This window comes from Diceros bicornis, chromosome 12 (assembly GCF_020826845.1).
Source record: "Diceros bicornis minor isolate mBicDic1 chromosome 12, mDicBic1.mat.cur, whole genome shotgun sequence".
Taxonomy (NCBI): Eukaryota; Metazoa; Chordata; class Mammalia; order Perissodactyla; family Rhinocerotidae; genus Diceros; species Diceros bicornis.
The window spans coordinates 71,210,461-71,281,587 of NC_080751.1; the positions used below are offsets into that span (position 1 = coordinate 71,210,461).

Genomic DNA, 71,127 nt, shown 5'->3' on the forward strand with positions numbered 1-71,127 from the left:
CTCTCATCCCATCAGTCACTAAGCTCTTAGCTCTTCTCTGTAGTGTCTCTCCAGACCATCCCTTCAGGGTCCCTCTACCTTGAATCTGGTCATTACCATCACCTGCCTCCCACCTCTGCATTCCAGTCTGCACACAAATGCTGACGGAGCCTCTGAAAAAGCAGAGCTCATCATTTCCCACTCAATAGTGGTGGTGATGACTCTCCCATCACTCAAAGTATCCAATTCTTTGATGGACATTCAAGGCCCTTCAAAATATGGCCCCAGTTTACTCCTGTGCAAATCGATTTCTAAGCTAAAGTTGTCCACTTACCTAGTATTTCCTGAATATTACAAAGATCTTCAGGGAACTAAATTCACAGATGGTCCTTATTTTTGTGAGTTTGTCCTCACTTCCTCCTATGTCCAGGTATGTACTCCTGTCTTCCTCTCATGCTGAAATGCTGTAGCTTCTTGGCACAATATCTTCTATTGATTGAAATGCAATTGTCTGGGGTATCCCTTAAAGCTTAGAAACATCACAACCCAAGGGAGTGTCGATTTGTGCCCTTAAGCATGCAGCCACTGCTCTATGCAAGGCACTGGGCCAAGGGTCAAAATTGAACTTGGTGGGTAGCAAATTAACAGAATTTATTACTGAAAGAGCTGCAATAAGTTGAAAAATAATCAAATCTAAAAAATTTTAGATAAATTTAAGGAATTCTTAGGTGATTATCCTTGTATAACTTATGGAAACAGAAGAGTCCTAAGCTTAGCAACATACAGAAGCACAGAGGTCTCCAAAAAGACCTTAAAAGATTCAAGTCTAACACTCCTACTGTGTAAATTAAAGAATCATACTCAAGGGGGCCAGCCCGGTGGTGTACTAGTCAGGTTCATGCACTTTGCTTCAGCGCCCTGGGGTTTGCCAGTTCGGATCCCAGGTGCAGACCTACACAACGCTCATCAAGCCATGCTGTGGTGGCATCCCACATACAAAGTGGAAGAAGACTGGCACAGATGTTAGCTCAGGGCCAATTTTTCTCACCAAAAAAAAAAATCAGACTCAAATTGCAACACATTGCAACTTGTTTTGACTTGCAGCAGCATTACTCTCAACATTGTCTAAATCAATCTTCTAGCAGCCTTAAAAAATAGAAGAATGTATTATTATGCATTGGCTTAAAAGGAATTGACCATTACTGGAGCAAAGAATATCAAGTTTATGTGAAATCAAGTTTTCATGTAAAATGTAAATACATAGACAGGGATTTGATTGGAATGAAGTGACATCAAAAGTGAGAGTGGGGCCTTGAAAATTAAACACCGTATAGAACATGTCAATGACCGTCCAGGTGAACAGTCAGTTACTTACATGAATGAGAAAGGTAGGAGCTGAGATTCTAGCAATGTGACAAGTACTGGGAGAAGAGGTAACTTAAGAGCGAATCATGTATTCTCAAGGACAACTTGAACACAAGGTAAAACTTTTTAAAATCTGTATCGTGAATTTGAGTGACAAGTGGAGAAATCAAAGCATTTGTTCTGGTCTTTCAAAGGAAACTGGACAAAAATAGCACAAATTTGAGGAAGACAGTAATTGGTGATGAAGGTGGTGTTTTCTCTGCGACCCGGAAACAAAATGTCAAAGTTTACACTGGAAAATTACAACATTCCCAACATCCCCCAAAGCGCACAGGTCAAAATCACACAGGAAGAGCATGTTGCTTTGTCTCTGCCATCCTCAGGATTGTTCAGACCTGGAGGTCAGAAGTCCGTCCATCACATCATCCACCATGCACACATGCTGAAGGTCCATAGGATGCTTCCTAAGGCAGAAAGTTGAAGGGGTCTGCTGGCCTCACCACAGCCAGGACCCAGTTGAAAGGGAGCTTTCTGATCAGTTTCTGACCAAAATCTGTTACCAGGTTTATCACTTAGTTCAGCCTTTCCCTTGGGATGTTCTGTGAAGACCAGTTATGTGGGGTTGTTAGCAGGTGTTACACAAGAAACCAAATCTGTGGTCCAATGAATTTAGAAAATCCAATCAAAGAGGTTTCTTTGTTACATAATTTATTAGAACTTTCATGTATATTTTGAAACTCCAAGAAGAGAAAATGGTATGCAGTCTCTTCCAAATATATCCTACCCTGAACCCTTTCTCCCCCGAGCCATGTGTAGGACGGTGTTCCATAGAACATCCAGTAAAGGGCCTTGCTTAATTAAGGCCTTTCCTCCAAATGACTTTTGGAAATTTTAATAAAACAAATCCATTATTGAGCATATTCAAAAAACAATGATATTCCTGTTTAAAAGATTTCCAGAAGAGGAGAGCAACCCAAGGCTCGTCTTTAGAGTGTAAGACACTGATTTGGGGAAGTCTAAGTGCTTGCACTTTCCGGTAACTAATTACTTCAGTAGCAGTTAAGGAGGGGAGAATGATCATATGCGTCTCTTTCCTCTCCATCCTGACGCGTCAACCTGCAAGGACAAAGAGCGCAGGGAGATGGCAGCAGGTGAGAGGGCTCAACAAATATGGTAGTCTAGAAAGCAGAGGGAGGCGTGGTAAGCGACTTAGCAGAGAAACAAGCTGTATCCCGGATGCTTGCCCAGGGCCCCTAAAGAGAAGAGAGTTGATGTGCAGGGCTCTCAAAGGCCCTCAAAGGCCCTGGCAGCCTTGGGACACCCCCCAGAGGCAGAGGTGAAAGTGGGATGAAAAATGAAAGGTTGGCTGAAAGTCTTCAAGTGGCCTTCTAAAGCCCCTCCTCCTTCTTTTGTTCCCCAGAAAATGTTCTGGGGAACAAAATGTTCAAGCCAAGTGATTTCCAATTCTTTGCTACCAACAACATGGAAGCTAGATGCAACCGAGTCGTCATGGGATAGAATACTAAAAATAAAGTTTGATAGTGAATTGCTATGCAATTTCCAGCATATAACTTGGAAGAAGAAAATCAATGACATTGCTCTATCGAAACTGTTTCCAATTCTAACTACTTATTTATGTGAGTGAGGTTTCTTGGCACTTAAATCTACATAAATAAAAATACAGGGATTAAAATTCATGCTGAACTCTGGCTCATGTATGCAAAAGTAGTATTCCTCCATGGATACATAAAATAATTAAAAAACGGTCTTACCCATCTCGTTAAAAGACTTATTTCCTGTAAAATATTATCTTAATGTCTATAAAAAATTTTGTGTTGAAGAATAATTTGTGATAGCTGGAAACAAAGACATTTATAATTTCAATATATATGTATGCGCATATATATATTCTTTTTGCAGAAAGGCATAATAGGGTGATAAATAAATGATTTTCAAATGCCAACATATATTACATTAGAATAAAATTTTGTGAGGGAAGCGGGATAGAAACACTAGTTCAGGGAGAAAAAGAAACAATGTGAAATTTTTGACTCCTAAAGAAAAATGGTTCCTGTATTTTAAACATGGGTCATTACGGCTATCGAATGGCACTGATATTCCCATTGATGCACGTAAGAGAATAATGTAACAATTTTGTGTGCAATTTAAACTTACAGCAAAAATTTTAGATGGCAAATTAAAAATGTGTGAGCAGATAAATGGTTTTTCAAATTCCTTTAAGGAGATGACACAAAAATACTTGAAGATTATAATTCGTAAACTGTGTGAGGTCTTACCTTTTCAGACCACGTTCAGGTTATTAATTGCTATGTAAGAAATAAACCCAAACCGAATGGCATAAAACAGCAACAATTATATCTTATATTAAATATATATTTTTATATGTATTTTTCTTACAGTTTTGAGGTTGACTGGGCTCAGCCAGGCGTTCTTGCTCAGGGTCTTGCCTGCAGTTGTGGTCAGAGGGTGGCGGGGGCTGGAGGTGTCTCAAAGGCTTTCTCACTCACATGTCTGGTGGGTGACGTGGTGTTGGCTGGGATGGCAGCTGTGGGTGGCAACCCCTAGACACGGTCTTTTGCTGAAGCTTGGGCTTCCTCACAAAATGGCAGCTATGTACCAAGGGTGAATGTCCTGAGATTGAGAGAGAGAACCAGGCAGAAGTGTATCATCTTTTGTGACCTAGCCTTGGAAATCACAGAGCATCAATTCTACTGCATTCACAAAGTCCAGCCCAGGTTCAAGGGCAGGAGACAGACTCCGCCTCTTATTGCCTGAGTGGCAAGGTTCTAGAAGATCACGTGGGACCGGAAACATTTTTTCAGCCATTTTTTGGAAAACACAAACTGCCACAGCTCACTACAGGGATCAGGAAGACAAATCAATGCTCTCCCCTGATTCCATCATGGCAGAAAACAGATGGAAAAATAGCTCTGCTACATGCTGGCTGCACCCCAGCCTGGCTTTAGAGAACTGTTCATCATCCAGGGCGGGAGAAGAGTTACAGACAGCGTGATGGAGGTGAAAGGGTCCCTTGCTTTGCTTCTGGTGAGACTGAGAGCTAGTCAGAGCAAGTGCCTGTCCACACCTTCCGCGGTGGCAGCACCAAGGGTAAAGCACTTGCAGCCGCTCCTCTTCCTCGGGCTTCATGAGCTCTGCGTTCCACATGGCTCCCGTGAGGTCATCGTGGAGCAGGAAACCGTCTTGGTTGACAATATTTGAAATCAAGTAGATATTTTCCCTCAACATTGAAGCCTTCAATGTACTTTTGGTACGTAATTACCTCCATTTCTTTTCCCCCGGAATGATTTTTACTTAGTTGGAAAATGTCAGTTAAAACTTACACCCTTACTATAGTGAAAAAGATGTAAAAAATAGAAATGGCTTTCTTTTAAGACACTGTCACCATCTCTCTCTTGCATATGGCTTCCAGGAGGATTTTTTTTTTCCTTCTATTTCACTGATGATTTGGCTATGGAATCTCAGAAAACTTGGGTCCTTGCCTATAACTAAGAATGTAAAGGCCTTCCACAGAAAATGTTGAAGTGTATAAAAATCTTCGATATATACTATTTTCAGATTACATATCAACATAAGGTTTAGGATTCAAGTCCCTCATCTTTATCTATTCAGATCCACACAAAAGCTGCCACCTTCCTGTGTATAAACGTGTGGAAATGGCCCAAGGGCCACTTGCAACATTTGCAGAACTTTGGCCCTTTTATTCACTTCAACCAATCCCTTGGACTTGAAGGGTGTCACCTTCACTGGTGAGACTGAAGAACACGATCAGTTGTGTGTAATATGTTTCTAGTAATTAAACTACTTACTCCCGGACAAGCTGCATACATATTATAACTGGGGTGGGGTGGGGTGGGGTGGGGGTGGGGAAGAGCGGGAAGAACTCCTGATTTTTATCCTTGGCTGTTATACCTTGATATTCCATTTATTATTAGAATAATTTTTTCAAGTCCAACATATTTAATAGTATGGTTTTCTATCTATGAATCTGTCTATCATCTATTTATCTAATCTTTCAGATATGCCAAAATTATCCTTCCCATTGTAGAAGTGGGAATATTATTTACCTCAGTTCAAGTTTCCACTTATAGCCCAGTATGTAATCAGCTGGGAGTCATATTTGGGAAAAGTAAAATGATCTAATGAATTATGATGTTCTACGATATGTGGTTAGTTAATATGCTATTTTTTTCTTGGGTTAAAAAACCAAGTCAATTCTGGTCTAGTTAATGTTTGAAATATATTGGCTATAACTAGAAAAGACCTACATAAACCATTGACATCTAGACATCTCAGCAGCTGGAGGAAATGCCAGCATAATTCCTAAACTGAGAGTTTTAGTGACAAAGCAAGATATGCCTGGAGGAGTCACACAGCCCAAATTATCCCTGCCATTTCCACCAAATGTTTCCAAAGAGCTTCTAAAATGGTGCCTGCAGTAGGAAGTTAGCCTTTTCCTACTTGTAGGACCTATGGATTACAGCTCCTGCTCAGATCGTGGGGTCTCTTGATTTTCACCAGCAGCAAAGGAATCAGGACACCCAGGCTGGCCCTGATCCCACTCCACCCCACAACTCGAAGTTCTTAATAAAAAGACCTTGTGTAGCCACCCTTCAAGATGGCCCCAGTGATCCCTGTCTCCTGGTGTTCACACCCCCACACTCTTGTGGTCTCCTTCTGTTGTACCAGAGTTGGTTTGAGTGACCGAGAGTGGTGGTACGTCACTTCCGAGATTAGGTTGTAAAAGACAGCAGCTTTTGTCTTGAACATTCTCTCTCTGCCTCACTCTGGGGGAAGCCAGCTGCCATGTTGTGAGCAGCCTCTGGAGAGGCCCCTGTGTCAAGGAACTTAAGACCTTTGACCAACAGCTGGTGAGGAACAGAGGCCCGCCAGCACTCATGGGAGTGAGTCTGGAAGCCGATTCTGGGGTGTAGTTAAGCCTTAAGGTGAGAGACGCTGAGCCTGAACCCAACTAAGCCACTCCCGATTCCTGCCCCTCAGAAACCACGCAAGGTAAGAAAGGTTTGTTGTCTTAAGATACTAAGTTTTGGGGGACTTTATTGTGCAGCAATATAGAACTAACATATAACTAAAATTCTCTTTTAAATCCAAGGCTTGGGAGCCTGTGGAGTACCTCCTCTGAGCAGTACGGTTTCATGTCACATGGAGGGGCTGAGGGGCTGAAGAGCCTGGTGTACCTGTCAGGGCCCAGTCAGGAGCTTTAACAAAGAGAATGAAAGTGTGAACCAGGTGGAAAGTGTTAACTAGGTAACTGAGAAAGCGCAAGAACTCTGAGGTATTAGGAAGTTAGTGACTGCAGGAAGCATTTCCATCCCTGGGCTGAGGGCACCAAGGAAAAGGCTGGAATTATTAACACTCGGAACCTTTGAGGTGGAGGCCCTGTAGGCCTTCTGAGGAGGGGTGCCCCTCACTGGTGCGGGGATCTCTGAGCGGGAGGAGGGTTCCCTGGGCCTGGGCCCCGGATCTTATGAAGCGGGGTGCCGCTCGGCTGGAGTATGCAGGAGGGCAGTGGTAGGGCTGGCTCCTGGGGTGTTGGAGAGACCATAACCTGGATCCAGTGCTGCCTCAGGAAGGCCAGGGTGAAGAAGGGCTGGGGTGGGGCTTCTGGGAACCTCCAGGAAGCCCCCAGGAAGCGGCAGCTCCTGTACCTGCAGGTGGCCTCTCTCGCCCCTACTGGCCATCCTAACCCAGGGTCCCCAGCCTGCAGAGAGCCTGCCCCGCAGAGGTGAGGGTGGCGGGGTGGGCGTGGAGCAGAGAGACAAGAACGCCACACCTGGCCCACCTTGCGGCCCCCTCGCCTTCCCTGCTTTAGTTCTCTTCATACACTTACACTCTCACAGACAACAGAACTTATTTGTTTGTGATCTGTCTCTCCTGCCAGAAGGCGAGCTCCAGGGCAGGGGTCCTCGTCTGTTTGATTTGCTGCGTCTGCAGTACTACCTGGAACGATGTCTGGCACATGGTAGGCATCCAATAAATGTTTGTGGAATAAACAAATTAGTAAATAAATGTAACCCCATCGGCACATCAGAGATGGTTCCCTGGAGAGAAGTGTCTCCTTGTTTTGGCAGAAGCGGCTTACTAGGGTGGAATGTCTGTTCCCACAGACACTAGAATAGCCGATGAAAATAATGCGTAGAACACGTCCTGCTATGGCATTGCCTGTCCCTATGTGATTTGGAGTTGCTTCTTCATGAAATGGAGTTGGCGGGGATAGTACTCCAGGGTGCATATGTGTGTTAGGATGATTCTCAGAAGTCATTGCAGGTACAAAACCAGGGCTTGACAAACTTCTCCAGAAAGTTCTTTCCTAGTCAAGACATTTTTAAATTGGATTGACTCATCCAGTTTGGATTAAATTTAAATTTGAGATTTTTCACTCCTTTAAATATTTTACTTTAGGGGATTAGAGTTTCAGTTGACATTTTTTATGAGTATTTTTTCCGCTGGTAGACTTGGGCAAAATACGGTAAAATTAGAACATCAAGAATGGCCTTTCCTTTTTCCTTGCTTGCGGTGCTTCTGTAGGATTTTTTGAGACATAAAACATTTGAAGGAATGTGTGAGTTTTTAAGAACTTTCTTTCAGAACTGATGAAACTTATTTAGAAGACTATAGTTATAAAATAAAATTTACAGCATTGTCTCTAGGTAGAAAATTACTTGAAACTAAGACCATCTTCTAAAAGGATAGCATACTCATATTGCTGGAAATACACGCACTGTTCTCTTCTGCTCATGACAGTGGGGAGAAGAGGGGAGGACGGGAGCACGTTTCTAGGCCTCATATTTTTCTTTGCCGCCAAATGGCGAGACACACAACAGGGGTTCTTGTGCGCAGAGCGGCGTCTCTCTCAGCGGGTGCAAAGGCAGCTGAGCCAGGCGAGGGAAGAGAGTTTAGCTGCTCTCCAGGTCAAGGTAAATCTCGAGGGAGAGAACAAGGGTGCCAAGCAACACGGCGGGAGGCTAGAACGGTTGGAGAAGCGTCCAGGACAGTCTGTATGCTGGGGTAGACATGGCATCGTCTTTTTCTAACTTATCATGAATATTTCCAAATACAAAGAACAGCCATGTGCCCATCACTGCACTGTGACACTAGCAGCATTTTTCTGTGCCTGTATCCTCTGTCCTTAGCCCCCTTTTCTCTTGGATTATTTTAAAGCAAATACTAAACATCATGTCACTTCATCTGTAAATACTTCAGCATGCATCTTAAAAAGCAGGGTCATTTTCTTATATAACATAATAACAATTTCACATCTAACAAAAATAATTCTTTAATGTCATCTGATGCCTAGTCCTCATGCAGATTTCTCTGACTAATTTTCAAACTAATTTAGACGATTGTCTAAAACAATCGTCCTTTCAGAGTTTAGGAGTCCAAACACGGCCCATTCATTGTATTTGGCTGTTATAGTTCTTACGTCTCTTTAAGTTGTCTTCACCAAGGACAACTCTCCCCTCATCCTCACCTCCCACCCCCAGCCCCTTTAATACCTTTGACGTGTTGACAGAGCTGGGTGGGTTGTCCTGTAGGAAGTCCCCATCCTGGACTTGTCTGCTGCCTCCGTGTGGTGTCATTCCACTTGCTCTCCCCTGTTTCCCAGAGACATTAGATCTAAAGGCTTTATGTTATTTCAAATTAGGTTATTTATTTATTTATTTTTTGCTGAGGAAGATTGGCCCTGAGCTAATATCCGTTGCCAATCCTCCTCTTTTTGCTTGAAGAGGATTGGCCCTGAGTTAACATCTGTGCCAGTCTTCCTCCATTTTGTACGTGGGATGCCACCACAGCATGGCTTGATGAGTGGTGTAGGTCCATGCCTGGGATCCAAACCCATGAACCCAGGCTGCCGAAGTGGAGTGTGCCGAACTTAACCACTGTGCCAATTTGGGGGCCGGCCCCCAAATTGGGTTATTTAAAAAAATTTTTTCCTAAAAACACTTCATGAGTGATGCTGTGTACTTCTGACTGTAGCACGCCAGGAGGCAGCTAATGGTCAGTTGTCCAGATTTTTAGTGACTGACCCATAGGTTCAAGTAACCATTTCCTTATAAACAGCCCGATCATTTCGTTATAAAATTCCCCATCAAGTGTCACCTTATCAGTGTTGCTGAACATTGACGACCACTGCGGAATCAGCACCTACCTTTGTTACCACACTGCAGTCACTACCTTTGTCATTACAGTCACCGTTACAGTAGGGACTGCAAAATGGTGGTTTTCTCATTTTATCTTTCTCTCATGGTTCTCTGAAATATAGCTCATACTGGAAAGGCAGGATAAATGCTTTATTATTTCCCTTTAATTATCCATTTTTAGAATGAGTTAGTGCCCTAGAAACCTCCATTGGGATCCAAAGAGTTTTATTTTATTTTTGTCTGCCATTTATTTTTATTTTTACTTCCTATCCTGGACTGGAAACCAGCCATTTCTCCAAGGAACCCTGGTCACTTCCAGTGGTTAACGGTATCAGAGATTAAAACTGGTGCAAGTGTAGTAATGCCAAGTTGTCATTGCTTCTAGGCATTGTCAGTGGAAAGCTAGAAAGACATATTTTTTAAGAGGAAAATGAGTTTAAACTGATATTTTCAGTTCAAATATAAGATTTCTGGGCTATTACTTCTTTAACTTTATACTTGCATCCAGTTCTCTTACACTGGAAATCTTGGTTCCTAATGACATTAAGATAAGTACTTCTTTGCTTACTTACAACATACAATTAATAGTTTAAAAATAACAATATCAATTTTATTACTAACAATGTGACACCTAAATGAAGTTTATGATTTCTTTGCAGTTTTTTTTGTCCTTAGAACATATCCACTGAGGGCCGGCCCCGTGGCTTAGCGGTTAAGTGTGCGCTCTCTGATGCTGGCGGCCCGGGTTCGGATTCCGGGTACGCACCAACACACCGCTTCTCCGGCCATGCTGAGGCCGCGTCCCACATACAGCAACTGGAAGGATGTGCAGCTATGACATACAACTATCTACTGGGGCTTTGGGGGGAAAATAAATAAATAAATCTTTAAAAAAAAAAACATATCCACCAAGAATGTACAGTAAAACTACTGTGTTCTGAAGTCAGTTGGCATGATTCTTTTCTCCATGTGGGTTGTCACCAACTTGAGATACAATGAGATCCATTTGTTTCCATTACTTTTAAAAATTTATATAATGCTTTTTTCTTTAATTTTTAAAAAACATTTATATATCTCTAAATCAAAACTATATAACAAGATACATTTAGAAACATCACAATTCCACCACCTTCTCCATCCTTTCTATCGCTCCCCCCTTGATCACCATTTTATTGATTCTTGGTTTATCCTCCCAGTTTATTTCTCTGCAAATATAAACAAATATGAATCTATACGTGCATATTATACTTTCCTTCTGACACAAAAGTTAGCACGTTACATACACTGCTCTGCATTATGCTCTCTTCACTCGACACGATGCCCTGGAAAGCCCCGCCAGGGTAGAGAGCTCTTCCTCTTCACAATACATCGCTATGCGGGTACCACACATATCCCTGCCAGCCCTACTGATGGACATTTGGGTTGTTTCCAATCATTCACTATCCAAAATAACGCTGAATCCATGAACTTGGAGCATGTATTATTTCGTATTTTTGCAAGTGTGACTTTGGGAGAGCTTCCTAGGAGTGGGACAGCCGGGTGAAAGAGCGAATGCGTATGTAGTTTTGCTAGATGTTGTCCAATTCCACCGCACAGGGGTTGTAGCATTTTATCATCAACAACACACAAGACTGTTTCCCCACAGCCTTGTCAACAGAGGACACTATCACTCTTGGACTTTCGTCCCTCTGCTCGGTGAGAACTGGTATCTCAAGTAGTTTCCATTTGCACTTATCTATGATGAATGAAACTAACCTTCTTTTTGCATGTTTAAAGGCCATTGTATCACTTCATCTGTGAACTCTTTGTCCTGTGTGGTTGGACTTCTTCTCCATTTTTAGGACATATGTGTGTGTGGCCTGTTAGCTTGCCTGAAGGCTGGTCTGTATTTAGACATGTCTAATGTTCAAGATTAAGTTGCTTGCTCACTGCAACGTACTCCCCTCCATCCCCACAACCTTCAGTAAGTCTGCCTGATGTGTTGGACTTTCTCATTCTATCCTCTGTGTCTCCTACCTTGATTTCATATCTGTGATATCTTTATCTCTATGTGCTGTATTCTGGGTTATTTCCTCAGATCCACCTCGCAGTTCACTAATTCTCTCTCTAGTAGCCTGAAAAGAAATTTTTTTTTATTGTGGTAAAATATACATAACATAAAATTTACCATCTTGACTATTTTTAAGTGTACAGTTCAGTGTATGCAGTACGTTCATATTTTTGTGCAACCATCACCACCATCCATCTTCAGAACTCTTTTCATCTTGCAAAACTGAAACTTTATACCCATTAAACAATAATTCCCCCTTCTCCCCTCCCCCTCAGCCCCTGGTGCTCACCCTTCTACTTCCTGTCTCTATGATTTTGACTACTCTAAGTACCTCATATAAGTGGAATCACACTGTGTTTGTCCTTTTGTGTCTGGCATATTTCATTTAGCATAATGTCCTCAAGGTTCACCCGTGTTATAGCATATGTCAGAATTTCCTTTCTTCTTAAAGCTGAATAATAGTCCATTATACGTATGTACCACCTTTTGTTTATCTGTTCATCTGTTGATGGACACGTGTTGCTTCCACGTTTTAGCTATTGTGAATAATGCTGCTATGAAAATGGGTATATAAATATCTCTTTGAGACCCTCCTTCAATTCTTTTGGGTATATACCCAGAAGTGGAATTGCTGGAACATATGGTAATTCTACTTTTTAATTATTTGAGGAGCTGCCATACTGTTTTCCATAGTGGCTGTGTCATTTTACATTCTCACTAACAGTGTACAAATGTTCTAACTTCTCCACATCCTCACCAACACTTGTTGTTTTCTGTTTTTTTTTTTTTTTTTGATAGTAGCCGTCCTAATGGATGTGCAGTGATATCTCATTGTGGTTTTGATTTGCATTTCCCTAATGATTAGTGATGTTGAGCATCTCTTCATGTGCTTATTGGCCATTCATATATCTTCTTTGGAGAAATGTCTTTCAAGTCTTTGCCCATTTTTGAATCGGGTTGTTCTTCTGTGGTTGAGTTTTAGGAGTCTTCTGTATATTTTGGATATTAATCCCTTAGCAGATATATGATTTGCAAATGTTTTCTCCCATTCCATAGGTTGCCTTTTCACTCTGTTGATAGTGTCCATTGATGCACAAAGTTTTAAATTGTCATGAAGTCCAATCTGTCTATTTTTATTTTTGTTGCCTGTGCCTTTGGTGTCATATCCAAGAAATTATTGCCAAATCCAATCAGTGAAGCTTATGCCATATGTTTTCTTCTAAGTGTTTTTATAGTTTTAGCTGTTACATTTAGGTCTTTGATGTATTTTGAGTTAATTTTTGTATATGGTGTTAGAGAAGGGTCCAACTTCATTCTTTTGCATGTGGATCTCTAGTTTTCCCAGCACCGTATATTGAAAAGACTATTCTTTCTCTGTTGAATGGTCTTAGCATCCCTGTTGAAAATCACTTGACCATATATGTGAGGGTTTATTTCTGGATTCTCTAGTCTATTCCATCGGTCAATATGTCTATCTTTATGCTAGTACCACACTGTTTTGATTACTGTAACTTTAGAGTAAATTTTGAAATGAGGAAGAATGAGTCCTCCAACTTTGTTCTTTTTCAAGATTGTTTATCTATTTGGGGTCCCTTAAGATTTTATATGGATTTGGGGATAGATTTTTTTTATTTCTGCAAAACATATCATTGGGAGTTTGACAGGGATTGCATTGAATCTGTAGATCACTTTGGGTGGTACTGACATTTTAACAATATTAAGTTCTGAAATTCATGAGCATGGTATGTCTTTCCATTTGTCTTTTTTAATTTCTTTCAGTGATGTTTTGTAGTTTTCATTGTACAAGTCTTTTACCTCTTTGCTTAATTCCTAAGTATTTTATTTTTTTTTATGCTATTGTTAAGAGAATTGTTTTCTTAATTTCCTTTTCAGATTGTTCATTGTTAGTGCAGAGAAGTGCTGCAGTAGTTTTTAATCTGGGCTTTCACCTTTTCATTGAGTTTTCAATTTCAATAACTATATCTTGTGATTTTCTGATGTTTTCAATTAGTTCTTTGATTTCTTTAACCATTTTAGTCATCCTTACTCTATAGCCTTTATAGGTCTTTGGTTCTAATCTTTCTCTTCATTGTATCTACTGATTCCTTCTTTCATGGAAATTGTTTTCCAGTGGTTTAAAAAAAAATTTAAATTGTAACTTACTTTCAGCAAGCCCTTAAATATGAAAATTTTGCATGGTCTGTATTGAGGGCTCCTCTCTCCAGAGAAGGTTTGCATTTGCTACTGCCAAACACCGCAGGGGCATCACCAGCCAGGAATTCATTTTTATGTTAATTTATCAGCATTAGAATTTCTTAAACTAACTGGGTAGTACATATTTGAACTTCCATTCCCCATCAGGGCAGATCAATGGCTATGAACTTTCAAGGGAAATTTTTCCTTCCCATCCTGAGCTCAGGCTGACAGATAGGCTTCCCTATGATCTTCCTGGGATAGTGAGTATTTTTTTTTCTAGTCTATACTTTAACTGAGATTGCAGGGTCCTGCATGGTGATCTCAGTTACAATGTCCTGCTGCTCATGATTGCAACACCCTTTCTCTAATTTCTGTTGGGCCTATGCCCCTGGATTGCTGAGCTTGGCACCCTCACTCAGGACTGCCACCTTCTGATTTTCAGTTCTCTTTCTCCGTCTCCTCTACAGAGTGCCCTGACGTTCCTGCAGTGCAGGTTGGGACTCATAGGGCCTCCTTCAGTAGTTGGCACTAAACAAAATACTTGCTGTTAAGCTTCTCAACAAATCTTGCTGCCTGTGTCTCAAATTATCTTTATGATGAAACAGAAAGACACTCAAGGCTTCAGCAGAACCGTCATCCAGAAAGAAACTCAGAGCCTGGAGGCGGCTTTCCACAGCAGGGTGCATCAGAAACTGGAAGGGGGTGTGGTGAGTCAGGCTGACGGGGACGCGGGTAGTCCTGAGCTGTGGAGATCCCCATAAATAATTACCCTTGAATTTAAAAAACCTCCATGAAACAGCCTTTTATTGACAAGAATGCTATTTCCTATTAAATCCGACATCTCCTCCTCTCCTCAGAAGCCCCTTCTCCATTCCAGGAAAACACTGCACTGAGGTAAGCTGTCCACTGACTGCTGTGCACCTTTAGTCACTCACTTCACCTCTCTGAGTCCAGTTTCTGTAGAATAGAGAGCCCACATGTCTGCGTACTTCCGAGGATTTACCCATGGCTTTGAGAACCAGAATCAAATGTAAACTGACCTGCACATTTGTTGTTTGAGGTTAGTGTGACCTTGATTCCCAAACCAGACAGGGACAGCACAGGAAAGAAAACACAGCTCCGTTTCATTCTCCAAAATTCCAAGTAAGATACTGGCTAACAGAATCCAACAGTGTGTATAAAAAGTAATACATCACGTTCAAGTAGAATTTATCGCAGAAATGCAAGGCTAGTTCACATCAGAAAAATCAGTGTAATATACTAGAGAAAAAAATCACTACAGTGAAAATATTTTACCAAATTCCCCCCCAAATTATGATTTAAAATTCTAAAACAAAACAAAGCAACACCTAACAATTAAAGGGTTCTTCCTAAAATTGATAAGGACTATATACTACAAACCAAATCCTAGAGCCAGGTCATGCACACTGGAGAAAGTTCGACCTATTCTCCTTAAGATCTGGAATAACACAAGGATACCCACTCTCACCCCTAGTCTTTAACAAAACGTTGGAGGTCCTGGTTAATGTTACTAAGCCTTTTGGAAAAAATAAAATTAAACAGAAACTTAAGGAAAGAGAAGGGAAAACGTTCTGGCTTTCATTTGACTTCACAATTCATTTTTTCCACAATCCAATTACAATCTCTCTGAGGCTGGTGATCACGTCTGACACTTTTATTAAAATCCAGTACAGCGCAGAGTGTAAAGTTGGTGGTAGATCCCAGGTTACAAAGTGGTAAAGATGAAATAAGATTTATATGTGGAAACGATTGTACACATGCTAGAGAAGTACTTTTTCATGACATCATCATTCATTTTCCAAAGGTTGTAGCTCCGCGGCGTTTTCTCCTAATGCTCTGGCTGGTCCCCCCTCGGATTCCAGGCGCCCAAGCCCGCTGCCCACGAGGACCCGCGCCGCCTCGCGCGCCGCCTTCCTCGCGCCGGCCAGCAGGTGGCGCGCGGCCTCCACCAGCCGGATGCAGCAGGGCTGCCCGGGCTCTGCCGCGAGAAGTCCCCTCGGAAAGGTGCCACCTTTCCTTGACGCTGCTGTTACTCTGGGTCGTCGTCCAGACGTTGCAAACGGTGCCCGTAGGTGCTCGAAAGGGCCCCGCCCTTCTCGCACGGCTTTCCCCGGAAAGCCAAGGAGCGGTCCGGGTCAGATCCCCTCGCCCAACCGAGCAGACCACGCGCGGGTCACCGAGGGGGGTGCGACCAGGGGCTGGTGTCTGCGCCCCTGCCCCGCCGTCCGCAGAGGGAAGGACGGGGGCGGGCCAGCGACTTGTCCTTGGGCTTCCGCTCTCGCCCCGCCGGGCCCAGGCCCGCGCAAGGTGGCCTGTCGTGCAGGGCGCTGGGCGGGCTGACAACAGGTGGCCGAGACGTCAGGTGACAGGTCCGAAGGGCGGCCTGCGTGGGGATGGCCCGTCCTGCCCAGGTGCTGCAGCCAGATCCCGCTTCCCTGGGGATAAGATATTCAACAACAACGACGGCCCTGGGTACTGCGTCGGTGTCGGCGCACGTGCTCATCTGCGGACGCTGAGGGTGTCCGCGGCGCGGGTGCGGGGCCGGGCGCGGGGCCGGGCGCCGCTGATGATGGGCTGGCCGCGCGTTGTGTCCAGAGCTGCCCGGACCGCGCTCCTTGACCCCCGCCCCGGAGGAGAGAGGGTCTCGGGCCGGGCCGGCCGCCGAGGGCGCAGGACCCCGGCAGCTTCGGCCGAGAGCCCGAGGCCGCCCTCCACCCGCGGGCCGCGCTCCGCGGTGATGGATTCCGTGTCAGCGCCGGAAACGCCGCCGCCGCCGCCAGGGCAGACTCGGCGGCGCCACCCAAACACCTGCTCGGCTGGGCCTGAGCAAGTGGCCCCAGGTGAGACACTCATCCGCACCCGCCTGCCCCCCTGCCTTCTCCGGTTCCGGTCCGCCTCGGGCCGGCCTTCCGGAACCTCCCGCCCCCACCCTCACTCGCCTAGGGAAGCGTCGTCCAAGGTGAGAGTGTAATATAAATACACCTATCCGTATTACCAGCTACACATTTTAAAGCAGGGTCCAAACGTTGCCTCTGAGGGCGGCAGTGGAAGTAGCGCGCTGGACACTTTCTCTCTGACTTCGCAGGCCTCTCCTCTCGCTCTCGCTCTGCCTTCCCTGGGCAGTCCAGGGGCGCAGTCAAGGGTGAAGGGCGATGTAGGAGAGACCTGTTCTGGAAAGGAGGCCTGGCCCACGCCCTGTCTCCCTGAGGCTGGGTGAGGTACAGACGAAGCCTGCGGCGGCCTGGGAACTCAGTTCCCACGGGCAAACGGTCACTCGGAGCAAACAGTGACACCCGGGAGGCTTCTTGCCCTTCCCCTAAACCTCAAATCATGTTCTGAGTTCTATGAAGCCTTTTCTCTTCTGATCAACAAGCAGTTTCATTTACCCCAGAAGTGTCCTAACACCTACTGACAGGTAGTCCTTCCAGACTCCACGTTTTTTCCGAATGATGGAACTCCTAGGAGTCCCCATCACAGCAACTCCTTGGTTTGAAATTCACCCCCAAAGCACGGAACTAATTCTTCCCTGACGGACTAAGAGAAACTTCTGTGTTTAGAGCCTTTCCAGCCGCTGTCAGCTCTCCTAAAAATTGGCAGCAGCCCTTTGCCCCAAAGCGCTAGCCCTGACCACACATCCGAGGAGATTCTCTGCACGAGTTGCCAGGCTTGAGGGGTGGCGGAAGGGATGAAGAAGGGTTAAATAAAATGGGGGGAGAGAGAGAGATCTCAAAAATCATTCAGAATTCCGGTATTGACTTCAGACGTGTTTTATTATAATCTTATACAGTCTACATGAATTTGAACTGGTATTTATTTGGATTCAGTTATAACATAGCATAATAAAAATCAAAGCACTGGTCCTCTGAAATAAAGCAGGCAATCACCATTCAATAAACACACTTGATTTATTTTGTATAAAAGGGTTAAGTTTACAACTAAACTTTTATAAAAAGTTTAGCATGAATAAGTACATCATTACACTTTGTATGCAGAAATATACATCTCTGCCACTATACAAGAAAACTCTAATTAAAGAGTTCACAAGGTTTCACTCAATATATATATATTTATATATAAATATATACACAGCATTCAGTAGGCTCGAGTCAAAAAAGGTAATTTCTGACCAAAAGACTTCATTTAAGTAACTGAATACTGGATCCTTCTGGTATTCACGCTCCACCTTTGAAAAAAGGCAAAGTCTGCTTAAATTGGGCAATTCCTTGTGATTTTAATGTTTTCGCTCCCCATGGTGGGAATAGTATATAAAGAAAACCTTCCAACTGCAGAAAGGGCATTTAAAAGTCTTTTTCATAAATAACTAATATCACAGTCCAGGTCACAGAACACACTGGGGAAGATGATCATTCTTAGTTTTCCTTCCATTTTTTAAAAAGGTCCATTCAACTTGTTGTTGTCCTTGTGAAATGGTTGAAAAATAAGTTCAGCGCCTTAAAAGATCCTGTGGATTTGTTGTTGTTATTGTTGTGCAAAGAAAAAAAAAAGTCGTGAACACCTGCAAAAGATTGGGAGAGAAAGGCATGTTTAGGAGAATGTAACCTAAGGGCAGAGGCGGGCAGGCCGGCGCCAGGAGGAAGCCACAGTTTGAACATTTAACCAAACACTCAAAGATTGGGCAAACCCTGGCGTCCAGATGCAACACACACTCTCGGCCTCGACAGCGCAGATTAAACATTAAAATAGCAGAGACTCAAGGGAAAAACTTCCCAACGCAATCTTCTATTTGGATCTCCAGCAGCAGTGCTCACAGGCGCCAGTCTGCTTCTTGTAACAATTATTTGATTGAAAACAGCCCTTTCGTTAACAGATAGGAAAGTCCGGAATCCCACATCACAGGGTCTGAGGCACAGGATAGCAATGCTCGGCTAGCCGAATCCCAGAGGGCTATAGTTTTAGGGAAGGAGGATCCCTATGGAATTTGTGGCGATAAGATTAATTATATGGAGGGTAGTACCTCCTAGTACCAGAGCAGTAGTAGAAAGGAGCCAGGGCATTACGTGCGCGACAGAAGCCAATACACATTTCCCTCCGCCACCTTCATAATTAAAGTTATTGGCATCATTTATTTTATTTTATTTAAAGAAAATGTTCTGTTATTTTGAGTAACCCGAGCTAGAAACCCCTTCATGTCTAGTACACATAAACAATGTACTACGTGTAATACAACTAAGTACACGTTCATTTGCTAAACCAAGAATTTTGCAGAAACACAAGTACTCGAGCACACAAATGAAAAAACACGCGCGCGCACGCACACACTCCAAGAGGCACAAGCAAACACTCACCATTTATTCAGCCACAGAGTGCTTTGCTGTCATTTGACATTAACTCAGAAGGGAATTCAGAAGCCTGCGAGAGAGAACGGGGAGAAAAGGCAAGATGTTAGACCATCTTAAGGAGAAAGGGCCTTTTTAAAAAGTAGTGCATAAACAGCAAGTTCCATTAAACACGTCTATGCTACAATTCAGACTCAAAGACAGACGCATGAACATGTCAGAACTTATCAGCAATTTCACGCACGGCTCAATCTACAGCAGATTTGTAAGAAAATAAAGTTAATTAGCTCCTCGGTAAGTCACCGACTACGGCCGCCTGGACAATGGGTCTGCTAAAGGCAGCCCAGGCGGTCGCTGGGGTGCGCGGCGGCGAGCAGGGACACCGGAGCCGGTCTTACCTGCAAGGACAAGATGCTGATGTCCGTGTTTAGGGTGGTCAGCGGCGTCCTGGACGCCTGGCTCTGCCCGGGTCGCTGATGGTGCAGGCTGACAATAGTGGGGTGCGAGTCCAGGGCGATCTGCAGGTCCAAGATGTAGTCGATGACGTGCTGCAGGATTTCCATCTTGCTCACCTTCTTGTTCTGGGGGATGCTGGGCACCAGCTCCTTGAGCTTGGAGTAGCAGTCGTTCATGTTGTACAGCAGGCTCATCGGGTCGTCCACCGGGGTTTTGCTCCGGGAGATGCCCAGGCTGTGGTCCGAAAGGCTGTTTTTCCTAACGGACCTCACTGGACTGAAGGCTTTCATGCTGACCGCGGGGAACGAGAGACCAGGAGGGAGCGAGCTGCCCTGAAGCTCAGGCCGCCGCTGCCACCGCCGCCTGCGGAGCTTCTCACGCTCGGCACCGGGCTCGGCTGAGAACGAAGCCGGGAGCCCGGCGGGGCGGCTTTTATCCGCCCTCGCCGGGGCCACACGATCCGGCCTCCTTGCGTCCTCATTGGTGGAAGGACGCGCGTCCATCAGGCCGGGCGGGCGCCCCTATTGGCGGGCGCGGGCGCGGGGCGAGCGCTCAGTCCTTCCGCGTTCGCAGCCAATCCCCGCGGGGTGGGCGGGGCGGGCGCGAGCCCAGCTGGGGTGGTAAATAGTGTACAGTAGGCGCCGGGCGGGAGTGAGGGAGAGAGGGAGGGGGAAGGGTGGAGGGACTCAGGAGGAGGTTGCGGGGAGTGGGGAGACCCCGGGAATCTAAACGTGCATCTTAATTTCAATTCCAATGGCAAGGCAAGACACTCGCCCTAGGGTGTCCCCTACCGAAGCCTTCCACACCTTGGAGCTCTCAGCAGCCCTACAATCACAGCGACACGGGCCAGTTCAGCACAGCAGAGAGAAAGCCACCGTTCACTGGGACCCACGGAATGTCATCAAGTTAGAAAGCATTTCTGAAGAAAGTGAAAACGCAAATAAGTTTGCCATTGACAAGTGACGTTTGTAGAATGAGTTTGGTCTCTCAATTTAAGAAAAAGATACATATGTATAAAAAATAGCCACCGACGCGCGCATTCAAGGCAGGTTTAGTGTGGGATCTTGCATCTCGGAGCAAAGCGGGAGGCATCACTGTAAACTCAGTAAAATGAGTACTTATTGGAAGCTGTGGTGATATTTAAGAAGCTCTGAGAGGCAGGGCATTTCCAGGGTTCCTTTTCTAGAACAGGGCAGGACTATTATAATGATCCTATTAATCGGAAATTATTAGGAAAATTTGCATATTGAAACGGCATTTACATACACTGCCCTTGAGGGGCTGCTGGTCGATGCCCTGCAGTGTAGGTGGCAAAATAATGTGACTAATTATGCACACATCGTGATTTCTAGTGTCACATTCCAGCACCTACAGTACCTTTAAAGCTTGGTGACAGGTAGGTGGCCCCAGCCATCGATGGGCATCATTAAAAAAACTGTCATGTATGAGGTTTGGGATATTTTCAGCACTAGTACTGGATGCAGCTCTAGGTTTTTTTGTTTTTGCTGTAAATCTTTAAGAACTCATTCCTGCCCTCTAAATAAAAAAAGTTGGCAGCTATTTAGTAAAATACTTTTCAGTTAATTCACACAAAATTCTAGCTTAACCGAATACCACGGTAAATTAGTTATGTGTTTTTAAAATCATAGTTCTCTAGAATATAATAAACTAGAAGATCCCAGAAAACGTAGTATTTGTATCTTGCATACTTTTTGTCTCAATCTCCATCTCCTTTGCATTTCAGAAAAAGGAAGGGGGCAGAACTGGAGAAAAAGCAAAGCTTAATAATGGAGAAACAGTATTTTTTCCTTCAATTAATGATTAATTCCTCAGCTGGTGGGCCAGCCGGTCTCTGACACTGGCTGCAGCCTTGTGCCTGCCCCAGGGCTTCTGTTGAGGGAGGCAGAGTCGGTGGTGCTGAGGCGGCTGTCGCTTTCAGAAAATCCAGCCGCTTCAGTTTGGAGGATGGAGGTGGATGGTTTCCTGTCCGGCAGAAAAGTCTACGGAGGACGGAAGGCCCTGCAAATGCCGCCTGCAACTCTTTTCCTCACAGTGTTCAATTAACAACCTCTCCTCTGATATTAAGTCTGGAAATGATTTAATACCCGAGTCCCTCACAGTTCGAGCCTCTTGATGTACTTTGTGTGCATGTGTTTCTGTCACATACGTGCCACAGTGGAACAGATTTTGTTTTGACACTATTTTGGTTCATGATGTTATACTTTGACTATTTTACAATAATAGCCAATGTAAACAAACATCTTTGGGATTCTCAAATTATTACTTGTGATTCTTGGACATTGCAGCTCTGCGATACTAACGCATTCCTCGCTTTTTCCAAGGACACCGTATGTTAACATCCGTGCCAGCCTCATTATCCCAACAGCTAGGCTCGGGGCTGGTTCGTAATGAGCGTTGCGCGGTATTACTTTACACTCTTGCAAAGTTGATTAAGGCAGTACCTTCTCCCATGGTCATTTCTGTACCCTGATGTACTAAAATTGCTAAATATGGTGAAAGTTTTCTAGTGTTTCTTTCTTTAGCTGCCATGTCAGAGTCCAGTCTGCCTGATCGCTGAATTCGATTCCATTGGCATGCTACCCAGTTTTACATCCATCTAAAGATCATTTTAAGGAGATTAGGAGGCTGTATAAGTTAATGGTTTAAAAAAGGCATGAGTTACTGGTATGTCTGTCTCAGCAAGCCCAATATGAAACTACCTTTAAAATTATGTTTTCGTGGGGAAGACGGTGTTGGAACATTTTGGGGTGAGTTATAAGGCACTGAAAACAATCTGTCAATTGGTGTCTCTGTGGGTTTGCATTTGAGGCCTCTAAAGTTCAAATGGTCCCAGCTGCAGAAAAGGCCCTGGATTTGCTAGATCCGTGGGTGGTGGGAAGGTGTGAAGGGCTTCCGGCGGGGGGTGGAGATACGGTCCCCCCATTTAAAGCCACACGCCAGCCCTGGAAGTTCCCCGAACCTGGTTCCAGGGTTCACTCACGCACTCAGGCTCCATCCCAGGCCGGGCGGCGGCTCCCAGCGCGTCCAGCCCCTCGCGATAATCAGAAGCAGCTCCGGGCCCGGCTTTGCAATCCCCGCGTGATGCAGCGGGTGGGGGGAGGCCCAGAGGAGCCTGCGGGGGGCGGGGGGAGGCTGAAGGTCCTCCCTGCACATCTGGCGCAACTGGGAGCGCTCGCCTTTCTTCCCCCCGGTTTTGTTCTCACAGCTGTGTCCATTCCGCCCGTGACCCCCCGAGTGATCCCTGACAGGTGATGAATTGGCAGCGGCGGCGGCGGCGGCGGCGGCGCGCGGGCCAGGCCGCGGCGGGGCCGGAGCCGGAGCCCCGGAGCAGACTCTCTGGCGCCAGGCGCGTGACGCCGCCCATTCACGCCGCCCTGCAGCCTTGTCCTCGCGGCGCCGCTCAGGCGGCTGCCATGGCAACCGCGCCGTCACTCAGCGCGCGCGCCCAGCTGATCAATGCCTGCGAGGCCCGGCCGTCCCAGGCTCGCCCCGGCCCGGCCGCCCGGCCCGCGCGCACCTGCAGCCGCTGCACGTCTTAAGTTTCGAGCGATTTGGGGGAAGGAAGGACGACAGAGAAGAAAAGAAAAGGGGGAGGGGCGGGGGGAGAAGAAAAAAAGCCAAGAGAGGGAGAAGAAAGAAATCTTCCTTTTGCAGAAGGAGGCGTAATGTGGCTTAGAGGTTGCCAAAGCAAAAGGTTTTGCTTTATTTTATTTGCTTTTGCAACCGAGGCGTTCAGGGCGGGGCTGGCGCGAGGGAAGGGCGGATGGGGAGAAGGTCACTATCTTAGCGAGATTTATTTATTCGTTTGGATCCTCGCGATCCTCACGGGGATGACTTTGATGCCAGACTCCTAAAAATACCTTTGGAGGACCCTCACCCCCGCCCCCCACTGACCCCTGCCTTCCTCTTCAGAACCCTTGGAGGTTGCACTAAAAACCATCAGATTTTTCCACACCCTCCCCTGCCCCACCCCGGGGCGGGGGAGGCGGGAGGATGTGCAGCCGGTGCCGCTGCTCCGAGCCTCTGCGCCCAGAGGACCCGTGTCTGCGTCCTCAGTGCCACTACAAAGCCGGGCAGAGGGAGCCCCTTTCCAAATCTGCGTTTTCTACTGAGAACCTCAAGAGGCCAGAAACTTCCAAGGCAGCCCGCGGACGCAGACGCCTCCTCGGTCCCGGCTGTATCTCTAGGGAAAGTTCCATTTTAAGAACCAGATGCCAACATTCCCGGACAGTTTATGGCATCCGGATCCCTCAAGGGTGCTCGAGTGTTAGCAGCAATTATTTATCATCTCTCCTGGAGAGGAGTTCTTGAACGTGGATGTCCTCTGCTGGCCCTAAAACCGGGGGGAGAGGGAGGGGGCCACGACTGTTCCCGATCCTGTTATCTGGTTTAGCAGAGTTTGTTGTGGTTTTCGAGGAAACAGCATCTGGATTACATAAGGATTCAAGTTTTTGCTTTACTTGTTTATTTAATACCTTGGCAAGAGGGAGCCCTTGCCCTGAAACCAGATAACCGAATTCGGGTTTAAAACAACCTCAGATGAGGGGCGACGAGAGGGGAAGAAAATGAGCAAAGCCACAGAAAGCAAACAAGGGGATGTTTATTTTTCTCCTTTCGGGTATTTTTGAAGACCTGCCTAACCTCTTCTTGTCGCGCACAGCTAATAAATTGCACTCACAGAGCGCTGCAGCTCCTGCAATGGCTTCCCGGTCCTCCCTGCCCCGCCCCGCCCCGCCGCGATCGCGGCCCTAATTCCTTCTAGGATTCGCGCGGTCCTGCTTGCGCAGAGATCTCAGAGCATCAGGAAAAAGGCCGTGCTAAATGCAATTGCTTTCACCCGTCTGATCTTGTAGGGAGATCACCTTTCAGCTCCGTTCAAAGAAAGCAAAGTTTGGGTAGTTTGGCGGAGGGGCCGATTTAACTACCAGCACTGCAAATATTTAGTTACAAATGCTGTGAAGTGCCCCGATTTGTGGCCGCGTTTGGCTTTCACAAAGGATTTTCCTGTGACTTTTGTTCCGGTCGCCAAATTAAAAAAGAAAATTAACTTGAGCGAGAGATAAGGTCTTGGAAAACAATCCCGGGCCGCCCGCGTACTGGCGGGCGCGGGGCTGGCGTCGCCGTGTCTGCGCTGCCCCCAGGCGCGCGTCGCGGGGTCCGGTCCCCGCGGGGAGCCCGGGTCACAGCGGGGACTCCCAGCCGCCGCCCGCCCTGCGCCCCCCGCGGCCGAGCGCAGCGCCCAGGCCGCCGGGTCTGGCCACCGGCGTCCGTGGGAATCCGCAGCAGCCCTCTCCAGCCAGCGCCAAGGGCGAGCTTGTCCGGAATCAAACTGCATCTTAATATTATAATGTGGCACCAAAAGCAAAACCCGAGGTCCCGGCTTGCGAGTCTCTAACAAGAAACACATTGTGCGCTTTTTTTTTTTTTTTCACTTTTTGGCCGGAGCCACGTTTGCGCGCCGGCCGCGACGCCGCGCGCCAAGTCCATGACTTCAGTGGGGAGGAACCCGCCTGCCCCGCACCACGCGCAGCCACCCCGCCGCGCCCGGCCGCCTGGTCAGGGGCCCGGGCCGGACGCGACACGCGTCCTGAGTCCGCAGCGCTTTGGGCGCTGCTCCTTCCTGAGCCCGGCGGCTGGCGCTGCCCATCGCCCCGGGCGCCGGTGGCACCAAGCCGGCGCCAGCGCGGGTCGTTCTAATCTCTGCCCTCTCAGGTTGGCTGGTGGAGAGACTTTGTTTGTAACATAGTTTGACCCCCTTCTCTTCCACATCCTGGCCCACACGTCTTTGAGCTGGAGGGTTATGCCAGCTCCCAGCCACCCGCCTGTCGCCGGTCATTGCGTCTGAGGGGAGGAATCAAGACCTAAGGCTGAATTCTCAGGGAGGTGGGTGGTGGGGACCCCATGAGCGGCGGGGACCCCACGAGCGGCTGGGACCTGTAGGGGCTTCTGGAGGAGCAGCCCCTGGGCATCCGTGGTCAGCTCTGCGGGGGTCCTGCCATCTTCCCAGCATCAGAGGCATCCTCTGTTTCAGTGCCGGGGCTGCCCATCAGGGGGACCAGCGGACAGGCAGGGGGAATTAAGTGGTACATTTTATTTTAACCATGCCTGCTTAGAGTGTGAAGAACACAGAGACATTCCATTTCAAAGAAAAAAGGGCAACAGGATGCCCCTCTTTCAGGGGAGGTTAAACATTCACAGGGGCTAGGAATAACTAATCCTGTGCAAGCCTGTTCACAGCTCACCTGTTTCGCTCTTCACTTTGACCCCATGAGTTAGGAATGACTTTTCCCATTTTACAGAGGAGGAAACAGGCACAGATGGATGACAGGTTCCTCTGTGGGCCCACACTCCTGAGGACAACACCCTGTGAGGATGCAGAGGTGTGACCTTCACCCCATGTTGGTATTGACTACTTTTTTGCCTTGAAATTTGTTCCAATCCTAAGGGCTGGATTGCCCAGAGCCAGGAATTTGTAAACACTTTATTGTCACCTTCCTCGGAAGTTAACGCTGAGTGATTGAGCTTCACCCTTTATTAACAAAAGGTTAACTAAGATCCGAGGACTTTTCAAACCTTTGTGTAGGTAAGAATCACCTGTACACGCAGAGTCCTGGGGCCCACCTCCAGCAGTTCTGGTCCAGGGCATTTGGTGAGCAGCCAGGAAACAGCATCTTGTGGAGATGCTGATGTAAGAGGTGCAGTGACCATACTCGGAGAGCATCAGGGAACCACTGGCCTCTTAAATCAACCCTGGGGTTGGTGCAGTTTGCCTATTGGGTAAGAATAAGCCGTCTTGGACCTCTTGAGGACCCATACATTGGTTTTTAGAAAACTCAAGAGGACATGGACAGTCTCTTATCTTTTTGTTTTTGTTTTTGTTTTGTGAGGAAGACCAGCCCTGAGCTAACATCCAATGCCAATCCTCCTCTTTTTGCTGAGGAAGACTGGCCCTGGGCTAACATCCATGCCCATCTCCCTCTACTTTATATGGGACGCCGCCACAGCATGGCTTAACAAGCGGTGCGTCGGTGCGCACCCGGGATCCGAACTGGCGAACCCCGGGCCGCCGCAGTGGAACGTGCGCGCTTAACCGCTTGCGCCACCGGGCTGGCCCCAACAGTCTCTTATCTTTAATGCCATTTTTTCTTTTTCCCTTGTTCTTTCTTCCTTGCTGATGTTCCAGTATTCTTTCTTTCATCATTTCCTTTCTGTTGCAAGAGCGTCCTTTAGACATTCTTTTAGGGTAGGTTTGCTCGTGACAAGTTCTCTTAGTTTTCCTGCACTTGAGAAGGTCTCATTTTCCCCTTGATTCCTGAAGGATATTTTTGCTGGATCTAGAATTCTGGGTTGGCAGTTCTGTTCTCTCAGCATTTGACATGTTGTGCCACTTCCTTCTGGCCACCATGGTTTCTGATGGGAAATCTGCTGTCATTCGAATTGCTTTTTCCTCTATAGGTAAGGTGCTGCTTCTCTCTCCCAACTTTCTTTGTCTTTAGTTTTCAGAAATTTGCCCATGATGTATCTTGGCATGGATTTCTTTGTGTTTTTCCAGTTGGGATTCTCGCAGTTTCTTGATTCTGTAGGTTTCAGTCTTTTGCTAAATTTGGAAAATTTTCAGTTGTTATTTCTTTACATACTTTTTCAGCCCCTCCTACTTTCTCTTTCCTTCCAGGACCCTGATGACACGAATGTTAGATCTTTTATTATAGTCTCACAGGTCCATGAGGCTATGTCATTTATTTTTCTTTATTTTACTTTCTCTCTGTTGTTCAGGTTGGGTATTTCTATTGTTCTATCTTCAAGTTCACTGATTCTTTCCTCTCTCCTCTCCATTTTGCTTTTGAACCCATCTGGTGAGTTTTTTGCTTTGGTTATTGTATTTTTTAGTTCTAAAATTTCCATTTGGTTCTTCTTTATATCTTCTATTTCTTTGCTCAGATTTTCTTTTTTTTTTTGTTTTGAGCATGTTTGTAATTGCTCATTGAAAGACTTTTTTGATGGCTGCTTTAAAATCCTTGTCAGTTAATTCCAACATCATGTCAACTAGGTGTTGGCAACTGTTTGTTGTCTTCTCATTCAAGTTGAGCTTTTCCTGATTCTTGATATGATGAAAGTGAAACTTTTCATTGAAACCTGGACATTTTGGGTGTTCTGTTATGAGACTCTGGATCTTATTTAAATCTTCTATTAGAGCAGGACTCTGTTGACGCCACCTTGGCTGAGAGGGGGAGAGGTGCCTCCTTACTGCTCCCCAGGTGGCCTCCACTGACACTGTGAGGTAGAGGCCTCTTCCCTCTGGAAGTGGTGAGTGTCCCAGATTCTCACTCCGCCTTCTCTGAGAGCACCCGGGGGGAGGGAGGACAGCGCTTGCTTACCACAGGGTGGGGGTGGAGGTCAGGCTCCCACGTGGTCTCTACTCACACTCCTGAGGGGGCTTATTGCCAACGAGCAGGGATAAATGCCTCTGCTTCCCACCCCACCTTCTCTGACACCATCCTGTTGTTGAGGGAGGCTGAGACGGCGCCTCATGACAGAAGGTGAGGGTGGAAGTCTAGGCTCTCTACTCGGCCTTTGCTGATGGGGGTGGAGTTGGGGCCAGTTTCTCTGTGGTGCTTGGTTAGAATAGGATGGTCATTGTCTAAAGTTTCCTGTCCTGCCAGGCTGCCTCTTTCCTGGTACTTTGTCCATGTCCATTGCCATTTGTGGGTGCCTGCTGCTCCAGCATCTGCTCCAGGATATATGAAGCACTGAGAAAACATCACCATGTTGTTCCGCAGGCCCCACAGTTGCCAGCCTGGCTGCCTTCCTCTCTCCACCTTTCAGAGTCTTCTGTTGTCTGTTTTATATCTAATATCCAGGGTTTTTAGCTCTGCTTAAAGGAGGAATAGGGAGAAGTATATCTATTCCATCTTGTCTGGAACTGGAATTTTCTATATGTTTATTGTTCAATAAAATAGAAAACATAGAGCAGTGAAATCTGTTTAAAGACAACTATTCACATTTCTATATTGTTTGAATTTGTAAAGCACTTTCACATATACCTTATTTCATTAAGTCATGAATTTTAAAAAGTATTATTTAACTGTTGTCTTAGCAGGCTCAAGCTGACCTTGACAGCAGGTGTGTAGAGGCATTGTTAGGTCTGATGGTTGTGAAATACCTGGCCTAGACAATTATTGTCCTCACCTTTGGCTGGAAGGGTTGGTTAGAATTCTTCTGGGCCAAGTCTGATTCATCCCACTAGCAGCTTTTGGGTTCTTGCTAGCTAGGGGAGATAGAAAGATCTTTTACCTTCCCATGACATGTGTCCTACTAGGGCTGCTGTTGCTGCTGCCAGCTCCTCCTTTGCCGTTAATCCTTGGCAGTGCTCACCCCATGGGTAGGCAACCTGTGCAATTGCACAGGGCCCCGAGCTCAGACGGGGCCCCGAGCTCAGAGAGATCCTCATGCTCAGAGGGGGCCCCATGCTTGGGGTTCAATGTTCTATAGGTGCTTGTCTTGAAATTCTTAATAATTTTGTCTTTCAGTTGTGTTTTGTGAGTGATATCAACGGGACAGTGGAGCATGTGCTGGGGGGCTGGAAGCCTGGCCCATATGTGGTCCCACCTCCCTGCCTTCCTGGGACAAGTTCTTGCCACCTTCTCTCCTGCCCCATCTTGTCCATCCACTGCTATTCCTCTGTCCCGCATAGGGGTCTGGGTGTGGGGGCAGGAAAGATCAGAGTGAGTGAATGTGCCCTGCATGCTGAGTTGAGGGACAGGGCTCTGGGAATCTGTGTCTTTATTTTCCTCAGTATCCTTGTACCCAAGAGAGCATGCCATTAAATAGCAAATAAAAAAACACCATGACAGGTTGAGAGAGAGACTGTGGAAGAAAGGGAAAATCTTTTTTCATGCTTTTTGAATTAGAGGTCTTGCATTTTCACTTTGCACTAGGCCCTGCAAATTGTGGTAGCTTGCTCTTCTCTTTGGCCTACAGGTCTCTGGTAGCTTCTGAGGTTGCTACTTTCAAAAGATGCCTCCCAAAGGACCATGCTTCCCAGTGATCATGCTATGTGTCAGCCCCTCCCAGACTGGGCCTGGGAAGGCCCTGTACAGCTCACAGATTGCAGTAGACATGATGCCATGTGACTTCCCAGGTTAGGTCAGAAGAAGCCTTTTAGTTTTCATTGTGGTTTCTTGGCTTCTCTCTTATAATCACCATGAAAGAAATCTGGACCTCTCTGAGATCACCGTGCTGTGAGAAAGTCCAGCTCCCCATGTGAAGAGGCAGCACAGAGAGGACTAACGGTGGGGCTGGCCCCAGCTGCCCCAGCTGCCCCAGTGGTCCCAGCTAAGCACCCGACTGAGTTAAGAAGACACCTTGGATGCCCAGCCCAGAAAAGCCTTAAGATGACCCCACCCCAACCCCTAACTGGACACACCTGTGTGAGAGACGCCAAGTGAGACAGCCCACTGGAGTCCAACACTAAGGTGGCGAGAGAAGAAGTTGTTGTCTGGAGCCACTGAGGTTCGGAGTGGTCTGTTGCACTGATGACTGAAGAGACAACAAGAGAGAACTGGGGAGGACAGAGTGAATCAGAGTTTCTGGATATGATCTTGTACATGCATTGTAGTTATAATCCTTGATAACTTATTTGGGCTTTTTTATACCCTGAAAAGTTTTACAAGAACAAATAATTTATAATAACTTAAACATATTCCCACATTCAACAAAAGTGCCTTAATTATAAAAGAAATACATGATGTTTTATTTGATGTCCTGGTGTCTAGTACATGCTCAGGTATATAGTGTGGGTCTTTTTTTTAACCAATCAGAACCCCTACCAACTTTCCTCCAAGGTATAGCATTTATAACCCTATGTGATGACTATATTTTTTGAACCCAAACCAAGTAGGATAAATGGCCTGACTGACTCCAGGTCCCTGGAGAAGGTAGGAAAGCTGAGCGATTGAGGAAGGCAGCCGAGCGTGGACCACACAGCTTCCCTAGTGAGGGAATAAGAGCATCTGGTGCCTCCAGACTTTCCAGAAACCATGTCACAGAAACATCTCAGAGGCATTGCTTCTTGTCATCAAGATTTTAAGGTAACTTTGACATTTTTCTTCACCAAACGTGAAGAGTTTGAGTGTGGAGCGATCGCGCTTTCTAGTTAGGACTAGGCTCTTTATCCTACTGTCTTGTTGATTTGACTTCCAGGGACTCCTGGGATACCGTTTACCCTGTGGAAGACACCACTGGCGTGAAGACTGCGAAGCTGGACTACAGAGAAAGGGGGCCGGGAGCCCCGCAGGCAGTAGCTGTTGGCAGCTGCCAAAAACCCCCGTGACACTGTCCCAGTGTGGTCATTTCTGGTCCTGAGAAAGGAGTCAAGAGTGGGATGATGCAATTACAATTCATTAAGTCCTGCTAAGTCATGAAGCCCGCATTCCTGGGGAGGAGCCACAATAGAAATGCAGAAGGACAAAACTCTTGCAGTAAAGTGTTTAGGTTCCTTTGGTTGCCGCTGTTGTTTGTGTGTGTGTGAGGGGTGGGGGGGGCAAATGGGAGGAGGTTGGAGCTGAGGGCTGCCACCACTTGACCCTCCCCGAGCCTGAGCCTTGGCCTTGAGGGAGTGGCTTCAGCCCAGCTCTCTATTTCTTTATGCTCCTCGAGCATCTGCATCCCTGGTTGCAGTGTGCCCTCAGGTGAGTCACTGTCATCCCAGGGTTCCCAGCTCCTCCACCCACACGCTGAGGCACAGATCAGATGGCAGACTGGTCCAGAGCATTTAAACTCTGAACCTGACTCCTCAAGGTGTGGTCTGAGAACCAGCAGCATGGGCACACTGAGAAATGCAGACTCTCAGGCTGTAGCCCAGACCTACTGAATCAGACCCTTCATTTTAACAAGCTCTGTGTATTGGAGAATATAGTGAAGAAAATATGCACAAGTATCTGTGATTGAGTTAGCTAAGGTGGTGCCAATGGCTGTAACAAACCAACCCAGAAACGTGGGATCACTTCCACATGCTAGAAGTTTGTTTCTCACTCAAAGTCCAAAGTGGGTGTTAGTAATCAGCCAGCAGCTCTCCGCCAGTCAGCCACTCAGGGCCGTCGGCTCTTCCCATCTTCGTGGCTCCGCCATATTCACCGTGGGCTTCCAAGGCATCTGGGCTCCCGTAGTCCAGCCTGAAGAGGGGAGAGAGCATGGGGAAGCCCGTGGAGAGCCACTTGGGTGGCTTTTATGGGTCAGGCCTGGAGCTGGCTGCCAGCACCTGGGCTCACATTCTGTTGGTCAGAACAGGGTGTCTCACCCTCAGCACTACTGACACTGAGAACGGGAGGAGCCTTTGTTGTGGGGCTGTCTTGAGAGGGATGTTCCCTGGCCTCTGCCCACTAGATTCTGATAGCACTTTCCCTCTGCTCCAATTGTGACACCCAAAGACGTCTCCATACATTGCTAGATGTCCCCTGGGGGGAAAAATCACCCTGGCTGAGAACCACTAAGTTGGAACTCAGTCACATGGCCACACTTACCTGCAGGGAGGCTGGGAAATCTGGTCTCATCCTGTAACCAGGGAGAAAATGAAACTGATTTAGAGCCTGCCGGCCAGTCTCTTTCACAGTGACCTTTCCCATGCGGACTCCTCTGCTGCCATGGGGACACGAAAGCCTGTTGCAGAGCTGTTTCTTATGGGTGAGGAGAAATAGTAAGAATTTGAGGGACAAGATGGTAGACTTGGGTAAGACAAAGAGAATCTAGCAACCACCCTCATGTTCAGCAGCATTGAGTATTTATGAACAGATGAATAGTTGTGAGAAGGATGCAGCAAAGGAGGAAATAATCATTTTGGAATATTCCCTTACAATTTCACAAATACTTTTAAAGATATGAATGAGTTCCCAGGCTGCCCTGGGGTGAGAATGGATATGGTTGGCTGCCAGGTCATGGGGAGGGGGCTTTGATATCTTTGTCTTACTTGAGGACCCTTGGATTATGCAGAAAGCAGAGCAGACTGGGAGTAGAAAGGGATATGTAAAAATCTGGTATTTGAGTGTCTTTCCAGGAAGGAACTGTCATTTAGAAGCCCAGTAAAGGCGATTGCTCCATTGGCATATATGGTGTATTGTGTGCTCACATAATTATACTTGAACGAAAGCAAGAGGAAACATGTAGGAAGCTGCTTCCATAGTTCTTTCCTTAACGTTTACATGAGTTAATGAACATGCAAACAGATCTGATGAAAACATGTCAGTAGTAAAACAACAAAGTTGGTTTCAAAGAGGGAAGTCACCAGCTTGTGAGCAATCAGATCTTACCTCAGGCTGGAAAAGAAGACAGGTTCTCCAAGCTCAGAAATTGCAGCCAGTGTGAACGGTAGCACAGATGAAATAGAGCTCAAAGGCAGGCATCTGTCTGTCCATCCATCCATCCATCCACCCACCCACCCACCCACCCAATAAGTATGTACCAAACATCCACTATGCGCCATGCACTCTTCTAGGAACTTAGGAATCATCAGTGAACAAAACTGACCAAGATCCCCGACCACCAGTATGTTACATTCTAGTGGGGAGAGACAAAGAAACAAAAATTAGTGAGTAAATCACGTTGGTTCTTAGAAGATGATGAAGGCTGAAATAAAGCAGGGAGGGAATGAGCAGTGCCAGGAGCAAGGATGGAGGGACAGTTCTGAATAGGGTAGTCCTGGGAGGCTGCATTGAGAACGTGACATTGGAGCAGAGACTTGAAGAAAGTGAGTCTCCCTGCTCACATCGCTTGGAACTGTTGACACTAAAGGAGCAGAAGGTCAGCATGCGCTAGGCGTGCATGAGTGTGTGTGCCTAATCCTGACAACAACCCAAGGGAAGCAGCTACAGCCTTAGGGGCTCCATTTTAGGGTAAGAAGCTGAGACTCAAAGAGTAACAGTAACAATTCTGAGGCCACAGAGCCACTAAATGTCAGGATCAGGGAGCAAAGCCAGGGATGATGGATCCAATCTCTTCTTTCAGTCAAATATGGGGACAGTTATTCTCAAGTGGAGGAGAGCAACAAAACCTGTAGGCAACATTCCCATGTCTGCTCAAGAACCGAGGGTCCTCCAGGCAGTGATGGGACTTTGCTATTCTGTTCTTGAAAGCACTGCCAGGGAAAACCTGAGTAGAATGATCTGGAAGCTTCTAGAAAATATGGATTTGTAGACTCCCACCCCTACCTATCCCATAAGAATTTCGGAGTGGGATGAGGAAGAGGGCCAAAGACTAAATTTTTTCACAAGATTCCTGGGCAATCCTCAGATCATGCTTTAAGAAGCTCTCCTCACAGGTGGAAATGTGACTGTGGAACCTCCATTTTAGATGATTCCTCAGATGCTTCTTATGGCCAGATGTGATTAATAGTGGCCATTTTCTCATACAGTGGAGGCTATGACTTTTGGGAACAGTGAAGGAAGGACAGGAATGAACCACTCAAGCTTACCCATGTTCCATTTAAAAACACGATTTACAACCAAGATAAATTAGTTCATTCACTTTTGAATGTAAACCATACAATATTGGAGAGAAGAAAGGACAAATTCTTAAAAAACCAAATTTAAGCAATCTTTGGTTTTTTGTGTGTGTGTGTGTGAGGAAGGTCAGCCCTGAGCTAACATCCATGCCAATCCTCCTCTTTTTGCTGAGGAAGACTGGCCCTGGGCTAACATCCGTGCCCATCTTCCTCCATTTTATATGGGACACCACCACAGCATGGCCCCACAAGCGGTGCCTCGGTGCACGCCTGGGATCCGAACCGGAGAACCCCAGGCTGCTGCAGCGGAGCTCGCACACCCAACCGCTCGCGCCGCCGGGCTGGCCCTGCAAGCTGTGTGTTTTGATAGTGATAAAGTTCTGTTTTTCGTTTGTATTTAATGCTATTTCTATCTACTAGTGTCTTTGGTCCTGTTCATTGCTCTGGCTCCATCTCGGCTTATTCCTCTCTGTAGGCAAAGTTCTGGTAAATACAATATCAACACGACTTTGCTATTTTGTAAGAGCTACGGTGCTTCAGCCGTTTGCAGAATCTTGGCCTGACTCTTCCCCCTCTCCCGGCGACCCCTCCGTCCCTCAGCAAGGCCAGCCACGGCACCCCCTCTGCCTGGCCGTTTTGACGCCCTCCCCCAGGATTCTCTGAGTGAGTGACTCAGCATGACTCAGCAACCTGTCTTTTTAGGGGAGCCGGGAGATTTTGCCACACACCAACATATGGTAAACAAAATCATTGTAAATGAAACACACCAGGAGAAAAAAAGGCCCAGATTTCCTCACACCCACACTAGAGAGATCAGCTCAAGGATGCAGAGAACAAGTCGAAAAAGCCGTGTTCTCTCTGGGGCCAAAGTGGAGAGCAGCTGCTCAGAAGGTGGCCCGGAGAAGGAAGAAGCAGTCACATGAGGCTTCTACATGGAGAAGGGCTGATGGAGGGTCTCCTCGGGTGAAACGTAGAACAGGCAGCCGAGAGGAGCCGGCTGCAACGATTTGATGTAATCGCCACCACGGCTGTGTCAGCCTCATTTGTTTTGCTGAGAAAGGTACAGGTTATTCCAAATTTTTAAGTTTAGTGAACCTTTAGCTTCTTTTTAAGTGGCATGAAAGCGTGGCTATTTAAAAAGGACATCACGGCCACAGACACTTGGCACTCTCTACGAATGGGATTTGAATGCTGTGAATCCTGCGGTGAGGGCCATGCTGGCGTTCCTCCTCGGAAAGTGGTGCTAGCGCACTGGCTGTTTTCCCTCCGCAGCATTTCTGGGGTCATTGTGTTAAGCCTTCAGTTAAAGAACAGCCTCTTTGAAGCAGCTGGTTTGGGCCGGCCTGCTCGCCCGGGATGGTTTCTCGGTATTGGTGTTCACGTGACAAAGAACATACACTGGATTCCTCGCCTTTTAGAGTTTGGTGTTTTCTTCAGCTGAAGTAGCTTGTTATGCTTGAGAAAGATTTTGCTTTTTAGGTCATAAAGTAGAGCTTGAAGGCTGGAAGAGGTGTTTTTTGTTTTGTTTTAACGTCTTGACTGTGCTGGATGTTTGAAGGACCTGGGAGTAAGAGCTGAGAAACGGAGATCTGCGAGAGGGGAGGTTTTGAGGGGTGTCTAACGGTCCTAAGGGAGCAGTATCAAACATTCGGTCTCGGGCTCGGGGTTCATCACTGAGGCGGGTGGGTGAGGTGGCCTTTGCGCCTTCATTCTCTCTCCTGCCAGCCTGTTTTGTTCGGTATAGCAGCTACTGCCCTCGGAATGTTCTCATGTAATAAGCTCCCAGAGAGCAGGGCCTCGTTCTTCCTTGGCACCCCTGTACCCCAGGACCTCCACCCGTGCCTGGCACAGAGCACGTGAGGAATGAATGAGAATGCAGCTGAAAAGCTGGCTGCAATGAAAAATTCTCTACAGCAAAGTCTCTTCACTGATTCTCATTCTAAAATGAGAGATCAGTGTCTCCAGTTTCCCCAAAATCAGCAGGAATGGGGAAATGAGAAGCTTCACGTATGTGCTGGAAAATGTTTGGCTGAGCAAGGAATCCCAAGTAGAAGGAAAAGTTGAAGAATATGGTGCCGAGACGGAAGTACAAGACGTCCGAGCTAAGCACAGGCGTGTGTCACCGTTTACAAGTGGATTTTGACCGTCAGGGGATGATACCAAATGTTATTTGATCCTGTAGAGATCAAGAGCTAACCAGGAATTGATTGCTTTTTTAAAAAGTGTGACACTCACGTGGTTTGAGTTTCGTTTTGTTGTTTAATTTTTAACCAACAGTACCTTCTTTGAGTTTGCTTCTGGAAAGAAAATTATATTTAGAGGTGATCTGCTACTTACCAGAGACAGCATCATCGCTGGACAGAGGAGAGACAGCACAGGACTTCTCAAAGATGTCACGAATTTTCTTAAATAATCATGTTTTCTTTCCTATGTAAAGCCCTGTGGAAACGTAAGCAAATGCCAGCTCTGATTTTTCTCCCGTCTTCCCTGCTATGGACTGAATGATTGTGTCCCCCCCAAACTCAAATGTGAAGCCCTACCCCCCAATGTGATGGTATGTAGAGTTGGGGCCTTAGGGAAGTGATTAGGATTAGATGAGGTCATGAAGGTGGAGCCCCCATGATGGGATTAATGTCGTTATAAGAAGAGACGCCAGAGAACCTGCTCCCCCCACCCCATGTGAGGATGTAGCCAGCCGGCTGCAAACCAGACAGAGAGCTTTCACCAGACACTGCTGGTGCCATGATCTTGGAATTCCAGCCTCCAGAACTGTGAGAAATAAATGTTTGTCATTTAAGCCACCCAGTCTGGGGCGTGTTGTTATAGCAACCCAAACTAAGACCCCCCCCCCACCCCCGCATACTCCCCACCTCAGTCCCGGATCCGTGTTCTCTCTAGGAAGTCACTGCTGCCCTGGCCCAGGACTGGACGTCAGCCCTGCCTCTCTGATCCCTCTGAGCTCCACCTGCCAACAGTGGGCAGCCAAGATGCTCCTCGTGCCCTCCGGATGATGTCCAGACTCTGACTTACCTGAAGGCCTGGCAGGTTCTGCCCCGCCCCACTGCCCAGCCTCAGCTGTCACCACCTGCTCCCCTCATAGTTACACTGGCTGTACATGCTGCCTCTCCCCAGGACATCGAGTTCTCTTGTGCCCTGGGCGGGGTTTGCTCGTGTCGGTCCCACTCCTTGGGACTCCCTTCATCTCCCCTTTCATGGCCTGGCCCTTCTTTGTCCTTCAGTCTCAGATGTCACTTCCTCTAAAATATTCCCTGGCCCCCAGGGAAAGGCTGACCCCCCTTCCTGTCCTGCTTCCCCTGGAACCTCGCCCTCACAGCCCACCAGTGCTGGCCTGGGCTGGGCTGCTACCTGGCCTCCTTCTGTGAGATCCTTCAGCAGAGGGATGCGGTGGCACCTAGAAGGGGAGCTTTCATTATAGACCGGGTGGAGTGGTGTGCAGCGGCCAGAATTACCTGTTGTCTGTGTATTAGGGCAGCGGCTCTCAAAGTGTGGTCCATGACATCAGCATCACGGGAACTTGTCAGAAATGCAAATTCTTGGCCTCACCCCAGACCTGCAGAACCAGAAGCTCTGGGGAGGGGGCCCAGAAGTCTGTTCTGACAAACCCTCCAGGGGAGTCTAACACTCACTCGCCAAGTGAGAGAGCCACTGGGCCGGAAAGGAGCCATGGTGAAGATCCACTCTGCTCCTCTCGCAGCCTCCCCCTTGCACTCAGACTTTAGCGTAGGCATGCCAGAGCTGCCACATGGTGACATTGGACGCTCAGAGGAAAGAGAGTTTGTCATCCATAGCTTAAAACCTAATGTCAACAAACCCACTGGGGACCAGGCTGGACCAGACTTTGGAAGAAGCGGAGCTGAGTGCCCATCAGTGGTTCCAGCTACAGGCCAATCGGTGGGCTTCTGGCCAAGCACACCTGATTGAGTTAGGAGATGGCGTTATGAGCATCTGGTTGGGGGAAGAAAAGCAGCTAGAAGTGACCGATGAAAGTCCAAGGCCGGAGTGGTGGACACTGCCCAGAATTCTGGTGGTGGTGGCTGTCTTATCAGGCCTGGATATTTAATATGTCATGTTCATGGATTTACAAAACGTTGTTGCGAAAAAGGAGCCTTAAAGGTCACTTTGTGTTGTTTTAAAATTACAGTTGAGAAACAGAGGTCTGGAGCCCACCGTCTCAGCCATTCTCTTCTCTCAGCTGCCTCCCTGAACATCTGCCCAGGGTGCAGGGTTCAGACTCTGTCAGGCACCCTGGCTTCCAGCAGGGATGCTCTCAGAGCCTAGGGCAGGAGGGACCTCTCCCTAGGAGCAAGGTAGGTCCCAAGGCTGACCTGCCCCTTCCTCTGCCTCCGAAGGCTGCCAGGAGGTGGGGGTGCAGGGATACTGGGGAGTAATAAGAGTGGTTAAGCCTCCTCCAGGTAAGTCTACCCCAATTGTTGGAGGCTTTCCGAGAATTTTGGGTATATAGCTCCCTTTTCTCTTTGTTTTTTGCCCAATTCTTGGGCAAAGGGGAAATTTGCATTCAATATTCACTCCCCACAGCATGAGCCATGCTGAGAAATAAAGAACCAAAAGGCCCAGTCTCTGCTTTCCTCCAGAGAGTTCACAAGCAAGGCCACGTGGGTGGACAAACACATGTGTAACACACGTGTTACCCCCCCTCCCCAAACACAGGCATTCAGATTTCCAGGCAATGATGTCAGGACCAGGGTCACCGTGTAATTTATTCTCCAAAGCAGGACATTTGTGAGAGTCAAGGGGGACACCATTAACTATCAAGGGCAGCAGTGAAGCCAGGTGTGAACCTGGCTGCCCTGGGCCTATGTGCAGTGTGGTCACCTACCTGTGAACTGTGGAGGGCAGTTACAACGGATTTCCACTGACATGTTGCACCAAACAAAAACACAATGCTCACTTGTAAAACGTTGTCTCCAAGTTCATCATTATCTGTATACACCATGAGAGAGTGACTTTCAAGGCCCCACAGGGAAGGTAAGTGGAGTTAGACATAAGGGACAATTTGGCATGGAGGGCGGCAGTTGGCTATGTAAGGACACAGTGGATGCTCAATCACAAGTTCTGGAGAGCTTCTGGGCTCCCTCCTGCCAGACTATTCTATACAAATGAGGCCGGAGCGCTGAGATCCTGCCGTTCTCCTGCTCCAAGCCTCTCTGCTGGCTGCGTAGTGCCTTTGGACAATAGGAGGGTTTGAGTGGGGAGGCGCACACGGCCACTCTGGACTTGTGGTACCCAAAAAGCAGGGAGAGAAAAGTGCGAACATCAGCTAGTACCTGTTGCTTCAATCAAGTGATGTTTAAAGACTGAAAGATGTAGAAATTAGCTTGCCATCATGGCTCTTTACTCACACATTTCCCAAGGCAAGGCAAAACCACAGCCTGGCGGGGATGCAGGTACCGTGAGCACTGGTAGATGACTGAGCTTCTGCAGAATATCTTCTCCTGTTGCCTTGCCCAAAGGTACCACACTTTCGGAAATCTCCTTAATTTGGAATGTTATTGCTGTAATTTCAAAAGGGAGGGGGAAACACATTTCGTTTCATTAGTTTTAATGTCACTCCTTTAGAAGTTTATTCCCGGAGAGCCCTCCTATGATGCCCTGAAATTTCTGATTTATCACCTAATGAAAATCAACACTTTTAGTGCCACTCTATGATTGATCAGGATGTTGGGAATTTGCCCCAAGAGGGAAGTGCCACTGAAATGAAAATCTAAATGTTAGCTCCTTTTATGTATAAAACCACTCTGCCCACGGATCCTACTGGGTCTCCCTCCAGTCAGGGCAGAGCCCGTTCCTTCCTCACCGTCTCAATGCTCTCAATATTTCTCTCTTCTTGCTGAGTTCATGATCCTTTTGAAGAAAGACTAAGGAATCGAGCTTATTTAATTGCGGGAGAGGTCCGGGGTAATTGAGGAATGTCTTCAAGTGGTTATCAAGGATTATGAAAGGTGTTAGTCTGTTCATCTCCTTTTCTGCACAAAACCACTCAGCTTCAATCCAAGGAAGGAAGTGTGGCAGGGCAGTACTGTCATGAGACATTTCGGCCCATGTCACTATTCCTTCTAGATTGAAAGGAAACAACCCAGGTCACAAAGTGAAGAGGCTCAGCTGAACCGTGACCGGGAAATTCAGACCCAAGCTTCCTTTCTGAAGGGGAAGCTTAAGACATTATCTGTAGGGAAAATTGAGCCCTTCTGTTTTCTGAACAGGTGATGGGAATCTTCAGCACCAAGATATGGTGAGAAAGCCACTTTCCAGGGATGGTGGTGGACAGAGAGCCTAAAGTAGGTGCCATAGGGATCTAAGCCTCCACTCTCCAAGGCAGGTGGGTGAAAGCCTTGGCAGAGACGATGTAGTGGGACAAATAGTAATCCTTGTGATACTCAGAGCCTCTGAGCCCAGGGGAGCAGGCTGCTGAGTTACATCATTGTCAGATATCTTTAAGAAGAGACTCAACAATAAACTGATACCTGTGTGCACACTGTGGGATAGATGTGTTGTTCATTCACTTATTCATTCATTCATTCATTCATTCATTCACTCAACTTGAGCATCAGTGCTGTGGCAACTACTAGAATAGCACACAGGAAGCAGAGGTGAGGGTGGGAATCTGTAGGTGAGGCAGATAAACCAGCATGTACCCTGTAATCAATGTGGTGAGTCCTAGGAGGGAGGCAAGCCTGGGTGCTGGGAAGCCCAGAGCAGGGGCCTTATACCAACCTGGGGAGCGTGGGGCACGGGAGACAAGCTCTCCTGGGGAGATGGCCTTAGAAGGTGGCAGGTGTGGGCAGTTATACCAATGCTGGTGACGATAGGTCGCAGGTAACACTCCCCAGCACAGGGGCTGTCGTAACTGCTTTAGATGGTCTACCTTCTTGCTCCTTCCTCCAGAGATGGGCACTGTTGTTTTCCCTTTGGCGGTTTGAGTGCAGGGTACAGAATTCAAGCAGAGAGAAGAAGGGAGGGGGCACCATTTGGGGGCACTGAAGAGCCCCAGTGATCTTGCTGTGATAGGCATTAGGGCAGCACCTCAGGCCAGGCCATGCCCGGAGGACTCAGGAGTGTGGAGCTGACCCTGTGGGCAGTGGTGCTCCTTGCAGGAAGCGCTTACATGGGTGGTCAGTGGCGACTTTGAAGCAGGTGGGTAACAAGGTAAGATTCACTCTTCAGAGAGCTCCCTGGAGCCTGCGTGGAGGGTTCACTGGAGGTAGCGGAAGAGGAGGAACTGGTCAGGGAACAGGTTTGCAGGGAGCAGGAGGTGGGAGGGAGGGCATGTCACGGCACTCCATCAGCCCCAGCACTTGTCCTAGTGAGGACACCGAGGCTCAGGGTGGACCTCAGAAATACAACAGGCGTGTCAAAGGTTTCCAGTGGAGCTTTCTTGACTCTGAGGTGAGTAGGTTTTCCACCAGGCCATAGAAACCGAGTGTGACCTTTTGTCCTCCCAGGGCTGTGATCTTTGTCTAAGTCTTTCCATCCAGCCCTGCAGGCTGCAATTGGGTCTCTTTCAGGGTCACAGGAGGGAGAAACCCCTTCCTCTGAGCTTTCCCTTTGTGTTCTGCTTCAGCAGGCATTTGTAGGCTCTGAATGGAGAGCCCAGGCTCCTGGCTCACATGGGTTAGCCCGTGGTTCTGAAAGCAAATCCGCTCACACATGTGGCCAGCCACAGTGGCTGCTGCTCAGGTCTCCAGAGAACACGCTGGTAAATGCAGACAGGCGCGTCCCCGTCCTTGCTCCGGCTAGATCTTGGTGCAGAGGAACTTTCTGCAACCCCATTCTCCTCTGTGTTGTATTGTCAGGCCTGCAGAACGAAAGTGATTTACTTTTGCTGAAATACACGTGTTAAATATTTAGTTGCTTATGATAAGGTTTGTTTAAAATTAGTTGAAATTGGAACCTATAAGAGAAATTTGAAAATCTTCCTTAAACTCTGAAAATAAGTTCACTTCTTGGCTGGGATCCAGGAATAAGAAACTTCATTCAAAATGATAATTATCTTGAAAAGTTAAGGAATCAGTAATGATAGAAGAGAAAGTATGTTGACCAAACCAGTACATGTTGGGAGGAAACAAAGGAGGATTGAGGGCACGGGAGAAAGCCTGCCCCCACAGCTGGAAGTGCTCCATTGCCAAAGAGAGGGGTGCTGGGCACAGGCTCAAAGTGGCCACAGGAAGGGCCCCTTTGGTGGACCTGCCCAGCGGCTGCTTATCCTGTTTCTGTGATTTTGGGAAAGTGCTGGGCACCAACAAAGCTGGCGTTGCCTCTTCCCTTTTCCTTTGAAACCTACAATCCTGTTAATTACCAGATTCACGCACATCTACCTTCTTTTGATAAGCCGCAGTTTATTCAGGCCAGTGCTGTTCAGCTTCTGCAGAAGCCCAACCCTCTTCGTAATTGCAACTTCCTGCAGAGCTCTGCAGCTTCCGGCAGGATGCACACACTTCCGCCGGGGCCCTGGCCAGCTTTAAGCCTTTGGCGTCTACACTGGACTTATTCGTTGGGTAACAGAGGAAAAGGGTGTTGAACACTATTTAATGTGAAGGAAAGTTCCAACCCTTGAACTAAAGTATTTAGTAAAAAATGTTTTGATTTTCTAAAAGGTGGAGGGAATTTATAGACAGGAGAGTTTGCTGGAGATCAAGACAGGAATGAACGAGCTTTTGGTCAAACCATCGTCACATATGTTTTTCTGTCTCTCATTTTCCCCTGAAATAAAGTAAAGAGAATTATTGGTAAAAACAAGTACACAAATACCATAGCTGTGAATACTTGAAAAATTGCATTTTAGCAGTGAAAAAGAGCAGAAGCAAAAGGAGAAATCAGTAATGCTGATCCTGTCGTCATTTAAAAATTTGGTATTTTGTTCACCATGGATTTTGCATAGTTTTTGATTTCTTAAATAATGCTTTAAGTATGATTTATCTTGATCGCTAAGTTTTTTGACATCTCCTTCAATTCCGCACTCAAGTCCTCACAGCTCTCAAACCCTTACCCTAGTCCTGGCCCTGGGCTGACTCACAGGGCCATTAGCGATTGTTGTCACCTTAGCACAGACTCATTGATGGAGGTAGAGAAACAGACTCACTGAGCCCTCCCCTGGCCCCTCTGCCTGGACCCCTTTCTCCTTCTCTATCTGGCAAAATCTCATCCTTCAAGGACCTGTGCAAATGTACCCTTCGTTATTAAGCCTTTTTAGTTCCTGCCACCCTTGGAGACTCTCCCTCCCCTCTGGCTCCCACAGCACCTGTGCTCACCTGTGTTCACCTGGGCTCACCTGGGCTTACCTGTGCTCTAGCCCTGATCTCCCTATGTGTAAATTTCCTGCACGTCTGCATCTGTCTTCCTCACTAGATGGGGAGCTCTTCAAGGTCGGGCAACATGATTTATTTATTCACGCCTTGCATGGTTTTCTTAGTACGTGGTTGTTGGGTACCCACTAAATGATTAAAATGGAATTATTGAGCGCTAAGATAGTTTTGCTGAGTATTAATAAACTGTGAGTTTGAAAAAAGCAACTGGCCAAGTGTGAGTCGTTTTCTCTGCTCCTGTGGCTGTGGGACCCTTCTACTGGTCCAGTGATCTGCAGTCTCTGGTTGGTGGCTTGTGGGGTGGGGCCAGGGTGGGAAAGGTGGTTCCACTTGGCAGTGCAGGAACTTGGAAGACTGAGAATGTCATAACAGGAAGTCTTGTGGCTGGATGGGGAGGGTGGAGGAAGGGGTGAGGGGAGGTATTTGGGAGGGCACTCACCATGCTGAGCTCATTTGACAAATACTTGCTGACCAGCTAGGGGTTTGATTGACTAAAAGATAGTTGTGCTGTCAAACCCTAGGTATAATTGGATAGGAGGGAGGGGGCCATCAGGGAAGGCAGAGGACCCTGCAATAAGGCAGTCAGGCGGTTGGGGAGTGAGGAGAAATCCTGGGGCACCAAACGTGCCAGACGGGAGAAGATGTTGACAGGAAGAAGGAAAGTGATGATTATGGGACATTGTTCTGAAAAGGAGATCTTCGGAGTGATCTGTACATATATTTTTTCCTTAAAACTCAGGTCAAAGAAATGAGGAAGTTAAATGCTGTGGAAAGGCTATTGGTAACTCCAGCCAAAACAACTTGATAATATTTTTAGTTTTACTGCTGTGGGATATTTAAGGAAGATAAATAGGTTTTGTAATGAGACTACAGTGCACAGACTGTTTGGCTATTATAAGCTGGACTTCTGGAGAAGTAGTGGGCAATGATTTAGAAGGTCATAAAATGGGGAAAGCGAAAAACAAAAACACAAACACTGGTAAGTTAGAATCCCAGAAATGACTCAGGTCTGGATAAAGGTGGTTTAGTTCTCCAGGACTGTACAACAGAGTACCCCCAACAGAACGGCCTGAAACGACAACAGTGTTACTGGGCACGGTTTTGTGGGTCTGGAATTGGGGGCAACCTAATGGGGGTCCCAGAAGCCCTCACTGAGGCTGGGTGCTTGCTCTCCTGCGTGCAGCCTCTCTCCATGGACTCCCTCATCATCCAGTCATCCACCCTGAGTGTCTCTACGGGCTGTCTACAGTGCAATGGACCCCCGTCCTCCTTGGGGGCCAGCAAGTGACTTCCCCTAGTGAAAGTGGACGTGTGGTGACTGAGGCTTCTGTCGGCAGAGACATAAGCTGTGAGATTCCTGAGGTAGACGGGGAGAAGGGAGGAGCGGGAGCTGGGCAGAGGAGACTGAGCCAATGATTCTGGAAGGAGCCCAGGCACTGGGAGACACCCTGTCACCAAGGCCCCGCAGCTCTCCACCGTGGAGGCCATGCGTTCGCTCTGGCCATGTAACAGCCCAGAGGAGCCACACCTGGGGAGTCCTGGACCCACCTCAGGTTTGGAAACGGCAGGTATCCTATGCATTGTTGTTTCTGTGGGGCCTGTGCATGGGGTTGGGGCAGGTAGGGCTGTGGGGGACTGTGGGGAGGACAGGCCCTGTGACGATGGAAGGTGTGGGTTAGGGGTTCTAGCCTGAATGAGTCACCTGTTGGCTGAAACCCAGTGCTCCTCGTGACCTCAGAGGAGGCTGAGAGACACAGGTCTCAGCTCCCAGAACCTGCTGCCGGAGGTGGAGGCCCCTCGACTAGGGAGGCTCGCCTCCAAGGAACCCGCGGTGATGAAGACTCTGCATGGGTGGCCCGCCCGAGGCTCATGCTTGCCCTGGTCACACGCTGAGTGGCAGCATGGCCCCCAACCTGCTGACTGCTCCAGCAGCTCAGAGGCCTCTTCAACACACCTGAGACTGGCAGGGGCCCTTTGAAAGGGTTGTTTGCCCGAGGGCACAGCTATGGTGTCAGAGAAAGCACGTCCGATGAAGTAGTAAACCTGGGGAGAGAGATTGTTGGGAGAATCAAGGAATGAGGATACTGTCCTAGACCCACAGAGTCCTGTCTTCCTGGGGAGAGCCCTGGAAGGCCTGGGACAAGGGCTGACTTTCCGTGCCCCTGTCTCCGCTGCCTCTGACACTCTTGCCCTGAGGGAAAGGGTGACCGTCATGATGGGAGCACGAGGGGACAGGGGACAGGCCCACTTCTGACACTCCGGGGCCAGGGCAAGGAGGCAGCAGAGGTCCCTGGCCTACAGTCTTCCCCTTCCTCTCCCCACCTCTGGGTCTGTCTGGCATCAGGAAGGGCCTTGCAAGTGGCCTGTGGACACTCCAGCCCTTGAACCCAAGCTCCCTGCCCACACCCCACATAAAGCTGGTCCTTAGCCTTGGGGTGTGCATACCAGCGACGTGGTCCCCCATGGGGGGACACACCCAGGGGAGAGGCTTGCTCAGACCCTGGAAGTGGGGGCAGGCCCTTTGGGCAGGGATTTCTGGGGTCCCAAGTACCCACAGCATGGTCTAGAAGTTGGGGCAGGGGCTCCCCGTGGGCCGATCCCCTTGGCCCTGCAGACCCTGTAGTGGCTCGCTAGGACTGCTGTAATAACATACCGTACCACAGATGGGGGGCTTGAACGACAGAAATCTATCATCTCACAGTTCTGGAGGCCAAAAGTCCGAGTCAAGGGGTCTGCAGGGTTGGTTCCTTCTGAGGCCTGTGAGCGAGAGTCTGTTTCAGCCTCTCTCCTTGGCTTGCAGATGTTCACGTGGCGTTCCCCCTGTGTATGCGTGTCTGCGTCCAAATTTCCTCCTTTTTATAAGGACAAATCCCAGCCATATTGGATTAGGGCCCCTCGTTTTAGCTTGATTCCCTTTGTAAAGACCCCATCCCCAAATAAGGTCCCACTCTGAGGTCCTGGGGGTTAGGATTCCAACGTAAAGATTTTGAGGAGAAACAATTCAACCCATAACAGACCCGTAGACCTGTGGGGAAGAGCTCAGCAAGGTGAAGGTTGGAATGGGACCCTTGAAAGCTCAGGATCTGGCCTAAGACCTTTGGGAGGCGGGTGGGAGATGAGCTCAGAGAGGCGGTGGGTCTCGTTTAGGAAGGGCTCTAGGGCAGTGGGACATCTGTGGAGAGCCTCTGAGTGTGGGAGACAGCGATCAGACCTATGCTTCAGAACCCTGGTTCTCAGCCCAGGCTGCACCCCACACCAGTGGGACCCCATCAGCATTCAACATGAATAAGTCTGTGGACTGCTGTTTTGGAAGCCCAGCTGGACTGCTGGACGGAGGCTGAATGGGGGTGGGTTAGCCAGGAGCCTGCTGCAGTTTTCCAGGTGAGCCAGGCAGAGGGTCTGAGCCCAGGTCGTGACTGGAGGGACGAGAGGAGGAGACCTACTTAGGGGCCATTTCTGAGGTACGTCCTGTGGGTCTCGTCCCCCATGTTTTGTGTGGAGGCCCCAGAGACATGCTATAATCCCCAGTTTTTGTCCCCTGAGCTGCAGGCCCTGAAGGTCGGCAGGCAGAGAGCTGCTTTTTCAAAGGTGAGTGAAGGGAAAATATCTGCCAGGGATGCGTTTCCAGGTCTTGTGATGCTCCATCTTGACCTCAAAGCTCTTGAAAGGTGTTGAAAGAGGGAATGGGGCACTCACAAAAAGCTGGGGTCAGGCTGGCCTTGTCTCTCTGCTGCCCTTGTCCCTCTGCTGCCCTTCGGTGAAAGCGTGGCTCTGGAGCCTGTCTGCAAGAGCCGCTCTGTGAGGCCTGGGTGGCAGCCACAGATCATCTCATATGTGGTCACGAACGTTTTATCCAAACCATTACTTGAATTTGCACACAGGGAAACAAACAAAACAAGCCTGAGCACTCAGAGCCCAGACGGGCCCTCGGATGTGCTGTGGGAAAATCTACTGAAGGCCACCCCTCTCCAGGACGGCCCACAACTGTTTGCAATGAATGTGACATTTATTCTTCTTGGCTATGTGCAGAGTCAGGTGAGGTTATTGCAAACAGAATATAGAAATATTAAAATTTCCTTCCAAAAAGGGCTCTTAAATGTCAAATCAAATTAAATGAAATCATTGTATCAGGGCAGAACACATATAAGTTGCAGATGGTGCAGTCTTTCCATAAATTCCTCCAACATCACTGCTTCCCCTTAGATTTTTATTGACCTGGGCCAGTTTAAATAAAGTTCAAATACACTTATTAGTTGAGCAAATGTCATTTGCTAGAGTCTGAGCAAAATTCATTAGCTAACTTCTCCTCCCCACCCACCCCCCTGCCCAACACACACACATATTTTTTCTGGCTTTCCTTGCTGGACTAATTATAAGGTCTCTGACGGCAATGCACATGACATAGCTTAACTCTGCGTCCACCTTTAACACCTGAAAACGAGCAAACAGAAATTCCTGGTGCTCAGCGTTGTCCAGTCCTCAGCACTCTGGGCGGAGCTGGGGAGCACCAAGCCTGTGGGAAGCAGGGAGCTGGGGGGGGGGGGGTGCCGGCGGGCTCCTGCCCCAGAGTGGCCGGCGGCCCCACCCTGCGGGAGCCAGCATGGCAGGCACGTATGGTGACAAACCCGCCCAGCTCAGAAAGGCAGGAGCCCTGTGCACAGATGTTGTAGTGTTATGAGATAATTTTCAGGCCTCAAAGGGGTGAAAAGGGTGGATTTGTCAGAGAGGGGCATACCTAGGGTGGTCCTTTCACGGAGCTGCACCAGGACCTCATTACCATGTCAATCCTGGGAGAAGGCCCTGATTTAACACAGCAGTTGGCTGAATGCATATGGAGCGGATGGACCCTGAATGAATAGTGAATGGGAGACCGGCTGGAATCTGCCTTCAGCTTTGTTTCGGGGATGACCAGTGTAAGGGACCCCAGAGCTTGCAGCGCAGATGGTGGGAGGAGACAGTGATCTGACGGGCTCCTTCTTGTCTGTTCCTTTATAGCCTGTCACTCGTGGGGCTTTCTCTCCATATTTGTACACATATTTCAGTGTCTAACCGAATTTGCTTCTATTTCCTCATTTCACTAAAGCAAAATTAGCTTTGGGGGAATTAGAGATGAAACACAATAACATATGCAGCAATAAACATTTTATATTTTTCTCCCCAAAATTGAAGTGTAAGATATTCAGTTCTGTGAGGTTTAGAAGTAATTGAAAATGTAATTAAGAAATCATGAAAAAGACAACTACAAGTTTGAACCACAAGTTCAGAATTACCTCTGGAGCTCTCCCATGAAGGGCATTTGTGCATCCTTCTGTCCAGGAGGGTTTTGTGCTTTCAGAGCTCGGCGGCGTCCGAAGGGCGAGTACTGGGAATCAAAGTACTCTGGCATTATCTAGTTTCCTTTCTGGCTTTAAAAGTTAGAACAGATGTCACAAGAGAGGACAAAATGGATTTTACCCACCAAGAGGGGCTTTTCTTGCCATCCCTAATGGGAGGTGCCTTGAAATGCTAATGTACGCAGTTTGTGTTGCTGGGGTTTGCATAGAGATGGTGGGAAACAGCTCTGATCCCAACAAAACCTTTTGTTATTAATCAAGAAAATCTGGTCTTCTGAAGCAGCAAAGAGCTGGAAATTAGCGAGGCCACTGCCAGTGAGGCCAGGGAGCAGAAACGCAGTAGAAGATTCCAACGCTCCAGTAAGACGTCGTTTCTGGGGCCATGCTCTATTTCCTTGTGCCCCCCTACATTCTCTGCGCTCCCTGAGCCTCCATACTGAAAGGGGGAGGGATATTTCTCTTGTATCTTGTACTTTAAAGTCGTGTGTTTTCTTTTCCAGCGATTTCAAGAAGCATGCTGGAAGGGCATCCATTAAAAGCGCGCTAATGAAGTGGCACTAAGAAAAGAAAGTTAAACACCGCGAAATCAAAGTGGAGCATTTAGCTTAGCTAATGGGCTTGATTATGAGATTTTACAGGCCCTTTTATAAACTCGAATTTTATTTTGTGCTGGGGAACAGGAAATTTCTGTTTGGTTTTAAACATACATGATCACACCACCAAATATTCCTAATTTAAAACTCGGAGAGGAGAAGGAGATTTTGTCTAAGAGAGGAAGGGGTAGAAACAGCCCACCACTGATGGTTCATAAGCACAACCTGTAAGCCTCTCATTTTACAGAAGTGGAAACTGAGGCTGCAGCATCGCTCATAACTGTCTCCCTTTCCCCCACGCCTCTGAGACTCTCATAATTTGACATCTGCTTATAGAGTGTCTGACATTGTCCCCTTTGGGATCAGGGGTGTTCCCCTGCTTCCCCTCCTCAACTGGAGCAGATAATTTTTTGTTGTAGGGGGCTAGCCTCTGCCTTGTAAGATATTTAGCAGCATCCCGGGCCTCTACCCTCTAGATGCCAATAGACTCCTCTCCTGCTGTGACCACCAAAAATGTCTCCAGACATTTCTGAAACCACTTCTGGTTGAGAACCACTGAACTAGATAAATCACCTGCCTTAGGGTGAGGGAAACTACACTTGAAACGTTCCAACTGCCCAGTGTCCGGTCTGGTGTTGGGCATAGAGCCATATGGTGAACACACGCTGGTGCCATGATGTTACTGAGAGCTTGAGAAGGACAGACAAGTCAATCCAAACAGCAGATTGGTGCATACTTTCAGCTCTTTCCCCATGATGCCAAGAGTTTCACATTTTCCCTTGTCTTCCAGCCGGTCGGCTGGAGAAGGGAAAGCAGGAGGAGGAAGCAAGAAGCCCGAGCATCCACAGTCTAGATATGCTTTATTCTAAGGTCTGTGTATGCTTGGCCCACAGGCATATTGCACCCTCATGGCATAGAAATGGGCTGCCATTGGGTACCAGTTTAATCTCTGGCAAGATTTTTTTTTTTTTTTGGTGAGGAAGATTGGCCCTGAGCTAACATCTGTGCTCATCTTCCTCTATTTCTTTTGTATGTGGGATGCCGCCACAGCATGGCTTGATGAGTGGTGCATAGGGCCATGCTCGTGATCCGAACCTGGAAACCCCACACCTTTGAAGTGGAGCGCATGAACCTAACCACTACACCATGGGGCTGGCCGCTCTAGCAAGATTTTTAAGTGAGGCTTTGCTACTCTTTAAATTATGCTTCATTATCCTTGTAGGGACACCTTGCTTTGCTTTTGGGGATAATGTTATTGAAAAGTTGCCTGTATGTGGGATGATAAGCATTCACTTACGAAATACATAGTGAGCACACATTGCATACACTTTTCTACTAAAAGCGAATCTAGAGAAAATTTGTTATAAAGAATTTAATTGTATCATGAACCATCATCTTCCTCTCCATCCTGGGTTTGCTTAAAAGACAGTAGGGGCAGCTCTAGAGAGAACACTGGGAGTTCCCCACGGTCCCTTGGAGGTACCGTAGAATTGTGATCAATTTACACATAGTTTACTCACTTTGACAAGAGCTTGATGAGAGAACTGAGATAATATGATACACAAGGAACTCACGGGCCTTCACAGGTAGTGGCCGATCTGTGTTGCATTTAAGAATTCTTAACCTTGCGGATTGTATTGATCCTATCGACAGTCCGTCACGGATGGGCCACAGGGAGGCATGGGGCTCAGTGACTTGGGGGGTTCCTGGAACACAGGCGGTCCCGGCTTCACCAACACATGGATTTATAAATAGCCACTCTGATTTTGCCTCATCTGCTGAGGAAGCTCTGGCCCCCTTGACATAAGAGCCATCAGGGAAAGGTGTTCGGAATGTGTGGAGTGGGAAAAGGGAAGACTGGAAATCAGGGACGGCTTAGGAGAGAGGATGTGGGGCAACTGGCTTCAAAGTGGCTTCGTCTGAACCATCTGTGTGTTTTCAACCGCCTTGTGACGCTGCCTGAAAGTCTGTCAGGTAGATATTCATTTGGGTTCACCAATACTTTCTTTTGAAAAAGGCACACGCCTGCACGGGAGACCTTATGAGATGGTTTAGGGCCCCCATGCCCCATTTGGTAGAGAGGAAACATCCGTGGAGACAAAGTGACGTGCCTGCCCTCTGTCACACAGCAAGGGTGGCAAGGCCGTCACCTCTGCTCCGGCTGCTCTTCCCCTCGCGAATGTGCTTAGCCCCGGGACTTGCCTCCTCTCCTGCGCTGATCAGACAGGGCCCTGGGCCGGGCACAGGGAGCAGAGATTAGCACAGAGGGAGAGTGGAGGCCTCAGGTTGGAGGGGCAGGCAGGCCTGTCTGACCCCATCCCCTAAGGATAGGGTGCTGTGGAGGGGGCTTCGGGGTTGGAGTTCAGGATCTGGTCCCCAGGGAGCGGGGCACGGAGATGGAGGGGGGAGGGTTAGCTGAAGACAACACCCTCTCTGCACCCTGCCAAGCTCACCTTGTCTGGAGGGGTCTGGCAGCTGACCCGTTCTGGGACTCAACACACACGCTGTCATGAGTGTGCGAGGCCAGCATCTCCAGGGGCGAATCAAATTCTGTGGGCCGGCTGGGGCCCACGGGACACTGAAACACTGCTTCTGAGGGATGAAGCCTTTTGCATTTGAATTAACTTCCCAACAATTTTTTGGAACACAGCTTGTAGGTGAGTTGGGTCAGGGGGAGACACGGGCAGCAGCAAGCCCCCATCCGCAGCCTTGTTCCCATAGCCTTGCAGACTGCCCGGCGGGGACACGAGGGCTTCAGCATTCCTCCCAGTCTCCCACCCCACCCCCCAAGTGCTAAAAACTGGTCCTGCTCAAAAGCAACTTAGTGTACTCTCAGCCATTAAAAAAAGAGCTGTTGGTGTTTGGAAAGCCGCATAATATCCTTCTAGACCGAGATTTCACCTACTGAGGGCGAGTTTGTAGCAGAAAAAAGGCTCTTTTATAAACACCTTAAAAATAGACAACAAAGGAAATGCTGACAGGGCGGCCGGCCCCGGGGCCCCCAGCGCCGGCTCCCGCGGGCAGTTAGGGAGGGAAGGATTTTGTGTGGAGTTCAAAGCCCCAGTGAAAGCTAATGAGGACCATTGTATTTGGGCAAAAGACAGCGCAGAGCGCTTATCAGAGAGCAGTGTCGGGTTACCCACCTCTGGTTAGAGGACCCTGCAGCCCCTTTGGAGCCCCTCGAGGCTGCAGAGGTGTCTGTTTCCTGGAGGTGTTTTCTGGGGCACCTTTCTGGGGATGGTTCCTGGGGATCGCTCAGAATGTGTGGTCTGTGCCCACAGCCAAGGAGCTAACAGAGGCAAAGGGGGGGAAGGGCAGTTGCTTGAGGCCTGGAAAGTCAGCATTGCTGAGGAGCCTTCGCGATGTAGGGGTCAGAGAGGGTGTGGGGCGTGGGGCTGGGCTTCGGAGAAGCTGAGTCAGTAAAGAAACCGAGAGCTGCCGGTGCCTTTTCTGATGGATCTTGAGACGATATCCTGTCAGTTCTTTGATCCTAAATTCAGGAATACTGGACTGGAAATCAGCCGCTCTAATTTAACACTGATCAGTGAGTAAGGGGTAGCGGATGATCACTTTCCAGAACTCGCCTCGGCCTCTAGAAAATGTCAAATTATCGCCAGAGTACCAGGGACCCCAACCCACCTAGGGAGCACTCAGGCATTCTGACAGGAAGGCTCTTCTGTGGGTTGGAGGACTCTTGTCCTGGCTTCCTCACGGCTGAGGGAGGCTGTCAGCTGGTAGCACACCTCCAGGCCTGCAGAGAGGAATGCTCAGATTCCCAGTTCTCAGGGAGGCTGGCTGAGCTGTTCCCCTTCCGGGGGACTTGCTTCATCTTGCTCATACCTGTCAGGTGCCACTCGCAGAAAATCTTTCTCTAAAACTGCTCTTGAGTCACTCACCTTAGGAAATCTTTTATTTTGTCCTGTCTCTTTCTCGTGTGCATAACGAGCAAAACAACAGTTTTTTTCGTGCAAGAACGAACAAACTCCCTCATAAACAAAGCAAAGCAAACCCAGCCATGCCCACTGGGGAAAATTACACACTACTATTAAAGTGGACTGGGAACAAGCATGAAAAATTATAACATGAATGATGCTGAATGAATGATAATGAAAGAAAAATGGTAAATAACTACGTGGCAGCGTTTCTAGGGAAATATGTCCCACACTTCAGTACTATTTCCCGTCGGCCAATCGTTAACATCTGATTAGGGTGTTAGCTCCTCTTTCCTCCCAGTGTTTCCTTCTTATCAATTCTTCTAAAACTCTCCAATTCCCTACAGTGTAAACAGAAGTAGTAGAGACTGGCCACTCACGGACCACAGAGATGGAGGAGAGCATTTTAGGAATGTGAGGGAGGAAAATGCAATGAGGCAAAAAAAGAGATTTTAACAGCCTTGTCTCTTTCATGCTTTAAAAAGCAGAGAATCTCGGCAGAGGGGCATTGGGGGCAGGGGGACAGTTTGAGGCCAACTTTTGGGCACAGAGATACCCTGGACAGCGAGGTGGGAGAGTCTGTGGAGGGCGCAGTGAATGCGGAAGGCAGAGAAACAGTCTGAATTCCTGAGCATGGAATTCTCAACCACCCAAGAGTCTTCAAAGGCTCAGAGCCTCCCGTGGTGTTTTCAGAACAAAATTAGTTTTAATTCACTTGAATTAGAAATATGTTTGCTGTCAGTGGGCTGACTAGAACTTCTAGGCTGGGGTCACTGCAGAGCTTCTGGAAAGTTGGGGCCTGCTGGGATAGTTCTCAATGCCCTGAGATGGGGAGAGGTCTGGAGAGGAGGGGGCCAGTGGGGGAAACATTTTCTCTATTTAACTCCATGTCAGCTCCACACACTCCTCAGGGCCTTCTGAGTAACCCATCCTCCATGAGCCCGGGCTCTGATCTCTGGCTTCTAAGTGCAGAGAGTTGAACTGAAGTGGCTTATGGAGCCTCAGAGGTCTGTGATAACACTCAGCAGATAGCCTTTTGTTGAATTTAGCAAGGCCTTCCAGTACTGAAGATAATACCCTTGGCCTTGACGTCTGGATTCATGCTGGAGTCTCTCTGCCCCAGGAGAAGCATTTGCACAATAATCATAACAGCTAACAGGTACTGAGCACTCAGAATCTGCCAGGTGTGTTCTGTTGCGCAAGCATCTTGCATTCCATCCTCACAACAACCCCAGGAGGTGGGTGCTTGTAGTTCATGATGAGAAACTGAGGCTCGGATTGCTGAAAGGACTTGCCCATGGTTGTGCAGTTAGTTAATAGTGAGTTGGGATTCTGGCCAGACAGCCAGACCCCAGATCTAAGCGCTCGAGGGTCCCCCTTTGCTGCCCGGGCTGGGTGGAACCCTCTCTGCTGCCTGGGCTGGGTGGAAGGGGCGAGGGGCAGACGCTTGTTAAGGAACTCTGTGCTCTATCTAAACTGATGGTTCTTAATTGTTTAAGGACAATTAATCTTTCAAGAAAATTGTTATTTGTTATAAAATGGCAAAGTTTGCCAGTGATTACTTAACTAAAAAAAATATAAATTAGCACCGATTCCAGGTTTGGTCTACAGTATTGTCACTCTCACTCTGATATGTTTTCAGGAGAGAGAGAGAAAGAGGGAAGGAGAAGCAGCAGCTGGTGGGCCCCAAATTACACCTGCAAGAATGTCTTGTGGGTCTTGACAGAAAAAAGTTGAGTTGAGAAATCTGTGCCAGAAAGTGGCTGGGTTCCACCTGCTTTATTTCACCACATCTTCATAACCTCCCAGAGGGGGTTTGTTATCTTAAAGATAAGAAAACCTAGGCTTACGCAGTGACTAGTGTTGTGGGTAGAATTGTGTCCTCCAAAAAGATATGTTCAAGTCCCAACTCCTGGTACCTGTGACTGTGACTTTATTTGGACATAGGGTTTTTGCAGATATAATCAAATTAAGATGAGGTCATGCGGGTGGGCCTAATTTAATGACTGGTGTCCTTATAAGAAAAGGGAATTTAGGACACATATACAGAGAAGACCCAGGGAGAACACCATGTGATGATGGAGGCAGAAATTGGAGTGACGCATCTACAAGCCAAGGAATGCCAAAGATTGCTGGCAACCATCAGAAACTAAGAAGAGGCAAAGAAGGATCCTGCCCCAGAGTCCTCAGAGGGAGCATGGACCTGCCAACACCTTGATTTTGGATGTCTAGCCACTAGAACTGTGAGAGAATAAATTTCTGTTGTTTTAGTAATTTGTCATGGCAGCCACAAGAAATGAGCTCACCAAACATTTACCTTGCTTCTGCCGTGTACTCGAACAATTCTGTATCGGGTTCTGTGCCGTATGCTGAAGAGGGGTGAGATGCTGCCTGCATCTAGCTCGTAATCTAGTTTACTCTCCAGTGCCAGAAAGGGAGATTAAGGATGGGACTAGGAGGGCCTTGAAGGAAAGAGGAGTGGGATCTCACTGAGGAGGGGACAAGATGAGGGGGCATTGCAGCCTGAGAGCAGGCAGTGAAGACCGGAAGGTTGGACCTGGGGAGCGATTGGCTACTCAGGACGGAGCCAGATGCTGGAGCCAAGTGCAGGAAGGTCTTGAAATTCAGAAAGAGGAATTGGAATTTGGTGCCATGTATAACAGGGAGCTTTGAGAGTATAAGAGCAGGCAAAAGTATAAGAGCGTGATGAGAATCTTTAAAATATTTGTGCTTCATTGAGGGATCAATGAGGGTGAAGGAAATGACCTTCCCCTGTTACACCAGTGGTGTTCCCAGAAGGAAGAAAATGGAGAATTTCCTCAGGCACAGGGGTGCTTAAGAGCAAAGGAGAGAGGGGGAGAAGGAAAGTAATATGGCCAGGGGTTGTGACTGGAGGCTCTTGTCCAGGGAAGGGTTAGTGTGCCTGAGAAGAACCGACTGAATCTGGGTGAGAGAGGTAAGGACCGGAGAGAGGAGGAACAGAGGGAAGCCAAGAAGTAATGTTAACAGCCTGAAGGAGGCCGAGGGAAGCGAAGCTGGCACATGAGTTGTTGACATATAAAGCATACGTGATTCTGGATGATAAATAACCCTGGAAAGGCATTAAATATGGTGTTGGAGAGTGACTCAGACCCCAAGCATGTTGTACTCTTGTAATGTGGGCGGCCAAGTTATGTTGCTCGAGATGAAGGGGTTAGTATCTCATGAATGTGCGTGGGAGGCTGGCTGCATTGGAGAAAGAGTTAATAATTAAACCGTTTGCGCCACTACAATGGGCCGGGGCTGGCCAGGGTCCTCAGGCTGACCCCATTCCTCACCCGCCCGTTGGTATGTGGCCCACATGAGAAGACCACAGGAAGCTTAAACGGCGGCCCCTGAACAACAAGGCATTTTAGTTTTGGAAACAGCCAGGACAGGAAATTAGTGAGGCTGATTAGGAAAATCAATTTGGCTTGACTTGAATTTGGTAAGGAAGAGGAGAAAGGTGAGGGAAAGGGAGCTAGCATTTGATGAGGGCTGAGGGAAATCCTGGACTTCTCCATGAGGTGGGGGTTATCAGCTCCTCTTTTCCAATGGGGAAACTGAGGCTCAGAGAGGTTAAGTAGTTGGCAGAAGGCTCTGCAGCTGGAAAGAGTGGCCAAGTGAGGAATGAAGGTGCAGGCCTGTTGGCTCCCAATCCCCCAGTCCGAGCCCCCACAGCTGTACTGCCTCTCCCAGGGCTCCTGAAATTTCTGGAGAGGAGGTTCACAGGCCTTGGACAGGAAATAGGGGATGCGGATCCCACCTCTGGCTCTGTCCTCATCTCAAGTTGTTATCAGGGAAGAAGAGGAGCGGGGGTGCCAGACCCACACCATCATTACCTGCCCAGTGTCCCCGGACAGCCTCCTGGCTTCTATAAAGGGGTTGACAGCACCTTCCTCTGGCAGGTGGAGTAGACCAGACGATGTTTTAGGATGCTGTCTAGTCCTAGGATTGCATGATTCTTGATTTCTGGAGATCTGAAGTGATAAAGAATGTCTTTGTGTTCACATGAGCTGGGCTCTGGGGCCGGAAGTCACTCCTGCGGGACCCTGAGCATCAGTGTCCCCGAGCACCCAGCAAGCTTCCTCTGCTCTTGGCTGCTCTTGGCTTGGGGCAGCGTCCTCCAGCCCCATTCCTTTCCCATGTACACTGCAGAGAGTATAGCTGAGGTCCAGGCCTCTGGCTCCCGCAGCTGGGCAGTTCTGCTTTTCAGCCCCTGGTGCCCTGCCCCCGCCACCCTTCACTCTAGGGTCTGCTCCACCATCAACCGACAAAGGTGCTTGCAGCTTGGAGACACCCCTGTGCTCCCTGGGGCTTGACACTTCACACTGTGAGTCTCACTCCTGCTTCAGAGCCCTTCATCAGAGTCCCCAGGGTGTCCTTGCTGCCTGAGGAGTCTCTTGGCCAGAGCCACTCCTGGCTGCCAGGCCCTTCTCCCTTCTGGGGGGCTGTGGCCACTCCCCAAACCCAACTGTTCCTGCTGTTTTCCTTCCTTGGTTCACAAAGCAGCAGAAATGCAGCCTCCTGGATGAAACGTCCTATAGAAGACGCATGCCCTGTCTTTCTGCTCCTCCAAACAGGACCCCCAGGCCCTGGGAAGGTCCTTCCCCAGCACCATGAGCCCAAGGGGTACCCAGTGCTGCTGCTCACTGATTACAAAGATGACACATGGGTGAGGCCCAGAGGCCGTCTAGGTCCTTCCGGACACTGGCCTGGAGCTGTGGGTGTCTGCTTATTCACAGAATGTCCCAGGGAAGCACGTTCCTTTGACTGTGGTGGGCAGAATAATGGCCCCCCAAAGATATCCACATCCTAAGCCCCAGAACCTGTTAATATGACACTTTACATGGCAAAGGGACTTTGCAGATATGATTAAATTGAGGATATTGAGATGGGGAGATTATTCTGGATTATCCAAATGGGCCTAATATAATCACCAGTGTCCTTAAGTGTGGAAGAGGCAGGCAGAAGAGTCAGAATTCGAATGATGTGATGTGAGAAAGACTCAATCGGCCATTGCTGGCTTTGAAGGTAGACGGGGCCATGAGCCAAGGAAGGCAGGCGGCCTCTAGAAGCTGGAAAAGATGAAGAAACAGACTGTCCCCTAGAAGCTCCAGAGAGAACGCAGCCCCGCCAATACCTTGATTTTAGCCCTGTGACCCATTTTGGACTTCTGGCCTCCAGAACTGTAAGATAATAAATTTGTGTTGTTTTAAGCCACCAAGTTTGTGATAATTTGTTAGAACGGCAATAGAAGACAAACACACCAGATGACACCTTTTCTTGTGTCATGTCTCAGGGAACAGCTCTCCCTGCGCACATGTCCGAGGGGGAAATTGGGTCATGGGGAGCGAGGAATCTGTGAGCCGGCGGGTCCTGGACCCTCTTGCCTGTGCCCCAGTGTGGTGGTGCCCCATCAATGCCACATTCAGAGAAATAAGCTCTCTCACATCTCCTTCTAGTTAACCTGTAACCCTCTGGCTTAGAACATTCCCTTTGAGGCTCTGGGGAGTAGACAGAGCAGTTGACTATTCTCTGGGCTCCGGAAGCAGCTCCGTTCAGCTGGACAGATGGGCCTGTAGCCCTGGGAGGGGAGCGTCTGGCTGGAGGAGGGAGGAAGGAGTAGGAGTCAGGTCTGGGCAGAGGGCTCTGAGGGGCCTGAGGGAAGGGCCTCGAAGGAGGACTTGGGCAGACCGCAGAAGCTCGGAAGCCACGGATCCGCAAGCACAAGTGGAGTGGCGTGACCCAGATTCCCAGTTCTCTCTTCTTCCCAGGTCCGCAGGGCGTCTTCCCAGCCCCCAGGGGAGACACGGGGCAGTTGTGGCCAGCGGGCTGTGAGAAGCCGTGATGTGTGTTCTCCACTTTCTTCTCATCCTCCCAGCAGACACGGAACCCACGTGTGGATGAGGCTGGGTCCCGGGAAGTGGAGCCTCCTTGGGCCCAGCCCCCTCAGCACGAGAGGCCTCGTGGTGTGCGCAGGGGGTGACCTTTGTGTGTGAAGCCTCGGAGATGCCTGGGTTAACTTCTCATCCCAGCTCAGTCGGCCTATCTCGGAGGATTAACCGGGTTTAGAAAGAGCCCTGTGGTCTTGTGAAGGGCGTGTTATGTGAAGTTGGAAAACATGAGCACGATGAGTTAATATTTATGGGAGGCAGGGAGAGGGAGGAAATAACCTCGGGGTGTTAGTGGGCTCCAGGGGGGCCCAATCAAGGCAGAGCAGCGGCCACGGAGCGGCAAAGGCTGCCCTGGGAGAAAACCTTTAACTCTTGCTTTCAAACTAAAGGATCCTAATTTTAGAAACTTCTCCTGTCTTCTCCGTCCCAACCATGTGAGTGTTTTAACTGTTTTCTTGGGGACCTTATTCCATGCTTCTCACAGTGGGCCCCCAAGCATCTGCAGGTTCTAGACCAATAAGTTATTTTGGATGAAGCTGATCATATTTAGGCACAGCCAGAAAAGGAACTTTTAAAAGTAAATGGTTTTGGAAAATAACCTTTTGAGACTTTTTAATTGAGAGATCAGTGAACTCCATCACAGTATCCCCTCTGAAGCACATTCAGTGGCACTTGTTCTATGGTTTGATGAGTACAAACCTTGTTCCCTGAATCCTTAGGGACGAGTCTGTCCTTCTCCGCTCCCTGCGAAGGACCTGGCTCAGGCCTTCCCTCTGTGAACATTTATCAAGTGGCTCCTGGCCCAGGTGTTGGCTCTGCCGCCGGCCGGAAGGAGCACAGTCTGACGGGTGCTCAGTCCCAGCCCCCCAAGTTTGTGCCCGAGAGCAGGACTCAGGGGGCACAGCAGCCAGCTGAGGGAGGAAAGGGAAGTTTGAAGTTGACACGTTTTTCGTTTTAAAATTCGCTACACTGACTTGTCGAGTAGAAATTAGAACATGCTGATTTCTGGATGTTTGCACGCCTAAAAAAATCCAGAGGTGATAGGCAACACTTGTTAACCTCGTAAGGCGCATATTCATTAATTGGGCACGTCTTACAGGCACAGAGAGCATTACGGAGACAGCGAGAGTGTTTATCTTGCCTTTATTTAAGAAAGGCTTTGGAGAAAATTTCTTTCTCTCAAATCAAATGAAAAACATCAGCTCAGGACTTTTAAAAGAAGGGATGACCGTTGTACCCTGAATGTCAGCACCCTGGGAGATGACCGTTTTGTGGAAGGTTAACTCATCTGGCCTGAGTGGCCAACTCATTGTCCAAAGGACGAGTGCCGGTCACCCGCCTCAGTCTCCCTTGTTTCTCAGATGGCCCCTCCGAGGCCAGGGGGTGCCCGAGTCGGTTTGACCTTGTTGTGCTGCTTGACCCAGGACCCTGGGAAGTAGCAAGTGCCTGATTCACTCTGGTCCCCAAAGACTCCTATCAGGTAGACGGCCGAAACCATCAATGACTCAGGACACTGGGCTGAGGCTTGCACGGCACAAACCAGGTTCGGGGGAGGCTGCTTCTGATGGAGGGAAGGCCATCCACATGGAGAATGGCCCACCCAATTCATCCCCTGGCTGCCTTCCCCTCCAGAGACACCGGGATCCAGATTTAAAGCCCTCTGACCCTCCCACCTCCACTTTAGGAGCCCTCACTCTGAGAACCCTGGTGTGATGGTCTTGGGGGTGATTTTGAATCGATTGTCGTGATCCTAGACTCAGGCTCAGGTTGCCCCCCAGATCTAATGGCTGAGTACCAGGGGGATCCCAGGCCCTGTGCCCCGAGTCTTGCCTGAGCCTGCCAGCTCTCCTGTCCCTCGCTCTACTGTTGACGGGCTCTGATGTCCACATCTCCTGTGCCATGCGGGTGAGGCGGTGGGGTTGTGAGAGATTCAGCTCTCCAAGTATAATTGAATGAGAGCTCAGTGAGTTCACTGTCACAAAAGGAAAACAGGAAAACTGTGGGCAGATTCAATACTTCGGTGGATACAGTATGTTATCAAAGCGAAGGGCCACTGTGACCTCGGGCTGAGCAATGCGCTGGAAACTCAGCCCTGTGACTCTTGGTCACCAGGGCCTGGCCTGCTGTGTGACCTCAGATGTCCTTAGAGGAAGGTCTGTGCTTCTCTGTCCTACTGTGCCAAGTGAAGCAGCCCTGTAGGGACAAGGTCCTCATATACTTGGCAGTACATCAAGACCACAAAGTACAGGCCCTGGCGCCCCCCCGGCCCTGCCTTCCCCACCCCCAGCCAGTCTTCTGATTCTCTCGATGGTTTCAATCCCAGTGTTGGCACTTTTTAGCTGTGTGACGGTGGGCAAGTGTCTTAACCTCTCTGAGTCTCAGTTCCTTCATCTGTCAAATGGATAAGATGATCCTTACTTCAGAAGGTTCTTGTGAAGGAGCGAGGCGTCTGACATAGGGCCTGGCATTTGTAGATGCTTAAAAGAATGTCACTTCCCCATCACTCTCTTGCTGTCTTTAAGCTGTCACTCTCCTCCCTTCCCTGCTTCTCTCCTCTTCCTGTCTTGGGCAGCTCTCCTGGGCTTGCTCTCTGTGAGTCATCCATCCCTCTGCTGTGCCTTCTTGGGCTCCCCCACTCATCTGGAGGCCCCTCGTTGGTCCTGGCCATGTGGACAGCACTGAGGCCAGGTGAGGGGGCCCGGGAGGCCAGGAGGAAGGGGCAGCAGTGGTTTCCCGGAGGGAGACACTCCCAGGCTGACTGGGGCAGGAGACGCCCCGGACCCTGGATCTGCTTGGAGCACACACTGGGGCAGCAGGCTCCTAGATCCAAGGCCTTTCTTTTCTGAAAAAGAGAACCTGGTTAAAAAAAGGGCCCTGGTTAAGCGGTCTTGTAGGGGAAAGACAAGTCCCTGAGCAGGCCGTTTGGAAGGCGGGCATCAAAGAGCGTGCGCGTGTGTGGGCAGAGGACCTGCTTGTCTGTGCCCTCCCATCCTCGCAGAGTTGCCCCCTTGTCCTGGCTGCACTCTCGCCTGGTGGCCGTGTGATAGGAGCTGTCTGTGTGGTTCTGTCGTCTGGCCTGGTCTCTCTTCCCTTGATGGAGGTGACTGAGGGTTGACCACATGTGTTTTCTGACTTGTAATGAAATTACGATCCGCATCTCCTTCAGCGGTCCCAGCAGGACAAGCGCCTTTCCTGAATAGTCACCCTGTGGGCGCGATTCTACTGAGACAGGAAGAATGTGCTCTAGAATGGGCCTGGGTCGCCCCCCGTCTGACCACTTTCTCGGAGGTGGCCTTTAGGAAGTTGCTCAGTCTCCTCTTGCTGGTCTGTGAAGTCAGAGTGGCCGTGAGGGAGCATGAGACACCACATGAGGCTGTGCCGGGAGGGTCTGGGCGCCTGGCTGGCAGCACACTCCGGGGGTGGGCTCTGGGGTCCTGGTGCCCGAGGCCTGGGTTCAAGTCCCTGCTGGGTGCTGAGTGACCGAGGGGAGGGCTCCTCCTTGCGAGGCGCTGACCTGAGGCTCACGGAGGATCCCGCTGAGGACCGCTGCCCACGGTGGGGCCAGTTCCTGGGAGTCTCTGTGTCCCTCAGTCATGGAGACCTGTCCTCCACCTGGGCCTCGGAGCTGGGCTCTCAGCCTTGGGGAAGGTTTTATGGGGCAGCTGATGGGGAGAAACAGGTCCTTTCTCTGTTTGCCCAGTCCACCGGGGTCACTGCGACTTTGACTTAGTTCAGATAGCACTTTATCGCTCCACTCCCTCCTCAGAAAAATCCCTGTAATTTAGGGATTTCCTATTTATCTTTTAGTTTTATGGCTGTTTGGTGAAATGGCTATGACCATGGCCTGTGTGTTTAGTTGTAGAGTTAAATTATATATCGATTGAGATCTCTCCCCACCTCTCTCACACACCCTCTTTCTCACACACACCCTCTCACATACACCCTCACACACACACACTCTCTCACACACACTCTCATACACACACTCTCTCTCTCACACACTCTCTCTCACACACACACCCCTCTCATCTATTCCAGTCACCACAGTCTCCAGCTACCTCCTCACAGCTGGGCCTGTAACTCTGCTCCAAGCTGTGAGCCGCAGGCCAAGAAGAGCCGCGGCTCTCCCGGCTCTTGGAGCCCTTGGCTCTGTGGGGTGGTTTGTCAGCAGTGCTTTGGGGAGTCTAGGGGCACCAGGCCGGGGGGAAAGGAGTGGGCCAAGGTAGGGTGAGTGTTGGCCCTCCAGCCATGTTCCTTATTTTCACTTCAATCAGACCAGCTTCACTCTTCCGTTTTGTCTACTGGAGACCTTCACGAGTTTTCTTTTGAAGAGAGAAGCTAAAATACATCTGAAAATGATGGCTGATCTCACACAGCACTAAGACACTTGGGAAGTGTATATTAAGCATCTGTGTTTCCACAACCAATGATGTGGGGAGGTGGGTGAAATCATTTTGGGTGTGAGTCTGGGATTGAGGGCTGGAAACTGAGGGGGCTGTATTTGTGGGGATGCGGGTGCTGGAAACAGTGTTTTAGGAGTGAGAGAACATTCTTCTTTAGAAAGCTTTTTGGGGAAGTATAGGACTGTCTTCTCTCCTGGAGCCAGCTCATCTGTGACCCACTCATCTGTCCTTCATCCATCTCTCCATGCACTTATCCATCCATCCATCCATCCACCGTTTATTCATCATCCAGGCAGCCTTCACTTTCTCGGGCTGCCTCCAGTCCCACCCACTGTTCCTGGTGGCTGAGAGTTGTGACTGGAGAGAGTTGGCAGTGTGTGGTTAGCGGCATCACCTGGTTAACTGCAGCCTCTGAGGAGATTTGAGGCACGCATCTGGACCCCTGCAGTCGGACCCTCTGTTGGACTTGAAGAGGTGAGTGGGATGCACTCCTGTTGCATGCTGGATGAGAAAGTCCAGTCTAGCAGGCTGGTCAGGGTGTAAGCACAGGGTGGGAAATAGCAAAGATGGGCTGTCCCGGGGTGCAGCGTGCTCTGAGGGGTCTTCCCGTAGTAACAGAGTGTTCCTGCAGGAGCAGGTGATATGGGGAAATCTGGGCAGGTCAGGGAGGCAGGGCCTCGGCTACTAGACTGGCCAGGCTCAGATGACCAGGGACGAGGCCTGGCCCCACCCTGGTTGCCTGCAGATGCCCAGGATCAGAACCAGGGGTCACGGGGTGGACCAGACGTCTGGATGAGGAGGCATCTGCAAACACGCTGGGCATGCTCTCACCTCGGAACCTTGTTCTAGCCATTCCTCCCATGTGGAATGGTCTTTCCCCAGATTTCCCCTTGATTGACTCCAGCCTTTGCTGTAATCTCGTCTCTCAGTGAAGTCCATGTTGACCAATCCATTTAATGTACAACCCGCCTCCCTGCTCCTTTTCCCCCAGAATACGTGTGACCTTTAACATACTACATAACTTATTTATGTATTAAGCTTGTCATTTATTATCTACCTCCCCCTTCTAGAATGCAGATCCTCAATCAGTACCTGTTCAGTGAGTAAGGAAGGGATCTCTGGGCCATAAGCTTGGCTGTGGGGGGTAGGGGCCATCCTCTCCCCCAACTCTTCCCACAGGGAAAAGAAATAATGCGCGACTGTTGGAAATAAAATAGATCTGTCAAAAGGACAGGAAATCAGTCCGTTCTATTTGTTCTGGGACAGTGAGAAAATGGCCAAATTACCAACAGAAGGGGAAAAGCACCATTGCCATGCATGAGTGATGTGCATCTCCCAATATACCTATGAGATTGGCCCCATTGTTATCCCCATTTCAGAGAGGAGGACGCTGAAGACTTGGGAGGTTATGTAACTCACTCACGGACTCATGGCTTCCAAGTTGAGATTGCTGCTCAGGCTCCTCCAACTCCAGAAGTCTCTGATTGTTCCCCCCTGCTCTGCTAGATCAATGTCACCTCTCCATCCAGAATGAGTAGGGAGCTGCGTCCCCAGGAAAAAGATACAACACTTCACTGGGGTCTATGATGACTCTGATCCCTACGCTTTTTTTTTTGCTGAGGAAGACTGTCCCTGAGCTAACATCTGTTGCCAATCTTCCTCTTTTTTTGCTTGAGGAAAATTAGCCCTGAGCTAACATCTGTGCCACCCTTCCTCTATTTTGTAGGTGGGTCACTGCCACAGCATGGCTAATGAGTGGAGTACGTCTGCTTCCGGGATCCAAACCCGAGAATCTGGGCCACTAAGGTAGAGTCTGCTAACCTTTAACCACTATGCCACTGGGCAGGTGCCCACTGATCCCTACTCTTTAATGATGCTGTGAGGGACAGTGAAGGGGAAGACAAGGGAGGGACAGTGGGCAGCCAAGGCCAAGAGCCTTCAGAGGGAGGACCGTGTGTGTGACACCCAGCACTCAGCCCCTTGGGCAGGTGCACACGTCTGGCCTCAGCCTGGCGGAGGCTCAGAGTCACAGCCTCAGTTTTCCCTGGTTTCTCTGTGTTCCAGTCCTGCACAATGGGGCTGCTTGCTGTGTTCTGAGAGGCTGATTAGATTGCAGGGAAGCTTGCTGAAAATGGGTCCCCACCGGAGCAGCCCTTTGTGGCCAGGACAGGTGGCTGCATTTGCCAACATAGCCCTGGGTCCAAAGGTCACCCTCTGGCTCTTCACGGAGAGTCACTTTGCAGCATCATTTGGCTGTGAGTTCAAGGCCCGGGTGCTGCCCTGGCGCCAGGGCGGGTGTGTGCTCTGACTTTCAGTTATGTGGCCAGTCAGGATCCTGCTCCTCAGTTCCCAGGAAGGCCATGGGGCCTTCCCCAGTAACCTGTTGTAGACAGCACAGAAAGATCTGGTGACAAGAGGCCCAGTTCCACCAGGTAGGAGCAGATCTTTACCATGTCGTTTAGATGCCCACTGCAGCCGAGGCACTGGGCTTCTGCTTAACGGAGCTGAGGTCACCAGCTGGAGCTCATCTCCCTGGGGCTTGGGACCCATGTGAACTTACCATATATGGCTGGTCCAAACACTTGTCACCTGGACCAGCTGTTCCTCTTCCCTTGATCCCATGAGGATCAGTGTGTCCTGGTTGCAGTAGTGACAGCAGAGCAATATTTACAAGGCCTGCTGGGTCCCAGGCTCTGGGACACATAACTACACAACTAGAACAGGATTGCTGCCCTCCAGGAGCTCATGGTCTAGAGGAGGGCCTAGCCAGGTAAGCACCTATTTCATGCAACTATAAGTTTAACGCACTTGAACATTTTTGAACCAGGGATGTGCTTGTAGCTGAGAATTCAGTGTTGAACAAGACAGACACAGGCTTACATTTTTATACAGTAACTAACCCACAATGTCAGCCCTAATGGGTGGGTCCAGGGAGAGATGGGGACGCAGGGGTGGGGCTCCAATGGCTGACCTGGAGAGTCAGAAGTGGCATCTAATCTGAGACTTGAGAGTTAGGACTTATTTAAAGGTTGGAGGTGGCAATGGGGTGGGGGTCGAGGAGGGAAGAGTGTTTCCAGAGAGGGAACAGCATGTGTGAAGCCCTGAGGCCGGACAATTTGGGGCCAGAAGGCAGTTCAGCATAACTGGAGCTCGGTGGACAAGGCAGGGGGCAGTGAGTGATTCAGGGAAGGTAACAAGGGACAGACTGTATGGGAAGAGGAGAGACGTGTGGGTGGGTGGGGGTAGAGGGAAGAGGATTAGGGTGAGGCTTCCAGGGGTGGTCAGGGTGGCATCTGGCTGGAGGTTGGGGGCCACAGGTGACTGGCTGGGAGGTGAAACTATGGAGCAGATGCACACCTCCAGGGAGAGGGAAAAGAGAGGAGGGCCAAGGCCAGCCCTAGGATTATCCCAGGTGGAGGCGGGCGGAGGGAGCAGACCTGCCAGGAGCGCTGATGGAGGATGACCCAGAGAGCAAGCCACTCCTGGGAGAGCAGAGGAGAGTGTGTACTGGAGGGGGTGGTCCACAGGGTTGACGCCACCAGGCAGTTAAGGGGGCAAAGCACCGAGCAGAGTCTCTTGGAGTTAAGGAAGGCGGTGAGCGGTGGTGAGTGGAGGCCGAGTGGGAGATGAGGAGGGGGAGCAGTGAGGTGGGCGTCTCTCACAAGGGGCCCACTCAGAGGGCAGAGAGCCCAGGACCAGTGCGAGAGTGCTGTCCTCTCAGACAGAGACGTCAGCATGCTTGAAAGCCGTGCATCGTGACAAGGGCCGGGAGAAGAAGGAAGGGAGCAGGTCAAGAGCCGAGCTAGAGGATTGGCCTCGGGGAGACGGAAGGACAAGAAGGAGGCGGAGATGCGCCTGGCGGGCGCAGGGTTGGGGCTGATGCTGGAAGTGGCCCGTGTGCCTCTGCCGGCTTCCGTTCCCTCTGGAGGTAAGTGAAAGGCTGGCAGTAGAGGGAGGGGGCAGCTCTGAGCTTTTTTTAAATTTTAATTAAGGTAACTTTGGTCTATAATGTTATATAGGCTTCAGGTGTACAACATTATAATTCGACATCTGTATCTACTACAGCGTGCTCACCACCAAAAGTGTGGTTTCCCCTTGTCGCCACACAATTGACCCCCTTTCCCTGTGTCACCCTCCCTCCACCCCCTTCTCCTCTGGTAACCACCAGTCTGTTGTTTGCCACTATGAGTTTGTTTTGGTTTGGTTTGTTTCATTTCTTAATTCCACACATGAGTGAAACCATACTGTATCTGGTTTTCTTGGTCTGACTTATTTTACTTAGCATAAAACCCTCAAGGTCCATCCATGTTGTTGAATTTTAAATTTTTTTTTTTTTGTGAGGAAGATCAGCCCTGAGCTAACATCCATGCCAATCTTCCTCTTTTTGCTGAGGAAGACTGGCTCCAACCTAACATCTATTGCCAATCTTCCTCCTTTTTTCCCCTTTTTCTCCCCAAAGCCCCAGTAGATAGTTGTATGTCATAGTTGCACATCCTTATAGTTGCTGTATGTGGGACGCTGCCTCAGCATGGCTGGAGAAGCAGTGCATTGGTGTGCACCTGGGATCCAAACCCGGGCCGCCAGTAGTGGAGCGTGCGCACTTAACCGCTAAGCCACAGAGCGAGCCCCCATCCATGTTGTTGAAAATGGCAAGCGTTCACCTTTTTTATGGCTGAGTAGTACTCCATTGTGTATATATACCACATCTTCTTTATCCATTCATCCATTGATGGGCGCTTGGGTTGCTTCAACATCTTGGCTGTTGTGAATAACGCTGCAATAAACGTAGGGGTGCACGTATCTTTTTGAATTATCGTTTTCATATTCTTTGAATAAATACCCGGAAGTGGAATAGCTGGATCATATTCTTGATTTTCTGAGGAATCTCCATACTGTTTTCCATGGCGGCTGTACCAATTTACGTTCCCACCAACAATGTACGAGGGTACATTTTCTCCCCATCCTCTCCAGCACTTATTATTTCTTGTCCTTTTGATGATAGCCATTTTAACAGGTGTGAGGTGATATCTCATTGTGGGTTTGATTTCCATTTCTCTAATAATTAGCGTAACAAAAACAGTTTGGTATCGGCAGGAAAGCTCTGAGTTTTGAGGAGGGGCAGCGGGTTTGCAGCAGTCACCTGGGGGCTGGCCGCGGTTCTGGGGACTTGGAGAATCTGGAGCAGCAGGGTCTCCCAGGCTGCTGTGGGGGCACGGGCTTCTTTTGGGACCTGCGTTTCCTTTGGTGGAGGCAGAGGCAGAGTTGGGCTCCGGTCCCAGCCGCACCTCTGACCTTGTGTGACCTTGGGCAGATTGTTGCCTCCCTGGGCCTTATCTGTGTGATGAGGAGCCAGACTAGACAAGCAAGATGGCCCTAGAGACTTGGCAGTAAATGCAAGGCCGCAGGTTGGAGATGGAGTATCTATTTCACTCCTTATTGGCGCAGAGAGGAGGAAATGAGAAGTTAATGCTGAGGCATGCCTGCAATGTGAAGCTGAGAAGTGGGACTTTTATTGCTACTTTGGGATTTTGCACTAGATTCTTTTCCACAGAATTTAGGTTTGTAGGTTAATTACAAAAGCGTTACCAGAAAAAAAAAACCTCCTGATTTTTCCTGGTTGATTGAGCTAGTTGTTGAGTTCCCTCATCGTTTCCCTTCCGTCCGTTTGTTGTCGGCATCTAGACTATTTTGCATCTCTTCAGCGTCAACAGCTGGCAGTGGAGAGGTGAAGAGAGGAGGTGAAGGCGTTGGGCTTTGTTACGTGTCGGTGGCTCTGGTGAAACCGTCTATTTCTTCACTTGTTTGTTCTTTCATTCCTAAACAAAGCTTTAGTTGGAAGATGAATGAATGAATAAATGCTGGGATCAAGAAAGAGTGTGGAGAGACATTAATAATTTCATTTATCTCTGCTCCCCGGACCCCTGCCTGTTATAGTGAAAAATTACGGAAATTGAAAATAAGCCATTTGTAAGATCCACGAGGGGAAAAAAGGCAAAGAGAAAGCAAGTGGACGAAGAGTGCGTTTAGCTTGGTACTGAGACTAACTTTGGAATTGCACCAGTCTCAAGGAATTTGAGAAATTTGAATCGGGTCATTGTTTTCTCTCGTAAAACAAGCACCACTAAGTCACATGACGATATGTAATGCCTCCTCATGAAAGGAAGCATGCTCAAGAAGCAAACAATATTTCTGCTCCTTCAGACTCCGTTTACAGGCTGACAGAACATCGAGGAGTGCTGGGAGCTCCTCTTGCTTCCACCGAATCCCCTGAGTCTCGATCAAAGCCATCCAATCATCCCCTGAACTCCTTTTTTTTTTTCTCTGTGAGAGAAGAAAAGTTCTTTGGGAGCATCTGTACTTTTGTGGAGTCTGTGGAGATCTCCCCCTCTCCCGCCCTTGGGACACTTTCCCCCTCTCCTTCTGACTCCAGACGTTTTGGAGCAGGTCAATTTCATCTCTCTGAAGTCACTTACTCTGGAGTCTCCTGAGCTGCTCCAAGTGGGACTGGCAGCCCTCTGGGCATCTGTACCTAGCGTTCACCAGGCAACTCCGTCATCCTGGAGGATCCCTTTGCTTCTCTGTGTTTTATTTATTTTGTTTTATTTTATTTTTTTGGTGAGGAAGATTGGCCCTGAGCTAACATCTGCTGCCAATCTTCCTCTTTTTACTTGAGGAAGATTGTCCCTGAGCTAACATCTGTGCCAATCTTCCTCTATTTTGTACACCGCCACAGCATGGCTTGATGAGCGGTGTATAGGTCCACGCCTGGGATTGAAACCTGTGAACCCGGGCCGCTGAAGCAGAGCATGTGAAGTTAACCACTCTGCCACCAGGCTGGCACTTCTCTGTCTTTTTAAAAACAAACTTAGTTGAAGGATAAGATGCAAACTAAAAGGTGCACAAAGCACAAGTGGACGTCTTGATGAATTATCACAAAGTGCACATACGGTTGTCAAGGTGTAGAGCTTTACTAGTACCCTAGAAGCATTCTTTACATCTCTCCTAGTTACCATTCCTATCGGCTTCCCAAAGGTAAGCACTATCCTGACTTCCAATAACACAGAGTAGTTTTGCTGTTTTTCACCTTTATATAAACTGAATCGTACTCTTTGAGAAGAATATGTGTTCTACTGTTGTTGGATGGAGTATTCTGTAAACGTCGGGTAGATTGTGTTGACTGTTCAGGTCATCTGTCCTTACTGAGCCTACTGTGTCTCAGTTACTGATAGAGGGGTGTTGAAGCCTCCAACTATAATACTTGATGTGTTTACTTCTCCTTGCAGTTCTATCAGTTTTTGCCTCATGAATTTTGATGCTCTGTTATCAGGTGCATATGTGTTAGGGATTTTTATGTCGTCTTGGAGAATTGACCCCTTTATTATCATGTAACGCCCCTCTTTATCCCTGAAAATCTTCCTTATTTTGAAGTCTGCTTTCTCCGAAATGAATATAGCTACGCCAGCTTTCTTTTGATAAGTGTTAGCATGATATATCTTTCTCGATTGCTTTACTTTTTTTTTTTTTTGTTTTCTG

General features: G+C 48.6%; 1 protein-coding gene across 1 annotated transcript; it reads right to left on the minus strand.

Moving 5' to 3' along the window:
• Positions 1–17,563: 17,563 nt before the first annotated feature.
• Positions 17,564–19,978, minus strand: ID2 (inhibitor of DNA binding 2). The gene is made up of 3 exons (XM_058551847.1): positions 19,508–19,978; positions 19,119–19,182; positions 17,564–18,328 (listed from the first exon to the last, which is right to left on the minus strand). The coding sequence occupies exons 1-2, from the start codon at positions 19,853–19,855 to the stop codon at positions 19,126–19,128; spliced, it is 405 nt and encodes a 134-aa protein (XP_058407830.1). The 5' UTR covers positions 19,856–19,978; the 3' UTR covers positions 17,564–18,328; positions 19,119–19,125.
• Positions 19,979–71,127: the final 51,149 nt, after the last annotated feature.

Bases quoted from the DNA above. Each gene is read 5' to 3' on its own strand.
- ID2 (XM_058551847.1), bottom strand. From the start codon at position 19,855: ATGAAAGCCTTCAGTCCAGTGAGGTCCGTTAGGAAAAACAGCCTTTCG. The intron at 19,183-19,507 runs GTAAGACCGGCT...TCTCTCTCGCAG, and splicing joins TCAGCATCTTGTCCTTGCAG to GCTTCTGAATTCCCTTCTGA.